The sequence below is a fragment of the Triticum aestivum genome, chromosome 6A, assembly GCF_018294505.1.
Source record: "Triticum aestivum cultivar Chinese Spring chromosome 6A, IWGSC CS RefSeq v2.1, whole genome shotgun sequence".
NCBI classification, from domain to species: Eukaryota; Viridiplantae; Streptophyta; class Magnoliopsida; order Poales; family Poaceae; genus Triticum; species Triticum aestivum.
Window position 1 is genome coordinate 599,103,928 of NC_057809.1, and position 63,650 is coordinate 599,167,577.

At 45.6% G+C, this 63,650-nt stretch overlaps 2 protein-coding genes and 1 pseudogene across 2 annotated transcripts; all 3 read right to left on the bottom strand.

Moving 5' to 3' along the window:
• Positions 1-13,684: 13,684 nt before the first annotated feature.
• On the bottom strand, positions 13,685-20,618 carry LOC123128863 (aspartic proteinase oryzasin-1). The gene is made up of 13 exons (XM_044548974.1): positions 20,183-20,618; positions 20,037-20,097; positions 19,618-19,712; positions 19,407-19,519; positions 18,973-19,141; positions 18,825-18,864; positions 18,654-18,718; positions 18,016-18,129; positions 17,865-17,929; positions 15,573-15,717; positions 15,366-15,485; positions 14,731-14,819; positions 13,685-13,954 (listed from the first exon to the last, which is right to left on the bottom strand). The coding sequence occupies exons 1-13, from the start codon at positions 20,540-20,542 to the stop codon at positions 13,870-13,872; spliced, it is 1,521 nt and encodes a 506-aa protein (XP_044404909.1). The 5' UTR covers positions 20,543-20,618; the 3' UTR covers positions 13,685-13,869.
• A 9,626-nt stretch (positions 20,619-30,244) lies between these two features.
• Positions 30,245-31,892, bottom strand: LOC123131256 (aspartic proteinase oryzasin-1-like). Its single transcript, XM_044550975.1, has 3 exons — positions 31,761-31,892; positions 31,116-31,204; positions 30,245-30,454 (listed from the first exon to the last, which is right to left on the bottom strand). The coding sequence occupies exons 1-3, from the start codon at positions 31,854-31,856 to the stop codon at positions 30,370-30,372; spliced, it is 270 nt and encodes an 89-aa protein (XP_044406910.1). The 5' UTR covers positions 31,857-31,892; the 3' UTR covers positions 30,245-30,369.
• Positions 31,893-31,962: 70 nt separating this feature from the next.
• On the bottom strand, positions 31,963-35,545 carry LOC123129785 (aspartic proteinase oryzasin-1-like; annotated as a pseudogene).
• Positions 35,546-63,650: the final 28,105 nt, after the last annotated feature.

The following is a 63,650-nucleotide window of genomic DNA, read 5'->3' on the forward strand; positions in this document are numbered from 1 at the left end:
CACCGAGGGAGAGTGCGCCATTAGTAACCTAGATTACTAATGGTGCATTTATGGTTGGTGCGCCATTAGTAAGTGGGCAGCAACAAGATATTTTGGACAGCCTCTCCTCCCACACTCACTTTCTCCCCACTTCATTCTCTCCACCGCCTCCTCCTTGTCTCGGGTGCCTCCTCTTTTTCACCTCATTTCCACCATAGATTCATTCAAATTAAGTGGTTAAATTACCTTGTTTTGATAGGTAAGTAAGGGGGGAAGCTATATTTATGTTGTTCTCCCTACAAAATGTGCACATGCACTTTTTATGGCCTAGCTAGATCTATGTATGTTCATGGTGTTGCATATGTTTGTGGTGTTGCATATGTGTTTGTGTTTGGAGGTGTACCGGTATTTGAAATGCGATAGTTGCCAATATTTTGCCGGAATGTTGATTCATTTCCGTTTTGGCGAGAATTTTGGCATTAAGCATTCTTTTTGGTCCTATTTTTAGGGAAGGTCATGCCAAAGTTTTTCTTGGTTCTAAAATATCGTTTTGCTCTACCCCGCAGGCGACCATGGTCCGCACGATGACCGAAGGCATCATGAATAGGTTTTTGAGGTCCGCGAAGGCCGAGATGCTTCAAAAGAACGAGACAGAGATAAGATGTCCGTGTCGAAGATGCAAGCTGAAGAGCCTTATTGCGGACCCGGATTCCGGGCAGGTGTGGGACCACCTGCTCTTGCGTGGTTTCATGGATGGCTATCGGTGGCAAGGTGATGAAGATGACTACGAAGTCGTCCATGGGGGCCGGGCAAGAAATGAGGAAGGGCAGCAAGACAACCACCACGGCTCGGGCGGGCGAGAAGACGAAGAATCCCCAGGAGATGATCACGACGGTGATGCTGTACACAGTCATCATGTAGAAGATGCAGGACATGATGATGATGCCGGCGGAGCAGACGACGCTGGACCATCCATGGGCTGGGTGCAGGACCCTCATATTCAAGAGCTGCTTCTCAAGCAGACGGATAACGCAAGAGCTGCCGCCCGAGAGAAAGCCAAGATGGATCAACTTGAGTTAGACGCGGTTACTCCATTGTATGAAGGATGCAGGCCCGAGGATACCCGCCTGAAAGTAACGCTCATGGCTCTGGAGATGAAGGTAAAACACAAAATGACCGACGCATGCTTCGACGAGAACATGTCATTCTGGCACGAACGTCTTCCAAAGGGGAACAAGTGCCCGACCAGTTTGGAGGAGGCGAAGAAAATCGTGTGTCCTCTGGATTTACCGCACGTGAAATACCATGTGTGCATGAACAATTGCATCATTTATCGGGACGAGCACGCGGAGTCTACCATATGTCCGGTGTGCGGCGTCACTCGATACAAGAAGAGGAAGAAAGCTCCTCGAAAAGTGGTGTGGTACTTTCCGATCACTCCTCGTCTGCAGCGGTATTTCGCGGATCCTAAGGTAGCAAAGCTCCTGCGTTGGCACGCGGATAGGGAGGAGAAGAAGCGAGAAGATGACGCAAATGATCCGGAGATAGATAAAAAAGACAAGATGCTGAGTCACCCTAAGGATGCGAGCCAGTGGCAAGCGTTGAATTTTGAATACCCAGAATTTGGGAAGGATCCAAGGAACATCGTGCTGGGCGCGAGCACCGATGGAGTCAATCCGTTTGGCAGCCAGAGAAGCACACATAGCACCTGGCCTGTGTTTGTGTGGATGTACAACCTTCCCCCCTGGTTGTGCATGAAGAGGAAGTACATTCACATGAGTATGCTAATTGAAGGGCCGAAACAACCAGGGAACGACATCAATCTGTATCTGGGGCTGCTGAAGGAGGAGCTAGACACGCTGTGGAAAACGCCAGCCAATACGTGGGACGCCGCAGAGAAAGAATATTTCCCTATGAGAGCCGCACTGCTCACGACGGTGCACGACTATCTCGGTTACGGATATCTCGCGGGGCAGGTAGTCCACGGATTTTCTGGATGCGTAAGATGCATGGATGACACAACGTATCGCCAGCTAGATAGAGATCCCGGGTCTTCGAAAACCGTGTTCATGGGACATCGAAGGTGGCTTCGCGACGATGACCCGTGGAGGAAACGCAAGGATCTGTTCGATGGTGAAACCGAACCCCGAAAACGCCCGTGTACGAGGAGCGGCGAGGAAATAGACAAGCTGTTGAAAAATTGGAAAGACTGCCCACTGCCGGGAAAGAAGCAAAAGGCGCCAGAGCCAGGAAAGAAGCGAAAGGCGCCAGAGCCGCTGCTGAAGGTATGGAAAACGAGGTCTGTTTTCTGGGACTTGCCGTACTGGAAGATCCACCGTGTGCCTCACAGCCTTGATGTCATGCATATCACGAAGAACGTGTGCGAGAGTCTGCTTGGTACCCTGCTCAACATGCCAGAGAGGACCAAAGATGGGCCGAAAGCAAGGGCAGACTTGAAATCAATGGGCATCAGGCAGGAGCTTCACGCTATATATGATGATGATGATGATGATGATGATGATGATGATGATGATGATGATGATGATGAGGCGAAGCAGGACACAGAAAGTCGCCGCAAAGGCAAAAAGGCCAAGAAGACCGGAAATGACTACCCTCCCGCGTGCTTCACTCTAAGTCAGGAGGAGATCGAGCAGTTTTTCACCTGCCTCCTAGGAGTAAAACTTCCTTACGGTTACGCGGGGAAGATAAGCAGATACCTAGACCCAGCGAAGCAGAAGTTCAGCGGGATGAAGTCTCACGACTGTCACGTGCTGATGACGCAGATACTTCCAGTTGCAATCCGTGGGATCATGGACACGCACGTCCGTGAAACGCTATTTGGCCTATGCAACTTCTTCGACGTCATCTCTCGGAAGTCGATTGGCGTGAGGCAACTCAGAAGGCTACAGGAAGAGATCGTGGTGATACTATGCGAGCTTGAGATGTACTTCCCGCCCGCATTCTTCGACGTTATGGTGCATCTGCTGGTCCATATAGTGGAGGATATCATCCAACTCGGGCCGACGTTCCTGCACAGCATGATGCCGTTCGAAAGGATGAATGGTGTCATCAAAGGATACGTTCGCAACATGTCACGTCCAGAAGGAAGCATAGCCAGGGGCTTTCTGACCGAAGAGTGCATCTCCTACTGCACGAATTATCTAGGCATCGAGAACCCCGTTGGTCTGCCCGTCAACAGGCACCTCGGCAGGCTCGCTGGATGGGGTCACCGTGAGGGTCGCCGCGAAATGCATGTCGACTTCGAGGGTCGACTCGCCGACTTTGAAAGAGCAAACCTAGTCGCGCTACAACACATAGACGTGGTCGATCCTTGGGTGGTAGAGCACAAAACCTTTATTAAGAAGACGTACAATGACCGAGGCCAACAGAGGACGGACGGAGATATACTCAAAGAGCACAACTCATGTTTCACGCGTTGGTTCAAGCAGAAGCTTCTGTCGTACCCTTTACATGAGGATTCTTCCGCGGAAGAACAACTCATATTCGCCTTGTCACAGGGCGCCGAGCACAACCTGATGACCTATGAGGCGTACGATATCAACGGCTACACATTCTACACCGAGGCCAAGGACATGAAGAGCGATGGTTATCAGAACTCCGGGGTAACGATGGAATCCTACACCGGTAACGACAAGGACAGATACTACGGAAGGATCGAGGAGATCTGGGAGCTGAGCTACGCTGGAGAGAAGGTCCCGATGTTCCGTGTCAGATGGGCCAAGAACGTCATAAAAGAAGACCGGTATTTCACCACCATGGTTATACCCGAAGCCAAATCCAAGACCGCGGGCGCAAACGTCACCGCGAAAAATGAGCCATGGGTACTGGCTTCCCAAGTGGACCAATGCTTCTTCATTACCGACCCGCCAAAGCCCAGTCGTGTTGTCGTGAGGAGAGGCAAAAGGAAGATCATCGGAATGGATGGAGTAGCCAATGAGCAAGACTTCGACAAGTACGGCGACCCGAGGATCGAACATGACGACGATGATGAAGTAGCAACATACACCACAAGAAGAAGCAGGACCACCCTACCTAAAGGACGTCCGTTCCATAGAAGAACTCCATTTGCGAAAAAGAAGGGCAAGAAGATTGTGAAGAGATAGCTAGCTAAGATCGATTGTATTTAAATCGTAGACTTCATTTCTCGATTGTATTTCATGGGCACTTTTTGAACTATCATGAATATTTTTTAATTTCATGGACACTCGATCTCGATCCCCCTCCATCTCGATCGCTATCCCACCTCGCCAGATCCGGTCCACCGGCCACCGCCGCCGACCGCCCGCACCCTCGATTCCCCTACTCAACCGCCGCCGCCGACCCCCCGCACCCCTCCCCTACTCAACCGCCGCCGCCGACCCCCGCACCCCCGCACCCTCCCCCGCTCCACCGACATGCATTACTATTTGATGATATTTAAAAAAAAATTATTACTGTCTTATAAAAAAAATATTATTGTTATGATTTAAACAAGCTTGAACATATTTAAACACAAATAAGTATCAAACAGCATTTTAAATGCATAAAAAAAATCGTGGAGCCTGGGAATCGAACCCAGGACCTCCTGGTGTGAGAACTAGCTGCTGACCAGTCGAGCTAGTAGAGAAGACTTGATGTGTATCAAGTCAGGTGATAGATAACCTGTTGGCTCGAGCAGAAGTAAAAAAATACTATGGCGCACCGAGGGGTGGTGCACCATTAGTATTGTGCCGCCCCTACTTCGTATCGATCCCCTCTCTCTCCCTCGCCCTCGCCCGCGATCCCCTTCCCCTCTCCTCTCCCGACGCCGCTGCCCCGCCGCCCTCGACGCCGCCCCGACACCAGCGCCGCCCTGTCCACACCACCGTCGCCAGCGCCGCCCCGACACCACCGTCGCCCCGCCGCCCTCGACGCCGCCCCGACACCAGCGCCGCCCCGTCCACACCACCGTCGCCAGCGCCGCCCCGACACCACCGTTGCCTTGCCGCCCTCGACGCCGCCCCGACACCAGCGCCGCTCCGTCCACACCACCGTCACCAGCGCCGCCCCGACACCACCGTCGCCCCACCGCCCTCGATGCCGCCCCGACACCAGCGCCGCCCCGTCCACACCACCGTCGCCAGCGCCGCCCCGACACCACCGTTGAGCGCACACAGGAGCCCAAATATCCACGGAGCGCACGGAGGAGATTGTCATCATCCATCCAGATCGGCTTCTTCTTCTTCAACTTCGCAGAATCGTCGGTGGTCGTCTCTTCCTCTAGGTATGCGCCTCCTTATTATCCATTCCATGCTCCTACAGTCCTGCGAATTCGCGGCCCCAAGTAGTAGATCGTGGTAAAATTCACTGGAGGGGATTTTTGTGCTCTGCTCTGTTCGACGAACTGGGTGGGGATTTTTTTCTCCTTTTCTACGATCATGCGGTTAATTAGTCAGGGCTGTTGTGGAATTCGTAGTGGTGATGATGCGAAAGGCTAAAATCTAGCGCTACTTGCACTTGGTTTGGTTCAGAAAACCCGCAAAGTCTCTCGGATTGGTTAATAATCATATATGTATGCCCTTCCTTCATGTTTGATTAGCACATGCATGTTTCACCCGACTTGTATGAATAGGTTGCTGCTTGTTAGGCACGATGGACATGGTTTGGTCAAGTGCAAATTGAAATGGGAATTGGGTAGGCAGTTAGGCATGATGGCTGGTTGTTGCTGCCCTGTTTATTTTAGTCAGAGGACCATGTCTGATTGCTTGCACGCAGCACTCACTCAAGAATATGATTCTTTTACCAAGTCAAATGTTCTGTTGTGAGGACGACTAGTTCTGCTCTAGCTGGCATAAACACATCAATGTGGTGCTACCAGCTCTCGAACCGACAAGAAAATTGGTTAACTGTACATACATAACATGTCCTGGTGGCAATTCATATGCTTAAATTGGTTAAATTGGTTAAATTTTTTCATAAACCTGAACAAGTGGTTGAGCCTAAGACATGCTCTCTTATGCAAAATTGCTGAATGCCCATGGGTACAATGTAGGTGTCGCCGGAGCACCACCACCACCCGGACCTCGTCGCCTCCTCCCCTGCGTGGTGAGCACAAAGCAAACTGTTCTTTCGCCATTTTCTTCAACATTTGTCAGTCAGATTTCCTCCCTGGCCATTTCAAACTATGATATACAAAATGAGTCTCAATGTAGTCTCCGGGTCTTTTACAACTCTTTAATATAATTTTGCGAGATTCCTCCCCGCTGGACTTGATTAAAATATATGAATATGATTAAAATATGATTACTGCTTTGCCAATAGATTACTGCTCCCTTCCTGCCTTCTTGTATGATTACTGCTTTGCCAATAGATTACTAGGCTGTTTCCTGATGTAGGGTTCAGTGTTTCCTCGTCACCATGCATGTTATTATATATGAAAAGAAGGCACTTTGTCTATGCAGAGTATGTGTACAAAGTTGTGAATTAACAAAAGAATTCTGTACTTATTTTGCTGCACTCCACTGTGCTTATAGTTGGACAAAGCACCTGGATAATTGGGCTTGGTCATCATCAGCAGCATCACGCATGCAATTTGTTTTAGTGTTTGTTTCATAACATATGTGGACCCATATATCAATGACTGATATTCTCTAATGCATAAACTTTGATCAATTTTGAGTAATTGCTTAGAGGGATGATCAAGTTGGCAGCAAATGTATGGTAGATTGGACATGAACTGTACTGGGGAGACTACAATAGAAGCACCACTTTGTGTGCAAACATAGAAAAAAAATCAACGACAGCCGTCAAATCTTGGGTGAATGTCTCTGATGGATCCTGTGTGAGCTGGTGGAGTGATTTGTTTTCTACATAAAGCTCTTTAGTCAGGCTGGTTTTCGTGAAATACACATGAAGCTTCACCAGCTCCTGTGGGTGTGGGATCCATGTGACATGTGACATTGCATCCATGTCCACCTGGGATAATGATTTTGCAGGTACCCCGAGAGGCCCTTGAGTTTGCCGGAATGTCGATTAACTTCCGTTCCGGCAAATTCGGGTACTCCATATGTCCTATTTTCAGCAAAGGTCATGCTGAAATTTTCCGTGAATTTTAGCATGACTTTGCTAAAAATAGGACATATGGGGTACTTGTGACTAATGCATGGGCCGGGGTATCTTAGTAGTTAATTAAGTAGGATCAAGTGCCCCGGCGTACTTGTGACTAATGCATGGCTTTTAGGGTGCCTCGGTGTCGATAAAAACCGAAATGATGAAAGCTTAGGCTTTTAGGGTGCCTCGGCGTCGAAAAACCCTCAATGATAAAAGCTTAGATTTTAGGATGCCTCGGTGTCGACAAACCCTAAATGATGAGACCATGATCTTGTTCCTTGACAATAACCAACTTTTTGACCAAACTTTGTTTCTATTTAGAGAGAAACATGGCCCACAACGATGAGGCCGGGGGTTCGGGCGGCAAGGCATTCTGGGAGCTGTCCCAGGAGATGGAGGAACAACCTCACTTGTATGAGGACGCCGCCTTCCCCACCGATCCTGAGACCACTGATGGTACCGCCGAGGATGACCCCACTGATGCCACCACTGATGGTGCCGCCGAGGATGCCACCACTGATGATGGCGGCGCACGCACAGATGGCAGCCAACAGAAGAGGCAACGGAAGGACCGGCGCCCGACCGTGCTCCGCACCCTCAAGGAGGAAGTTACTGAAGTGGACTCCGACGGGAATCCAACGGCGCCCGAACGAATAGTCAAGGGGTACTCGCTTCAGCTCGGGTGCATTCTCCGGAGCACCGTCTCGATCAACACCGAGAACCTGAGGCATCCTGACCGAGGGAATTTGCGCAACCTCCTCTTCACGAAGCTGCACGAACGATACAAGTTCCCCGCTGCTTTTGAAAACACAAGCCTCAAAGGGAATAAAGTGAACAATGCTGCCCTCACGAAGATGAGCAAGGCCCTGTCTACTTGGAAAAGCAATGTGAAGAGAATGATCGAGAAAGGTGAGAGTTATGAGAAGATCAAGGAGAAAAATCCTTCGATCACCGAAGATGACTACAACGACTTCAAGATCAATTGCTCGAGCACCGCAAACTCCCAATCAAGTCAGTGGGGGAAAGAAATGCGGGAGCTGAACTTAGGGGAACACAAACTCGGTCCCGGCGGTTACAGAGTGGCGGAGCCTATATGGGACAAGGAGGACGCGGAGCGTGCCGAGCAAGGCCTACCGCCCCGCTTCGAGAAATACAGCGGTAACAAGCAGACCAGGAACTTTGTCAGGGCCCGGTACAAGGAGGACCCGATAACAAAGGAGCTTACCACGGATCCGAAGACCAGGGCGCTTGAGCTTGTTCTGGTAAGGAATACACCCCCGCGTAATTAGCTCCATATGGTTGCATTCTAATTAATGAAGCCAAATTTCTAAATGGTTCACATTCCTTCCGCAGGCGACTGAAAGCAGTAGCGCGGGGTCGACTACGAGCAACCCTTGGGACACCACTCTAAATAGGGCGTTGAATGTAATGAAGAACAAGGATAAGCTCAGTAAGCCGACGTCAGCTGGTCGTGTGGCCGGCAAAGGCTTGTCCACAAAATGGGGGTCATACTATACCGCTGGTGTGCGGAAGGAGAAAAAGACCAGCTCGGAAAGCCAGGCGCGCGAGGTTCAAGAACTCAAGGCACAGGTGGCGCGGATTCCGGAGATTGTCCAAGAGCAAGTGGAACAACGACTCGGAGCGACGATCACCGCCATTGTGCCTACCTTGATCCAGGGGTTGAGTGCGTGGATTGCGGGCGGCCAACAGGGGCCGCCCCCGATTCCTAGCTTCACGGCCAGCAACTCGCAGAATGCGATGGCGGGGCCATTGGTGTCTCCGGCGGAGGCGGCATTGGTGTCTCCGACGCCGGCACGGGAGCTTAATGCACCCGGGTGTACGCCGGCCGGCACCTCTGCAGCAAGCGGCCCCTCCGTCAACTGCACGCCCGCCGTTGGCGGTGCCTCGACATTAGCCGAGCTCGACGCCATCATCACGGTAACTAATTAAGCCTCTCTCGGCCGAGGACTTCATCTCCTTGCCTTTGACTGGGCATCCCTGACGCCCTACATGTTTTCGCAGGGCGCCGCCGACGTTCCGTGCACTCTCCTGCACTTCGTGAACAACGAGTTGGTCGATGTCGCCAAGGGCCAAATCGTTCAACCGGGCAACCCCTTGTTCCACGGTACCCAGATGCCACCCAACTTGTTTAGGGTTCAACTGGTTCGGGTGCTGCCAGGCTGCGACGAGTTGTTACCTCCGATTCGACCCGTCGGGGCCGACGATGATGACGTGATGACCCTCAGCGCCTGCCTGAGCTGGCCCCTGCTTTGGCCGAAGAGCCAGATTCGTTTGGGGGCGGGGGACACCACCCCAAAGACAACACCGCCAGTCGTGCCGGCGCCAAGTCGGCCCCATGGCAAGACCGCCGCAACGGTGCCGGACATCCCTATGCCACTGGATCCAAACATGCATATGGCACAGGATCAGAACGACTACGACGACGATACATTTGGCAACGTCGATCAGTACTTTGCCGAACATGGGTACGATGGCGACTTCATGGGGGCTCCTTCTCAAGAACCCAACCCAACAAAAGACGTGCGCGATCTAGCTGGTACCGCGGAGAAGCCAAGTTGCAACAGGCGTCGTCTGCCGTTCAGCTCTCAGGAGACGCCTCCAGCTGCCGACTTCACCGAGCCTCAGATAGGCGAGGTGCGAAATATTATCAGCCCAAATACACTCAAGAAGGCGGTCTGTGAGCAGAACTCGGTCCCATTACAGGAGAAGAAGAAGGCACGCAAAAGAAAGACTAACAAGGGTGCGAGCCAGCCGGCACCGAGTACGATCCGTGCTCAGGACGGGCCACCTTCACCTGAGGATATCTCGAGGAGGGTGCATGTGGCGGGTAGGGCGATGCTACCGACAAATATGCTCAATGCTGCAACCGGTGCTATGCGGAGTCTGCATGACAGTGTTCTTTCTTTGGAGAAGCGGCGTCTCAGAGAGAAGGATGTGGCATACCCGGTTTTCGCGGCCAAGGTGCCAGAGGGCAAGGGCTTTGTGGATAACTCCATCGGGCGTACGATCGTCCTGCGGTTTGATGACATCCACGCTATGATGAACCTTCATCCGCTGCACTACACCTTCGTTCGGCTATTTTCGCTGAGTATGGAGATGCGGATCATTCGCGACAAGACCCCGGACATCGTGATAGTCGACCCCTTCTACATGCGTGCCAAGATCTTGGGCAGCGCTGGGGACCGGCAAGTCGCGAGTTCTTACCTCGAAGGCGTCATTCTGGCAAACCAAGATAAGGATAACTTCCTCGTGCCTTACTTTCCCGAGTAAGTCCCCCCCTCAACCGGCCCGTAACATATGAATTCTTAGATTTCGATCGTTTTTCTTTTAACATTCCGTGTTTTCTGCAGTGACACACATTGCACGCTCATCCTCCTAAGCCCCAAATATTCCATGGCCACGTATTTCGACCCGGACCGTCAGTCGAACGTAGACTACACAAATGTCAAGAAGGTTCTTGATGATGTTCTCCCCGGCTACGCCAAATCTGGAGGCACCTTCACCAGGCCTATTCGTAAGTACGGCAAGCACGTGTTCTCCCACAATACGACGTTCTGCTGCGTCAAGCAGCCGCCTGGCGGTCAGAAGGGTGCCTACTACGCCATCCATCACATGCGGGCGATCGTACGGGACCATCATCAACTTCTGCTACCGAGTAAACTCAAAGATTGGGCAAAGAGCGTGTCGGCAATCCAGGACGCGGACCTCCAACAAGAATTCTTTCGCATCCAGTCGGAGTTTGCGGAAATCATCCATCAAGATGTCCTTCGTACCTCGGGGCAGTTCTACCTCAGAAATCAACCGTCCAACAGTGACATCGACACAATGCTACAAATGCAGGCTGACAACGCCCGTTCTTTCATGACTCCCACGATAGACGGCGGCTTCATCCACGCTTCGGTCCCTTGAGTCGAGTCGAAAGCAGTGATGCTGTGTCTAGTTCTGAAACATCGATTGGCTCATGTTGTAATTAAACTTTAATGAACTTGTAGTATGTCTCTTTGGTTTCGAGAGTCGTTCAACTTAGATGTAATCGATGCTATTAATGTCTTGCTTTTCTCTTCCGATCGTTCTGTTGCATACTTATATATTGCTTATGTATTGTCTGTGAATTGGTACTAACGTTTCGTTTGGCTAGTGCATAGCGATGCCGACGTATGTCGTGTACAAGGGTAAGGTTCCCGGAGTCTACGACGACTGGGAGGAGTGTCGGAGACAGGTTCACCGATTCAGCGGTAACAGTTACAAAGGGTACACCACTAGGGCCGAGGCCGAATCTAGATACGCCCGCTATCTAGCGGGAGAGGGGAGGGAGCGTTGGAGGAACCGGATGAAGACGAGTTTCATCGTGATGATGCTCATCGTGATGACCGCAACTCTCTTCTATGTGATGGTAGTTTAGATGATCGATATCGACTTGTAATGTGAAGACAAACTCGCTACTCGCGGTCTCGAGACTTGTAATATAATGTTCTATCTTTGTTCGGTCTTTTCAATTCGGAGACTAATATGATGAATTGTATTCGGAGACTAATATGATGAATTGTATTCAAAGACTAATCTTCTATTGTATTCGATGAATCTGTTGTTGATGTGTGCTGTCTATATTTTGTCAAATTATACATTTTGTAACCTGTGCAAAAAACAGAAAATAAAAAATAAAAAAACCTAATATTCATACTAATGGCGCATCACATGACAGTGCGCCATTAGTATGACAAAGCATACTAATGGCGCATCACTGAACAGTGCGCCATTAGTATGCCGAGGTTACTAATGGCGCATCTTGTTGCTGTGCGCCATTAGTATGCCAGAGCACCTGGGTATACATGGCCCCTGGGAGGCATACTAATGGCGCACTTATGTATACACTAATGGCGCATCAGTGGTGCGCCATTAGTATATCAGATACTAATGGCGCACCCCCTGGTGCGCCATTAGTAAAATATACTAATGGCGTGGCACTAATGGCGCACCACTAATGCGCCATTAATGGCCAAATTAGGTGCGCCATTAGTAGGCCTTTTCCTAGTAGTGGAAGATCGGATGCAATAAGTTTCTAATTGAATCAGACAACTGCTTTGTGGTTGAATCAGTACAAAAACCGGATGCTCATGCTGGACTTGATGCGGTCAAGGTGGCAGAGCTAGCTCTGGATTTTGCTAGCGTTGATTACTCACATTGCTTCCGCGAGGCGAATGAGGTGGCACACACATTAGCGATAAATCTTCTATTTTTTTGGGAATCCTTTATCCCTGATTTTATTTCTCACTCCATTGTAAATGACTTGGCATGACTTGGCTATTATTTGAGAAATAAAGTCTTATTGGTTCAAAAATGAGCTGAAAAGATTTTTCTTTTGATTTCTTTGGCTGAAAAGATTTCATCTGTGACTAGAATCGATCGGCACTATATTTCAGTAATTATTTTTGTTACATGGGCCACACAGGACACAACCCCATTTTCATATTGAAGAAAGTGGAGTCTTTTTTTCCCCATCAAATTTGGATTGTCTACCACGTGTGCCGCTCACAAACCGTGTTGTGAGATGATTTTTAGCAGCTATTATAACTTCCAAAAAAAACCAGAAGCTAACAAAGAGCACTTTTCAATGCATGTCTAGAGGCAATGGGATCGATACCTTTCATCTCCATTCCAACACATTTTTTGTCGAACGCTTTTTTCTTCCACGCAGAAAATAAACAGCGAGAGTATCCCGGTGTGGCCCGTTCATGTACGCTCACCTACAGGGAAAGGGCCCGTGAACTAGGGTGCATTTGGTTCATGGGTTGTCTCTGGGGCAGGTATAGCCACTAAAAATCGGACGATCAGATTTGCCATACGAAAACAGATAAATTACCATGCTTTGTGTACATGATTTGCCATGTTCTACAGTGAAAATTGTCATGTAGCATTAAAAATCAACATAAAACTTGCCATGATGCAATGATTAATTGACATGCGTTCGATCGGGATCCGACCTACCTAAGGGCATCAAATTTTTAGCCCTAAAAATCTGACGTCAGATTTATCTTGAAGTCCTAGTTTTTGGGTGGTTACCACGTGTTAGGTTAGGAAAGGAAAGAGATAGGGAAAGCCAATATTCATAGAATATTCCCCAAAATAGTTGTTGTGCCTGTACGGCAAAGAGTGTCGGATGAGAGTAGCCACTCTCGGTTCTGCATGATAGCCTCACATAGTGTGTTTTTCTGGCTTGTTACCCACCCACCCCATTTTCCTCTCACCGACATGTGGAAACAGTAGTGGGAGATCAAGATGCGGGCGGCCGTGACCGAAACTAAGCCAATGACATGCGACAACCTAGGTAGGTCCTTCCCTCCCCCTCTCTCTCTCTGCATCCACCCTCTTGGTGGCAGAAGATCGAGATGTAGGGCAACAATGACCGGCTCCAGGGTGCCTGGCAGCGTAGGCAAGATGGGGTGGCAACCTGAGTAGTAGGGTAGCGTCGGCCTAAGGACAACCAGGTGCGCCGACCCAAGTGCATAGGGGTGGTCTCGCATTTGAGTTTTATTTGTGATGCAAGTTCATGTTGCCTCAGTTTTCACTTTACAATCCACCTTAGTAAGAGTAGTAATACCGGAGGCATGCACACCTTGTTAGGACAATTAATAGTAACCATGTCTATATGGAATCATTACTATATCTTGGCCAAATCAAAATATAAATACTTATTAATCTTAGACCACACATGCATTATGAAGCATCTATGAGCATGAAATTGGCCTGAAAAGCCGGATCCTCCGCAGCTCATCCAGTTATCTATGCCGCCTTTGCAAAGCCAACCTTCATTTTACCATAGTCAAAGACAGTGTGATAGGCTCCCATGAATATATCACCCAAGATCCTGCCATAAAAAGTTCTGGTTGTCAAAGTTGAGAGGCGCAAGTTCCACGAGTCCCAGTATTTGGAATGTTTGTAACAAAACAAAAGACTAGATATAATCAAATAAGTCCCATAAATTCCTAAAAGTTTGAAATTGGCAAACATCTTTTATTAGTTCCACACTTATGTATTATTAAACCAAACAGGATCAATGCCTAAATGAAAACTCAAAATCAAGCAACATGATAGTTTAATCGAAAGGGATGAGGCTTTAAAAGCCTATATTACATTGTATTACTGAGATACTTTTGGACATCATGTTGATAATCAGGTTTCCCTAGATGAGCTATATCATGTTTAGGTGGATGAGAATGTCATTTTATCAGAATAATTCTTGGTACACGCATATCAGTTAGTTGTGGTCATGGGTGTTGCTACAGAAGGTGCAGTGATGGGCTGATGGAGCTTGTCACTAAGAACCTCGAGTGTATTACCAACAAGTTTATGTCTTAATTTGGAGGGAGTGTCAATGTTAGGCTTCCTAGTATTGAGAGTAATCTTGGATGTCATATTATACTCTTCTTGTGTTGGCTAGTATTGTTGTCTTCTTTCCCACTTTCGGGTGACATCATTGTTTGGCGACTTTCTACTAAATGATGTAGTAATGAAAGGTTCCATTATCCAACCAAACTAGCACAACTGTATGATGAAACATAAGTTCTACACTTGAAAAGGATTAACATCGGTCTCACATATATAGGAAAAAGCTATGAGAACATAAGACATGCATAATTTTACCAGATAGGACCACGGGGAGGAGGAATGTCCATAGCTACAAATCCACTGATGCACTTAGTAGCATCTCCCTCGCCAATCTTCAGGATGTACTAAACAATGTAAATAGTGTGGAACCATATTAGTTTACTATAATAGAAGGAGAGTGCAAGAAATATATAAGTCTGAATGCATGAGATCGATTTTCTTCAAGCACTTATAATTGTTCCCAGAAGCAAGGGAATCTAATATGCATACTTTTCCATCATTTAGTTCCACTATGATCTCTATAGTTTGTGTCGTTCCAGTTGTACCGCCTCCGGTTGCACTAAATAACCAAAGTTTTAACTATGCGTACAGTACTAAACCTTGTGTGGTACCATTCCATTGACCAAATATACATTTATAGAAGGGGGGGCACGAAGCATACAATACTACAAATATCTAATGAAATTTCAAGAGTACATAGGTGGCCTAAGAAAATTAAGGAGAAAACCAACATTATGGACCTAGGAGTAAAGTTTCAAAAAGGTAGTGGGAAAAAGAACATCTGAAATCTTTAATATAATGACACTCAATAAAGTGGTGGACTTGGTAGCTATTCTGAATCAAATTCAAACCAAAAATACGAAGGTAGTAATCATAGAGAAAATCAATACTTGCTCTGGTGTGAGTGCAAACTTTTTGCCACCGATGGAGAAGGCGACGTCAGGCATGGATGCAAGTCTTTTGCAGTCCACTGATGATTCTCCCATAGGGCTAGGGATATAGCCACATAGCTACAACGTAAGCTAATTTAGCAATGTTTGTACAACTCAAATGTGTTATGGTGTGAATCTCATTGGTATAAGATATAGGAAACATACCGTATTAATGTACTTCAATATAAGATCCCGTGTTTGATCCTGTGCAAGTTGGTTCTTTGCCCACATAACAGCCATCTCACAAACATGGCACATGGCATCATTTGATCTCTCGGTTTCATCATCTACCACAGTCCGAATACCAAAGCTGCCATTACGTTGCAGGAGTAAACAATGTCAACCATCAAGACATAAGTAAATCAATGTGAAAGGTAAAAATGGCATAAAACTAACTTCATGCACGCCAACATTTCTACCAACAAGATATTATATTTATTCTATGCTAGATAACAAAATATTTTTGGTGGAATTTTGGATGGAATTTGGTAGGTTGCAAAATTTGGAAATTGTGGCGAAGGAGTTGGGTATAATTTCAAAACTCATTCAAAAATATGTTTTTAACACAAAAAGTCCTTGTAGTAATCGAATTGTTTGACATTGTTGTTTCTGGTATTAATGTAAAATCACATGTCCTTGGTTATAGAAGATATATTTGAAGAAAATTTAAGCGTCTGATATTAAATTTGCCTTTTTTGGAAATTGCATAGCCTGGTACTACCAATGGTATCATTCATAATGAAGTGACTAATTTAAAAATAATTTTACGTGTAAACATTGAATCTCTATACCAATATAGAAGGCGCAACTTGTTTTTAATGAATCAATACGAACCATCCAAGAAGATTGGTCGAATGGATGAGAAAATAATTTGAAATCTTGCACTCTATAATTACTCATGAATTGCTCTCTTACTTCCACAAGTACACTTTTAATATTATAAAATAATTTTCTGTTACATCGCCTTGATGTATCAATTCCATCATTTTTTGGTTGAGTTTAAGATTTGCCTTGTTGTCCACGGTGCTCTTAGATACCTTCTGCCGACTACATATGCGAGTATATATGTCATGTGATGTATACCCCGCCTCTTAGTTACATATGCCTCAAAGTTGTACCAATTACCGTAGAATTAAGCTGATGGACCATACAATGAAGCTATGGGCGAGAGTCATTGAGCACCGATTAAGAAGTATGACAAACGTGACCAAAAATCAGTTTGGTTTCATGCCTAGGAGATCAGCCATGGAACCCATTTTCTTGGTACGATAACTCATGGGGAGATACAGGAAGCAAAAGAAGGACCTGCATATGGTGTTCATTGACTTGGAGAAGGCCTACGATAAGATACCGTAGAATGTCATGTGGTGGACCTTGGAGAAACACAAAGTCCCAGCAAAGCACATTACCCTCATCAAGAACATGTACGATAATATTCTGATAAGTGTTCGAACAAGTGATGGCGACACTGATGACTTTCCGATTAAAATAGGACTGCACCAGGGGTCAGCTTTGAGCCCTTATCTTTTCGCTCTAGTGATGGATGAGGCCACAAGGGATATACAAGGAGATATCCCATGGTGTATGCTCTTTGCGGATGATGTGGCGCTAGTCGATGATAGTAGGATGGGGGTTAATAGGAAGTTAGAGCTATGGGAGACAAACCTTGAAATCCAAAGGTCGCCGAGTACATGAGGTGTGGTTTCGGTACTAATAGGCACAAGGAGGAGGAGGTTTTCCTTGATGGGCAGGTGGTGCCTCAGAAGGACATCTTTAGATATTTGGGGTCTATGCTGCAGAAGGATGGGGATATCGATGAAGATGTCAATCATCGAACCAAAGCCGGATGGATGAAGTGGCACAAAGCTTCTGGCATTCTCTGTGACAAGAGAGTGCCACAAAAGCTAAAAGGGAAGTTCTATAGAACGGCGGTTCGACCCGCAATGTTGTATGGCGCTGAGTGTTGGCCAACTAAAAGGCAATATGTTCAACAGTTAGGTGTGCCAGAGATGCACATGTTGAGATGGATGTGTGGCCACACAAAGAAGGAACGAGTCTAGAATGATGATATACATGACAGAGTTGGGGTAGCGCCGATTGAAGAGAAGCTTGTCCAACATTGTCTGAGATGGTTTGGACATATTCAGCGCAGGCCTCTAGACGCTGCAGTGCATAGCGGATAGCTTAAGCGTGCCGATAATGTTAAGAGAGGTCGGGGTAGACCAAACTTGACATGGGAGGAGTCCGTAAAGAGGGATATGAAGGACTGGAGTATCACCAGAGAATTAGCCATGGACAAGGGTGCGTGGAAGCTTGCTATCCATGTGTCAGAACCTTGAGTTGGTTGCGAGATCTTATGGGTTTCACCTCTAGCCTACCCCAACTTGTTTTTTTGAACGTGTAAACAGTAGGAGAGGTTAAAGGCTTTGTTGTTGTTCACGAGTTCACAACTCTTACCTTACACCTTGAGTTCCACTGTGAGTGCATAGACCAACAGAAGGACATATTTTTGTTGGGTCGATCTGCATCATAGACCCACACAAAATAATTTTATAATCCCAATATATGACTAATCAAATAAGAAAGAAGCCTTTGGAAATATGCAAACCTCATTTAGCAATAGATCTAAGATCCGTTGCCCGTACTGAGAAGCAACTTCCTTGCACTCTTGGCTGAAAATCCCAGGTGCACCAATCTTTTCATTTATCTGAGTAATTATTGCCTGCATATTTCATTGTTGATTTGGTTGTCTAAGACACACAAATATTAAACTAAAAATAGAATATGCACCCTCCCTAGTAGAAACTATGAGGCATTGATAATTATATTGCATGTGTTATGATTCAAGTGGTCCTATCGGGCTCTGTTTCACTAACATTCACATTATGCAATGTACCTATTGGTGCATATTTACTTTGTAGAAGTTATTATTATCCAAATTTATTCAGGAGTTTATATGCATTATGCTTCAGTTTGCTTTAGTGCTTACCCTTCAAGTGTAGTCATCAAAAGTTTAATAAAAAAGCTATAAATTAAATCTATCATAGGATGCATCTTTACTTGTAGCAATACACATTTTCTAAGGCAAAAAGTAAAGCTTATGCCAATATTTTGGGGCAAGGATCGTCAAAATTGGTTTACTAGAAATGTTGATTATTCAATTTTATATAGCAATCAATGACCAGATGCTGTAGAGCCTTTTTCCTTGCTTATGTATATAAAGATAAACAGAGCTCCAAGACATACAGTGGGACCAACAAGCAACGAAGTTCCCGAATCTGCTATAGCTGCACAGCGAGATGTACATAATCCTAATACATAGAGAGTATAAGTAAAATGGTTGTAAACACTTTCTATTTCTACAAAAGTATAGTAATCACAATAGTAGGCATTGTTATTTTTTTGGCAAGTTGGTACCTGTGGACTTTCCTCCAATCAAGACATCACCCATATCAAACTGCAACAAGTGACAAAAAAAAGCAACAAGTGAGTCAAAACTTCTCGGCAACAATTAGTTTCCACTTCCTGAATGTTAAAACTACTCAACTAACTGAAAGAGACCCACCTGCCAATATCCCTTCTTAGTAACAGGAACGTATTCATGTTCTTCCTTGTGATGCTTAGGATCAATTCCTCCAAACACAATTTCTCCCCCCTGCCCTTCGCCAGCATGCCGGTTGAACCAAAACGAGAAAACAGGGCTACCAACCAGATGTTGGTTAACCATGTTGTACCTATAAATATTCTTGCGATGTCAGTGATAATGGGTATGGTTATATGCTTCACATTCGAGGGTGCCAATTCCATGATACTTTACATTTTTGCAATATGGCATCAAACAAATTAGGAGAACCCTCAGTGCAATATCTAGATCTTAATAACACACCATGCATACGGCAAGCATATAAGTAATGAAATATTGATTAATATCCAATGTTGATACCATATATTACCAAACAAAGCTATAACTGGGATATTCATACAAATAGCTTTGCTCACCAGACAGGTTCAACACCGCCCCTAGCGATTTCTTTAAATCCAAGACCGAGAATGCCATCGAACTTCCTAAACATGAAAGTAATACTTGGCTCCCTGGTAGCTTCGATGAAATCCTAGCAGAGTACCATAAGAAAATTAGTATACTCTGAAATGGGATGCACATGATAGATGGTTAGAGAACATAAAGAAGTGTGCACTTCTCGGCATAAACCTGATTTTTTACAACTACACCACCAACTTGCACATTGTCCTGGCTAAGATAGCCAGAAATTGCACCGGTTCCGTAACGAAGTGCGATCCTTTTTCCTGCCAAGAGGGGAAATGAAAATTAGATTCATGAAAATGGAGTTAGGGTCTGGTGGCACCATCATGTTATCCTTATCTCTTAATGATAGCAAGAATATGCTTGATTTATACACTATATATATATATATATATATACACACACACACACACACACATATACATACATATATATATATATATATATATGTAAAACTGTGTATATATATATGTATGTATGTATGTATGTATGTATATGTATATATAGTTCAGAAACGTCTAACATTTAGGAAGAGAGGATGTAATAATTATTTCACTGTATAAAAGAGGAAGGCGCAAGACACAAACCGTTCTTCTTGTACGTGGTGGACTTGCTGGCCTTGTAGCTCGCGTGCAGATAGCATCCAATCTGCAGCAGATTAGTACCATAAGTAACCAAAAACGTGTAAGACCCACCCTAGCTAAATCGCAGCAAGCCAACACTGCGTACGCACCGAGAGGAAGCACTTGGAGGAGGGCACCCAGAAGTCGGCGCTGCCCGTGTCCAAGATGACGGTGAAGTTCTGCGGCGGCGTCCCGACGCCGACCTCGCCGTAGTACTGGGCGTTGAGGTGGTTCTTGAGCGCCACGACGTGGCTCTCTGCGCCTTTCGTGGGCACTACGTCAGCGTTGTAGACGAGGCCGTGCCGCCACGCGAGGAGGCGCTGGGCGTCCTCTCCGGCGACGACGGGGCCGTCGACCTCGTCCACCGGCCGCTTCGTCAGCGCCACGCGGACCATGCCCTCCGCGGGGTTGGCCAGGAGGGCGTGGAGGAGCACGCAGGACAGGAGCATGAGGTGGCCAGCGGCGGCCATGGTTGTTGCCAAGCAGGATCGAGAGAGAAGTCAACACAGTCGACGGTAGTGTCCGGCCGGGGAAGGAGCTTGAGATGAACGATGGATCGCCCAGGGGCTCGATTTATGGAGTCGGTCGGTGGCTAGCAAGGAGCTACACGTGGTCAGCCTCACCGTTGGATCAGGACGCCAGGTGCTTTGCGGTACCAGAATATGTCGCGTGGTGAGTACCACGGTTGTGTTCACGCAAGAAAAAGGCTTTGTAGTCTGTACCATTCGCCTGATGAAACCAAAGGTAGATTGTTTGTTCGTGGAGTGTTGCTACTGTACGCACGCCATGGATCACAAAGCATGAGAAGAAACATGAGATGATAACAGCAACAGCAACAACAACAACAACTAGTCCATCACGACTTCAGCTTTGTTTTTGCAGATGGGACCAAGTGTGCTTCACTTGATCACGCCTCGTACGTGGCCGCCCATTTGCCACCTCGGTCCGAGCCGGCCGTGTGATGCTCCATGCAGATTTTGAGATGCTTCCGGTGCACGGCTGGCGGCCGCATGTTTTTTTTTTTCTGCCTATTTAATCAGAGAAAAGGTGGCTGGCCTTTTTGATTTTCTTGGACGCACGGCTAAGGAGGGGCTAAAAGTATCTTTATCCCATGTTGTGCCAAAATTAGCAACAAACTTGTCTCATGCGGCCCTGAGCATGCATACACCATGATTTCCCGATTGTCACCCAATCTCCACTACTCCATAGGGAAGTGCTACTAAATCAGGCGGCGGAGCTTCGAGCATCCATCCAGACCCGCACACGGTGTAGTTTTGGCTTGTTTGGTACTCGTACAACTGGGGTTTTTGATTCTCTCTGACGCAAACTAAGGAGGGAGAAAAAGCATCTTTATCTCACATTATGCCAAAATTGGCAACAAACTTTTTCTCGGCCTCTTGACATGCATTGCCATGATTTCTGATTCTTACCCGGTCTCCAATCCTCCATAGGAAAGAGCTAGTAAATCAATGGCGGAGCTTCGAGCCCCCCCCCCCCCCCCTAGTCTATCCTAGAAAATATCCCCTTGAGAGAATTTCAATGAAAAGGGAAGCAAGCCCAATTGCAATCTCATCACATCATAACCCATCAGCCAATATCGAGCCTCGTGACCCCGTCTGTGTCGAAGTTACTGCACTCAACCCATGAATGAACGAGTGAGAGGGTCATGCATGTAGCACTGATGTGCTATCTGTCATTTAAATATATCTTTCTTGATTGATGTGATTTGCAAGATGAGCCCAATAAATCAGAAATGAGGGAGAACTAAGAACAATCCAAAACTCCTTTTTCTTTTGGTGTTTTTCCCGTCCACAAAAAAGAAGAAGTTCACTTCAACCTGTAATTTGCTGTAAATATTTAACTTATAATTAATGAAAATCATCATAGAACAATGGTTCAAAAAAAGTTGAATTTAAATTGTCCAGTGTAAGAATCGGAGACACTAGGATTCTCCTCCCTGCCACCGGCCCCGGAGCGGCAAGCAGAGGGGAGGCGAATCCACGGGCTCCTTTGCGGAGATTGAGGGGAGGAAGGCTTTCCCAAGTCGCCTTGGGAGAGAGGAAAGAAAAACGATCTAGTAGAGAGTTAAGACTAGGCCTCCTACTATCACCTTGATGCTACTGCACTCAGCTTACCGACACACAGAAAAACACCGACCTGCTGAATTTATAGTATCACTCAGAAAGAACTCGATTCTTTGGCATGTCGGATCAAAAGGCAGTAAAAGCAAGATTCTATCAAAAGGATTATGTTTTGCTTTAGGGCTAGAGCCCAAGCTCTTATACGAGTCCCGAGAGGTTGGAGTAATAAACTTCCAATTGCAACTGAACGTAATTTCCTTGCCCCCACTGGGGCATCTTCGTCATTTCACGTAAGGGCTATAAAAAGGGGGCAGCACCGTGAAACCCAAACCTTGCCGCTCCTTTCTCCCGCACAGGGATGTGCTGAGGTGAGCAACGGCGGCGGGCGCTATGCTCCCTCTCGTCTCCGCAAAGAAAAAACTATCCGCTCGAGAGAGGAACGGATACGGATCGGTGGTGCTGCATACATACGGAGGATGTGAACGGGCGCTCAATACTCGGGATTCTAACCTGTCAGCCACGGCCGCGTGAGTTGATGATTCCCTGACGCCACGTGTCCAACAACGACAGGCGCGGCTGCCTCTTTTCCATACGATCTTCTCCCCGCTGTCCTCCTTAACAGTCTGAGTAAGCCAAGTGGTTCAATTTGGTTTGGTGGATGCAGCAATGTCGACCACTGATGTAGTTTTGTTAATGCTTGGAAGTAATTCTGTCCCATTATGGTTTATACATGCCACTGCACTTGCTGATGCATTCTGCAGTTATAATTTCTCAATGTTTATTATGCATAGGTGCTCTATTTTTTGACCACCGCGCGCAGTTTCTGTTTGTACCTTCAGTGTTTTACAACCTGTTCATTGTTTTCAGTTAATGAATATGCATGCTTATTCCAATGGTTATTTGTTGTTGGCCAATAGAGGACACGTACGCAGGACAACGGAGGTGTGGAAAATCAGCTGCCATCTGCATTGGGTTGCACACAATCAACAAATATGCTACACGTTGGGGATTTTGCAAAGCTAATGGAGCAGCAAAGGAACGACTTGATTAATTCCTCAGCAGTATGGCTGTCGTTCTTTGGTGAGATTGCTGGGCACTAGGTTCAAACCATTCTAGCATCAATTGACTTTAGGTTTGAGGATCAGCTCATTCAGATGTACAATTGTTAGACGTAACTCGAGCACATTTTTGGATGAAATTGATACATTATGATGTTGTTCACTATCTCACCCGGATGTAACTTTTTTTTTTGAAACAGAGGCAAAAGATCACCCGGATGTAACTTGACTACAACATGGAAGTTTGTATGTATAGATGCTGTTACTGTTCACTTCGATGTAGATAAACCATATTTTCCGTATGTAATTGTAGTCAAGTTATAGTTTACTAAGTGCTTAGATTAACCCCATTTTTTGGTGTAATTGTACGTCAAGGTGAAGTTTTCGGTTCATTTAGATGTAGCTTACCGTGCAACGGGTCATGGCGAAGCCTAATAATAGTAAAAAGATGGTTCAATGAGGAAGGATAAAGGCACGGTCTCTAGGTACAACAAAAGTGCGTGAAAAGTTATAACTAAAGAAGATGACCATAGGGAGTAAATGAGGAAGTCCATCAAGGCAAGAAAACGAGGAAGCTGGTGATATATGGCAGACTTACCAGTAACTGAATTTCTTGTAGTTAGTTTTCTGTTGTTGAACCATTGCCTTCTTTCTTCATGTGTCTGTTATATGAATACTGACTTCACTCTTTCGTACGAGTTGACGGATGCACATTTTATTAAGCATGTTACCGAGAAGATCGTCGTGTTTGATGCTATTGTAGGGTAGTTCACTTCCATAGACAAACCTGTCAGACATAAACATGATTTATTTATTTGAGAAGCAGGACAAAGCGGATGTTAGAGCAAAACATTAGAGAGTAAAATTCATATGAGGAGTGAGGAAGGGTGTTTAATTAGTGCGCTCATGTATGTGTATACCTATAAAAGTCGTTGTAATCAATATTGTATCCGATGGACTGAGAACAAAATTGAATTGTGAGACGTGAGAGTGGTGCATGGGAGAGTCTTGTTGTACTAGTCAACACACCAAAACTCGGACGGATATGTCTGCATTGCACTAGTCGACACACCAAAACTTAGACGGATATGTCTGCATAGGTGATAATCTTCCATAAAAAATATGAGCATTGGTCAAACTTAGTGGGAGGGGGGCACCTGCCCCCCCCCCCCCACCCCCACCCCCCCACACACAGAACAACACAAAAGATTTTGTGTTTCTAGACTACAGTAATAGTGTGTTTTACTCTCCATAAATGTTTTTTGTGTTATATTCTAAATCGATAAGCCTCCCCTTGTGGCAGATGGTCCATCATGCAATGCACTAGGTTAACTGCCCACCTATTTAAATACCTCATCCTTGAAATTCATCTTCTTCTCATCCGATAGTTCTTTTCCTCTCCAACAACCCTCCTCCTCGATAGTTCGCTCTCTCCATCTGTATACCCACACCCAGTTGTGTGTCATCCGTCTGTATGTGTCATGGAGCAAAAGTTTGACCGCCTCCTCTTTGCTAATCTCTCGTCCTTGTTTTTGTTTCTCTTTATTACGAGTGCGCGGGAGGATTAACTGGTTGGTAATACAAGTTTTTCGAACCAGTTCAAGATGTTCTCCTCTGTCTCTTTCATATCTCGTACGCATCTACAGGCCCCTTTTGTATTACACTCGCACTAGCTATGTCCTCGGCCGGTTGAGCTCCAGGTGTGCATGAACATCACCAGCGTCAGGTTTCTCGCTTGCTCATGCATGCAGGAGCTAGCTAGGTACGAGATCAATTATATTCCTGCCCGTTACTAAGGGTGGAGACGGTACGAACCGAGCCGCATCTGCAGGTCCCTTTCGTATTACACTCGCACTAGATTTGGATGTTTTGTACCCTTACAAACAATTTCAGAAAATAATGTTGATATTTGCATGTTGTACAAAAAATCCATGCAACAGGGGTCAAAGGGTCATTCAAAATTATAGAAGGACAGTCAAACTTCATATTTTTACACAGTTCGCATCCATATGATGTATTTTTGTGACATGCTGATGCATGACTCAAAACCCTCCGGTCTCCGAAAATGTTTATTATGCACATCTGAATCTACAGTTTTTTTGTATTACAATTAACTTTTTTTAACTTTATCTGACATCTGACACATAATTTCTTCATCTTTAATAGTGGCCAAAGATATATACAAATGAGTTAATTACACCCATGATACATAAACTGGCTCGGAGATAACAGAATCATATATAATCTTGAAAACTAGTGAAAAATGCTACACTAACTCAGGTTTGGGTAACAAATCCATAAAAAACTACCCCGCAAAAATAATCCATAAAAAACTGTCTAAATAAACCCACAGGCTGACAAGTGTCAGTGTTTATTTAAAAAAAGAACCCTGAAGATAATTGAATTTGTACAACAAAGGTCCTAGCCTTAAAATTCGCAAATCTACTGCTGCGTTGGTCGCGACAGAGGGCAGCTGCGCCTGGAGCCCAGCAGCGGTCAAGCACACCCACAAGCAGCAGCAGCAGAAAGAAGAAGAGGCAGCCACGAAGGGTCATGCTGCACGGCCTGCCCGTCGCGGAGGAGCCCTTCGACGGCACCGCGACGGCAGGGGCTGTCAAGCCACACACGCGGCAACCGTCGGTGAGCAGCAATGGAAGCAAGTGGGGTGTGAAGAAGTCCGTCCAGCAGCAGCAGCAACAACAAGAAACCGAGGCAGTGGGCACTATGGCAGGCACGTTGCCAAGGCACTCGGTGTCGTGCGACATGAGCCAGGTGCCATCGGGGCCACTCTAGTTCAGGGTGGTGGTGACCAATGGGTACCATGAGAAGTGGGTTTGAGACTGGGAGGTCCTGCTTCGCCAGTGAGGTGTACGACACAGATGTTTAGATCACCTGTGTGTGGCATGCAGCCGATACGTGCAAATCTTCAGGCCACTGCCTTGTATGGCCACGCATACTGTTGCCGCTACGTGGGGCGACATGGTGGAGGGGCACAAGTAAAGGGTCAGCTAGACTAACACATCCGTCGTCAGTCTCCTCTTCCTCTGCTGCTGCACCCTCCACGCGTGGGGCTCCTCTGGCTACCTCAAAGATGTTGGCAAGGGTGGACGCCGCACACCATGTCGTGCGCGGGCAGTGAGGCATCAGCCGACACCAGCGAGGTGTTCGCGCATGCCAGGAAGCAGACGGAGGCATGCACGTACAACACCACATCCATGGTCGACATGTTCGCCATAATCATAGGGTAGCCGAGCAGGCTTCCTTGGCGACGACACCGACAATGACGACCAATAGGTCAGATTCCACGGCTCACACGAAGCTATGAAGGCGTCGCGACCAGGGCAGGGGAAGATGACGATGCACTTGCCGCCGCCGGCGGGAGCCATAACCATGTGGCACTCGTAGTACTCAGACAGTCTCCACAGCCTTAACAACGACGATCACCAGTGCCTCTAAATGTGTCCGCTACTGTGCTCTTGACCTTGCTCTCATGTAGTTGCTGCTGGAAATGAGTCTTCACAGCCTGTTGACTCCCGTAGTTGATTACGTGGCTTACCCCCCCCCCCCCCCCCCCTGGCTGCCGCTTCTTCTTTTTGCTGCTGCACGTCCTCGTTGTGGCATCGCCATTCAGTGGCGGCTGCATCGCATGACAGTGCACTGCTGCCGGCGGGTGCGCTCGGCCATGCTCCAGCTGCGTAGACGCTCCTTGCTGCGATGTGCTGTGATGAACACGGCACTAAATTTGGGGATTTTTGGCTAGGACCTAAGTCAGAAATTTCATTAGCTTCCGGCAAATTTTTGTAAAGTAACAACAACAGTGTCAGCTCGTGTGTTGATTCACACCGTTTTGTATGGATTTTTTACCCAACCCAAAGTTAGTGTATCACTTTTGTGGGGTTTTCAAGATTGTGTGGATGTAATTAACTCTATACAAATAGTCAGCGCACAATTTTTTGTGTGTGCTAACCTGTACCATTTAAAACAAAATAGAAACCTCTAGCTATGTAGTTGGTCAGCCAAAAAGCACAAGGTGTAGGGGAATGTAAAAATAGACTGATCTGAGTGCACCGGAGATAACCAGCCAATGCACCGACGAGGGGATTTTTTGTAGCCTATACTGTGGACAAGCAGTTGGTTTTCCATTTCGAAACAAATGTACCATTTTCTGGACTGGAAACCTTGATTGAACCTGGCCCTCCTCATGATCCAGCAGTGAAAGCCTATAGCAGGAACTCGTAATAAAGAAGTGTGAACAGTGAAGTTGCATGAATACAGTGTTCGCGCTACCCGAGGGAAGGGAATTAATTTATTTCCTATGTTGTTAGCCTACTGTATGTTTATTAGTGCACCTAGTCCATCTAATTTACTGATGATGGTTCCCGCCATTATTTGCTATACGCACCAGACACTGATCCCCGTAAAAGGTTCCCTTGAGATGTGTGGTGCTGAGCATAGGTGCGGCCTGCTCCATGGCTCAGCACAATACTTTCGTTTGCACACTGCCTAAAAGGGGTTTCCTATGAGAACGACATGTTGCTTTGCTAGTATTGAACAACCAGGTTATGATGGCCAAATGGATGGTAAATGTATGGCTGAACATAAAGATAATAATGGTTCAAGGGGAATAATAAGAGAAACGGACGGGTGGTATTGTTGCATGCGGTGCGAAACCATGTCTCGGTCCGTAGCAGATATGGAATTCATGCTGCATGTGTTGCTGCCAGTGCTTTACGGAGGTACTCCAACTGCATGCTATCGCTGGATCAGTAATCAAGGATAAATTCCTCCGTTATCTATCTGTCTATCTCCAAATGGAGCGTGTCATGATACGGCGAGAGCAGCAAGCAGATTACAGCCGGAAGGAACATGGCATTCCAGAGACAGTACGTTGTTTCTATTTCACAGTGCAATCCTTTCAAAAGGGCTCCGCGTTACGTGTCAGCGGGCCCCTTGCTTAATGCTCAGGTTTCACGCTTGCCTCAAGCATGCATGCAGGAGCTAGCTAGGTAGAAGATCGATCCTATTCCTGCCTTGTAAATATTAGCTACAAAATCGATGGGAGATTTGCCTCATGCGCACGCCCTAGAGCTAGGCCTACACACCCTGGTCAGTACATAGTTGTAATTGTCCATTCATACATAATGGTTACTCAAGAGGTTTTATTTTCCTCTCATATTTTGCTTGAACACCAGAGTATGCAGCGGCAGAGCCAGTTTAGAAATGTTGGGTTCAGGTTGTGAAAGAGCCTTCGATTGGGGGGGGGGGGGGGGGGGGGGGGGGGGGGGGGGCATTGGCCCCCCAAGTTGAGAAAGATTTCATTAGATGGGCTTGGATTAGATTCTTTTAGCAAACTCTACCACATGAAACATGTGGTAAGCAATCCAAACAATTCAAAAAAAAGAGAGATTCTTTTAGCAAACTCCGCCACTGCATAGGCGACGTTACATGTTGGTAGGGCGCTGGAGAATTAACTGGTTACTAATATAAACCTGCGTACGAGGCATCGTTCTGGGGACGGGAGGGCGCGCCAATGGCGGAATTCACATGGAAAGCCAAGGCACCTCTGCAATGTTGTTTCTTCATCTGGCTCGTAGCACGAAACCGGTGTTGGACCTTTGGCCGACTAGTTAGGCGAGGAAAGCCAAGGCACCTCTGCAATTTTATTTCTCACTCATTGTAAATGATTTGGCTATTATTTAAGGAATAAAGTCTGATTGGTTCAAAAAAGAGCTGAAAATATTTTTCTTTTGATTTTTTTGGCTGAAAAGATTTCATCCTTGACTAGAATCGATCGGCACTATATTTCAGTAATTATTTTAGTTACATGGGCCACACAGGACACAACCCATTTTCATATTGAAGAAAGTGGAGTCTTTTTTCCCCCATCAAATTTGGATTGTCTACCACGTGTGCCGCTCACAAACCGCGCCGTGAGATGATTTTTAGCAGCTATTATAACTTCCAACCAGAAGCTAAGAAAGAGCGCTTTTCAATGCATGTATAGAGGCAATGGGATCGATACCTTTCATCTCCATTCCAACACATTTTTTGTCGAATGCTTTTTTTCTTCCCCGCAGAAAATAAACGGCGAGAGTATCCCAGTGTGACCTGTTCATGTACGCTCACCTACAGGGAAAGGGCCCGTGAACTAGGGTGCATTTGGTTCATGGGTTGTCCTTGGGACAGGTATAGCCACTAAAAATCGGACGATCAGATTTGACATACGAAAACAGATAAATTACCATGCTTTGTGTACATGATTTGCCATGTTCTACAGTGAAAATTGTCATGTAGCATTAAAAATCAACATAAAACTTGCCATGATGCAATGATTAATTTACATGCGTTCGATCGGGATCCGACCTACCTAAGGGCATCAAATTTTTAGCCCTAAAAATCCGACATCAGATTTATCTTGAAGTCCTAGTTTTTGGGTGGTTACCACGTGTTAGCTTAGGAATGGAAAGAGATAGGGAAATCCAATATTCATAGAATATTCCCCAAAATAGTGGTTGTGCCTGTACGCCAAAGAGTGTCGGATGAGAGTAGCCACTCTCCGTTCTGCATGATAGCCTCACACAGTGTGTTCTTCTGGCTTGTTACCTACCCATCTCTTTTTTCTCTCACTGACATGTGGCAACAGTAGTGGGAGATCAACATGCGGGCGGCCGTGACCGGAACTAAGCCAATGACATGCGACAACCTAGGTAGGTCCTTCCCTCCCCCTCTCTCTGCATCCACCCTCTCGGTGGCGGAAGATCGAGATGTAGGGCAACAATGACTGGCTCCAGGGTGCCTGGCGGCGTAGGCAAGATGGGGCGGCAACCTGAGCAGTAGGGTAGCGTCGGCCTAACGACAACCAGGGGCGCCGACCCAAGTGCATAGGGGTGGTCTCGCATTTGAGTTTTATTTGTGATGCAAGTTCATGTTGCCTCAGTTTTCAGTTTAAAATCCACCTTAGTAAGAGTAGTAATACCGGAGGCATGCACACCTTGTTGGGACAGTTAATAGTAACCATGTCTATATGGAATCATTACTATATCTTGGCCAAATCAAAATATACACACTTATTAATCTCAGACCACACATGCCTTATGAAGCATCTATGAGCATGAAATTGGCCTGAAAAGCCAGATCCTCTGCAGCTCATCCGGTTATCTATGCCGCCTTCGCGAAGCCAACCTTCATTTTACCATAGTCAAAGATAGTGTGATAGGCTCCCATGAATATATCACCCAAGATCCTGCCATAAAAAGTTCTGGTTGTTAGAGTTGAGAGGCGCAAGTTCCACGAGTCCCAGTATTTGGAATGTTTGTAACAAAACAAAAGACTAGATATAATCAAATAAGTCTCATAAATTCCTAAAAGTTTGAATGTTTGTCAGAGTTGAGAGGCGCAAGTTCCACGAGTCCCACGACATCATGTTGATAATCAGATTTCCCTAGATGAGCTACATCATGTTTAGGTGGATGAGAATGTCATTTTATCGGAATAATTCTTGGTACACGCATAGCAGTTAGTTGTGGTCATGGGTGTTGCTACAGAAGGTGCAACGCTGGGCTGATGGAGCTTGTCACTAAGAACATCGAGTGTATTACCAACAAGTTTATGTCTCGGTTTGCATGGAGTGTCAATGTTAGGCTTCCTAGTATTGAGAGTAATCTTGGATGTCATAGTACACTCTACTTATGTTGGCTAGTATTGTTGGCTTCTTTCCCACTTTCGAGTGAGATCATTGTTTGGCGACTTTCTAATATATGATGTAGTAATGAAAGGTTCCATTATCCAACAAAACTAACACAATTGTATGATGAAACTTAAGTTCTACACTTGAAAAGGATTAACATCGATCTTATCTATATATAGGAAAAAGCTATGAGAACATAAGACATGCATAATTTTACCAGATAGGACCACGGGGAGGAGGAATGTCCATAGCTACGAATCCACTTATGCACTTAGTAGCATCTCCCTCGCCAATCTTCAGGATGTACTAAACAATGTAAATAGTGTGGAGCCATATTAGTTTACTATAATAGAAGGAGAGTGCAAGAAATATATAAATCTGAATGCATGAGATCGATTTTCTTCAAGCACTTATAATTATTCCCAGAAGCAAGGAATCTAATATGCATACTTTGCCCTCATTTAGTTCCACTATGATCTCTATATTTTGTTTCCTTCCAGTTGTACCGCCTCCGGTTGCACTAAATAACCAAAGTTTTAACTATGTGTACAGTACTAAACCTTGTGTCATACCATTCCTTTGACCAAATATACATTTATAGAAAGAGGGGGGGGGGGGGGCACGAAGCATACAATACTACAAATACCTAATGAAATTTCTAGAGTAAATAGGTGGCCTAAGAAAATTAAGGAGAAAACCAACATTATGGACCTAGGAGTAAAGTATCAAAAAGGTAGTGGGAAAAAAGAACATCTAAAATCTTCAATATAATGGCACTTAATAAAGTGGTGGACTTGGTAGCTATTCTGAATCAAATTCAAACCAAAAACACGAAGGTAGTAATCATAGAGAAAATCAATACTTGCTCTGGTGTGAGTGCAAACTTTTTGCCGCCGATGGAGAAGGCGACGTCAGGCATGGATGCAAGTCTTTTGCAGTCCACTGATGATTCTCCCATAGGGCTAGGGATATAGCCACATAGCTACAAGGTAAGATAATTTAGCAAAGTTTGTACAACTCAAATGTGTTATGGTAGTACATTAATACGGTATGTTTTCTATCTCTTATACCAATGAGAGATCCCATGTTTGATCCTATGCAAGTTGGTTCTTTGCCCACATAACAGCCATCTCACAAACATGGCACATGGCATCACTCGATCTCCCGGTTTCATCATCTACCACAGTCCGAATACCAAAGCTGCCATTACGTTGTAGGAGGAAACAATGTCAACCATCAAGACATAAGTAAACCAATGTGAAAGGTAAAATGGCATAAAACTAACTTCATGAACGCCAACATTTCTACCAACAAGATATTATATTTATTCTGTGCTAGATAACAAAATATTTTTGGTGGAATTTTGGATGGAATTTGGTAGGTTGCAAAATTTGGAAATTGTGGCGCAGGAGTTGGGTATAATTTCAAAACTCATTCAAAAATATATTTTTAACACAAAAAGTCCTTGTAGTCATCGAATTGTTTGACATTGTTGTTTCTGGTCTTAATGTAAAACCACACGTCCTTGGTTATAGAAGATATATTTGACAAAAATTTAAGCGTCTGATATTAAATTTGCCTTTTTTGGAAATTGCATAGCCTTGTACTACCAATGGTATCATTCACAATGAAGTGACCACTAATTTAAAAATAACTTTACATGTAAACATTGAATCTCTATACCAATGTAGAAGGCGAAACTTGTTTTTAATGAATCAATACGAACCATCTAAGAAGATTGGTCGAATGGATGAGAAAATAACTTGAAATCTTGCACTCTATAATTACTCATGAATTGCTCTCTTACTTCCACAAGTACACTTTTAATATTATAAAATAATTTTCCGTTACATCTCCTTGATGTATCAGTTACATCATTTTTAGGTTGATTTTAAGATTTGCCTTGTTGTGCACGGTACTCTAGCCTACCCCAACTTGGTTTTTTGAACCTGTAAACAGTAGGAGAGGTTAAAGGCTTTGTTGTTGTTCACGAGTTCACAACTCTTACCTTACACCTTGAGTTCCACTATGAGTGCATAGACCAACAGAAGGACATATTTTTCTTGGGTCGATCTGCATCATAGACCCACACAAAATAATTTTATAATCCCAATATATGACTAATCAAATAAGAAAGAAGCCTTTGGAAATATGCAAACCTCATTTAGCAATAGATCTAAGATCCGTTGCCCGTACTAAGAAGCAACTTCCTTGCACTCTTGGCTGAAAATCCCAGGTGCACCAATCTTTTCATTTATCTGAGTAATAATTGCCTGCATATTTCATTGTTGATTTGGTTGTATAAGACACACAAATATTGAACTAAAAATAGAATATGCACCCTCCCTAGTAGAAACTATGAAGCATTGATAATTATATTGCATGTGTTATGATTCAAGTGGTCTATCGGGCTCTATTTCACTAACATTCACATTATGTAATGTACCTATTGGTGCATATTTACTTTGTAAAAGTTATTATTTTCCAAATTTATTCGGGAGTTTATATGCATTATGCTTCAGTTTGCTTTAGTGCTTACCCTTCAAGTGTAGTCATCAAAAGTTTAATAAAAAAGCTATAAATTAAATCTATCATAGGATGCATCTTTACTTGTAGCAATACACATTTTCTATGGCAAAAAGTAGAACTTATGCCAAAATTTTGGGGCAAGGATCGTCAAAATTGGTTTACTAGAAATGTTGATTATTCAATTTTATATAGCAATCAATGACCAAATGATGTAGAGCCTTTTTCCTTGCTTATGTATATAAAGATAAACAGAGCTCCAAGACATACAGTGGGACCAACAAGCAACGAAGTTCCCGAATCTGCTATAGCTGCACAGCGAGATGTACATAATCCTAATACATAGATAGCATAAGTAAAATGGTTGTAAACACTTTTTATTTGTATAAAAATATAGTAATCACAATAGTAGGCATTGTTATTTTTTCGGCAAGTTGGTACCTGTGGACTTTCCTCCAATCAATACATCACCCATATCAAACTGCAACAAGTGACACACAAAACAAAAATCAACAAGTGAGTCAAAACTTCTCCTCAACAATTAGTTTCCACTTCTTGAATGTTAAAACTACTCAACTAACTGAAAGAGACTATGTTCTTCCTTGTGATGATTAGGATCAATTCCTCCAAACACAATTTCTCCCCCCTGCCCTTCGCCAGCATGCCGTTTGAACCAGAACGAGAAAACAGGGCTACCAACCAGATGTTGGCTAACCATGTTGTACCTTTAAATATTCTTGTGATGTCAGTGATAATGGATATGGTCATATGCTTCACATTTGAGGGTGCCAATTCCATGATATTTTACATTTTTGCAATATGGCATCAAACAAATTAGGAGAACCCTCAGTGCAATATCTAGATCTTAATAACACACCATGCATACGGCAAGCATATAAGTAATGAAATATTGATTAATATCCAATGTTGATACCATATATTACCAAACAAAGCTATAACTGGGATATTCATACAAATAGCTTTGCTCACCAGACAGGTTCAACACCGTCCCTGGCGATTTCTTTAAATCCAAGACCGAGAATGCCATCGAACTTCCTAAACATGAAAGTAATACTTGGTTCCCTGGTAGCTTCGATGAAATCCTAACAGAGTACCATAATAAAATTAGTATACTCTGAAATGGGATGCACATGATAGAGGGTTAGAGAACATAAAGAAGTGTGCACTTCTTGGCATAAACCTGATTTTTTACAACTACACCACCAACTTGCACATTGTCCTGGCTAAGATAGCCAGAAATTGCACCGGTTCCGTAACGAAGTGCGACCCTTTTTCCTGCCAAGAGGGGAAATGAAAATTAGATTCATGAAAATAGAGTTAGGGTCTGGTGGCTCCAGCTTTTTTTTTTTGGATTTGGCTCGAGCTTTAATAATACTATAAAAGACGTCTACCTAATGCCCAACTGAAGGAAATACATGCATGGCAACGTGTTAGGATAGCATCATGTTATCCTTATCTCTTAATGATATCAAGAATATGCTTGATTTATACATTATGCTTCCCATATATACTGCAAAAACGTCTTACATTTAGGAAGAGGATGTAATAATTATTTCACTGTATAAAAGAGGAAGGCGCAAGACACAAACCGTTCTTCTTGTACGTGGCGGACTTGCTGGCCTTGTAGCTCGCGTGCAGATAGCATCCAATCTGCAGCAAGGATTCACAAAAAAACGCACTCTCCAAATCACTATCGTAAGTATAACCAAAATGTGTAAGACCCATCCCAAATCGGAGCAAGCCAACAACACTACGCACCGAGAGGAAGCACTTGGAGGAGGGCACCCAGAAGTCGGCGCTGCCCGTGTCGAAGATGACGGTGAAGTTCTGCGGCGGCGTCCCGACGCCGACCTCGCCGTAGTACTGCGCGTTAAGGTGGTTCTTCAGCGCCACGACGTGGCCCTTTGCACCTTTTGTGAGCGCGGCGTCGGCATTGTAGACGAGGACGTGCCGCCACGCGAGGAGGCGCTGGGCGTCCTCTCCGGCAACGACGGGGCCGTCCTCGTCCACCGGCCGCTTCGTCAGCGCCATGCGGACCAGGCCCTCCACGGGACCGGCGAGGAGGGCGTGGAGGAGCACGCAGGACAGTGTTAGAACAAATCATCTTATCGTTGTAATCTCAACCTCTTCCTTTATCTCCTATTGTATTCAAACTCTTGTACTCATCCTTGTACGCCAAGGCAAGTCCTTCGGCCCTATCAATATATATACGCACGCGGCTCCCCTCGTGGGAGTAGGAACGCTTCATACTTTTACATGGTCATCAGAGCCCCTCTTTCATACATCTAGCCACAAACCAGAAACAAAACTCTAGATCATACCCGCGATCGCCGTCATGGCCTCCTCAGCCGGTGTCACCCTGAACCTTGGTTCACCTCCATCAGAAAAGCTTGCGAGAGGGAATTTCATCCTCTGGAAGACGCAAGTTCTCCCAGCCCTGCGAGGAGCGCAGGTTACTGGGCTTCTGGACAACTCCGACGCCGCTCTGCCCAAGACGGTGGAGGTCACAAAGGCGGACAAAACCACGGCCCAAGAGCCGAATCCTCTGTATGGAACTTGGATCGCCAAAGATCAACAGATTCTGCCATATCTACTCAACTCCATGTCTCCTGAGATCCTTGCGCAGGTCGTCGGGAGGGACTCCACCTTCGAGCTCTGGACAACAATCAACAACCTCTTCGCCTCACAATCGCAGTCTCGGATCACCAACCTAAGGATTGCGATCACCAACACCAAGAAAGGCACTATGTCTAGTTCAGCATACATGGCGAAGATGAAGAGCCACGGGGATGAACTAGCTGCTGCTGGCCGCCCCGTCTCTGATCCGGAGATGGTGGACTACATACTTGCAGGATTGGACCGCGACTACGACTCCATGGTGGCGGCGATCGGCGCTGCCAAGAACAGCATCACCGCCGATGATCTCTTTGCTCAGATCTATGCCTTTGATCAAAGGATGGAGATGTTGGGCGACTCGTCTTCAGGCGGGTTTCATACATCCGCTAATGCAGTCTACAGAGGCCGTGGCTCGTCCCGCAACAGATCCTGTCGCGGGCGAGGAGGAAGGGGGCGCGTCCGTAGTGGTGACCGCGGTGACCGTGGTGATCGCTAGCCTTCTCCTCCAATGGCAGCGGCGGCTTCAGAGGACGCCCTCGGCAACAGCAACAACAGCAGGTGCGTGAGCAGCATGACTTCCCAGAGTGTCAGATATGTCTCAAGCATCATCCAGGGGGTGCATGCGTCTGCTAGTGGCGCTACGAAGAGAATGATCAAGAAGAAAAGGAGGCGCATGCAGTCTCCTATGGAGTTGACACGAATTGGTATGCCGACAGTGCAGCAACAAATCATATCACGGGTGAACTTGACAAGTTAACCATGCGGGAGAAGTACAACGGAGGTGACCAAATTCGCACGGCAAGCGGTTCTGGTATGAATATTACACATATTGGTAGTTCAATCGTTAAAAACCCCATGAAAAATTTGCACTTGAAAGATGTCTTGCATGTTCCATAAACTTCCAAAAATCTTGTTTCCGTTCATCGTTTCACTCTTGATAACAATGTTCTCATAGAATTATATCCTTATTTTTTCTTGGTTAAGGACTTGGCAACAAGGAGAATAATTCTTAGAGGACGGTGCGTGGGAGGTCTCTACCCACTCATATTATCATCATCTTCATGGTCAGATAAACAAGCAAATATTGTCACCAAGCCTTCTTCATCAAGGTGGCACAGTCGTTTGGGTCATCCATCTTCAGTCATAGTTAAATATATTCTTAGCAAAAATAAACTCTCTTATGAGCCTAGTCTTAGTGTTGAGTCAATTTGTGATCCGTGTCAACAAGCTAAAAGTCATCAATTGCCTTACCCTATTTCTATTAGTGTATCTACTTCTCCATTACAACTCAACTTCTCAGATGTATGGGGACCAACCCCTACTTCAGTTGGGAGATTTTCCTACAATGTAAGCTTCATTGATGATCATAGTAAATTTACTTGGATTTATTTTGTTGAAAAAAAGAACCGATGTATTCCAAGTCTTTATCAATTTTCAAAACCTTGTTGAATGCAAACTGAACTCCAAAATCATTGCTATGCAAACCGACTGGGGTGGTGAGTATGAGAAGTTGAACTCTTTTTTTCAAAAGCTTGGCATCTCACATCATGTCTCTTGTCCTCATGCTCACCAACAGAATGGCTCTGCTGAGAGAAAACATCGTCACATTGTTGATATGGGACTAGCACTGCTAGCAAATGCATCCATGCCACTTAAGTTCTGGGATGAAGCCTTTTTAACTGCCACATACCTCATCAATTTGCTTCCAAGCAAAGTTATCAAACTTGACACACCTATTACACGTCTCCTTGGTGTTACACCCAACTACACATCACTCCGTGTTTTTGGGTGCGCATGTTGGCCCAATCTCAGACCCTACAACACACGAAAACTTGCTTTCCGCTCTAAAAGATGTGTCTTCTTAGGCTATAGCCCTATGCATAAAGGGGTTAGATGTCTTGATGTTCCTACTCGTAGGGTCTACATATCTAGAGATGTTGTTTTTGATGAGTCTGTGTTCCCTTTTGCATCACTTCATCTCAATGTCGGTGCCCTCCTTCGCAAAGAAATTCTTCTTCTTCCTACGCATCTTCAGACTTTTGATCGTGGGGGCGATGATTGTACTAACCAATGTGATGATATTCCTACTAGTACTGCTCCTACTCTTATGCCTGTGCAGGTCCCTAGAGAAAACAGAGCTCAAAATGATCAAAATCTCGAAAATCCAGCTCAAAATGATCTTATATTTCATGTTGAAGAAGGAGACGAGCCGGACACGGACAACGAGGACGACCCGGCAGCGCCTGGTACGCCTGCACGCGCGCAGTCCTTGGATCGCGCGATCGAATCCCCCTTGGATCGCGCTCCCACCAGCAGCGGCTTCGGCTCCCGGTCCAGCCAATCCCGTGGTGCCGCATCGTCGACAGGTGGGGACAGCAGCGGGACCGCATCTTCCTCGCCCCGCGTGAGCATGCAGCCGCTGTCGGGCTGCGGATCCGCTGTGCCGCGCCGCGCGGTTACTTCCCGTGTGCCTGCAGGAGCGGCGGCCACACCGGTGGCCACATGATCTCCTGTGCTGACTGCGCCAGATTCTTCTGCATCAGCGCCTGATTCTCCCGGATCGGCTGTGGCAAGTGCACCTGCGGTTCAATCTATGGCTTCTCCAAGAGTCAAGACTAGACTACAAAAAGGTATACGAAATCCAAAGATAAGAACGGATGGAACTATACCATATGGCATGTTGTGTATTTCAGGAGAGCCAACAACTGTGAGTAGTGCACTTGATGATCCCAAGTGGAAGAAGGCAATGGATGAGGAATATTCTGCACTAATGAGAAACAAACTTGGCATCTTGTACCAAACCAGAAAGGTAAAAATATAATTGATTGCAAATGGGTATACAGAATCAAAAAGAAGGCAGATGGCTCCATTGACAGGTATAAGGCACGTTTGGTTGCAAAGGGCTTCAAGCAACGTTATGGCATTGATTATGAGGACACCTTTAGTCCCATTGTGAAAGCTGCAACTATCAGACTTGTGCTAGCTATTGCTGTTTCCAGAGGATGGAGCCTAAGACAGTTAGATGTACAGAATGCATTTTTGCATGGTGTTCTGGAAGAGGAAGTGTTCATGAGACAGCCACCTGGGTATGAAAGTAAGAAATTTCCACATTTTGTTTGCAAGCTTGATAAAGCACTCTATGGCTTGAAACAAGCACCTAGTGCATGGTATTCCAGACTGAGCTTACAATTGAAATTTCTTGGCTTCATTGCTTCAAAGGCTGATACATCCTTGTTTATTTATAACAATGCAGGAGTGGTTATTTTCTTGCTTATATATGTTGATGATATCATAGTTGCAAGTTCTTCACAAAATGCCACTAATGCTCTTCTGCATGACTTAAGTTCAGAGTTTGTCTTAAAGGACCTAGGTGATTTGCACTTCTTTCTAGGTATTGAAGTCAAGAAAACTCAAGATGGCATTATGTTAAAACAGGAGAAATACATCACTGAACTTCTGTCTCGTATGGGAATGAAAAATTGTAAGCCAGTACCTACACCCTTGTCTTCTTCAGAAAAACTTTCAGCATATGAAGGAGAGCCACTTCAAGAGGAAGAAAGTACAAGGTATAGGAGTACCGTGGGAGCATTGCAATATTTAACTCTCACACGTCCGGATATCTCATTTGCTGTCAACAAGGTTTGTCAATATCTACATGCACCTACTTCTGCACATTGGACAGCCGTCAAGAGGATTGTAAGATATGTAAAGCATACTATGGGAATAGGACTTCATTTCAAAAGTTCTAATTCCACTCTTGTGAGCGCATTCTCTTATGCTGACTGGGCAGGATGTAGTGATGACAGAAGATCAATTGGAGGTTTTGCAATATTCTTTGATTCCAATCTTATTTCTTGGAGTGCCAGAAAACAAGCCACCGTGCCACGTTGAAGCACAGAGGCTGAGTATAAATCCTTGGCTAATGCAACTGCTGAAGTTATTTGGGTTGAATTACTTCTTGAAGTGTTGGGAGTCAAAAATAATCGTATCTCATGCTTATGGTGTGATAATTTGGATGCAACATACTTGTCTGCAAACCCAGTATTCCATGCAAGGACAAAGCACATAGAAATTGATTTTCACTTTGTGCGAGAGAGGGTTGCCGCAAAAAAACTTGAGATACGGTTTATTCCCTCCAAGGATCAAGTGGCGGATGGTTTCACCAAGGCACTACCAACACGATCATTTGATGAGTTCAAGAGCAATCTTAATTTAGGATAGTTGAGATTAAGGGAGGGTGTTAGAACAAATCATCTTATCGTTGTAATCTCAACCTCTTTCTATATCTCCTATTGTATTCAAACTCTTGTACTCATCCTTGTACGCCAAGACAAGTCCTTTGGCCCTATCAATATATATACGCACACGGCTCCCCTCGTGGGAGTAGGAACGCTTCATACTTTTACAGACAGGAGCATGAGGTGCCCGGCGGCTGCCATGGTTGTTGGCAAGCAGGATCGAGAGAGAAGTCACCACAGTTGACAGTAGTGTCCGGCCGGGGAAGGAGCTTGAGAAGAACGGATCGTCCAGGGGCTCGATCGATTTATATAATCGCCCTCACCATTGGATCAGGACGCCACGGGTGCTTTGGCGTACCAGAATATGTCGCGGGTGAATGCCACGGTTGTGTTCACGCAAGAAAAAGGCTTTGTAGTTTGTACCATTCGCCCGATGAAACCAAAGGTAGATTGTTTGTTCGTGGAATGTTGCTGCTGTACGCCATGGATCACAAACGTGACAAGACACATAAGATGATAAGGACCAGTTGTTGTGCAAAAGCACAAAGCTAGAGCAACAACAACAAAAATATAACAACAAAGGTATTGTGGTTGATCGCGCCTTCAGCTTTGTTTTTGGAGATGGGATCAAGAGTGCTTCACTTATCACGCCTCGATCGTACGTGGCCGCCCTTTTGCCACTTCAGTTTCAGTCCGAGCCGGCCGTGTGATGCTCCATGCAGATCTTGAGGTGCTTCCGGTGCACGGCTGACGGACGTATATAGAAAAATCTAAGATAAGTAATTGGAACCGGAGAGCATGGGCTAATCAGAACCAGAGAGCATGGTTTTTTCTACCTAATTAATCAGAAAAGGTGACTGGGCTTTTTGATTTTCTTGGACGCACGGCTAAGGAGGGACAAAAAGTATCTTTATGCTATGTTGTGCCAAAATTAGCAAAAAAAACTATCTCATGCAGCCCTGAGCATGCGTATACCATGATTTTCGATTGTCACCCGATCTCCACTACTCCATAGGGAAGTGCTACTAAACCAGGCGGCGGAGCTTCGAGCATCCAGACCCGCGCATGGTGTAGTTTTGGCTTGTTTGGTACTCGTATAGCTGGAGTTTTTTATTCTCTCTGACGCACACTAAGGAGGGAGGAAAAGCATCTTTATCTCACATTATGCCAAAATTGGCAACAAATTTTTTTCTTGGCCTCTTTCTTTTGGAACGTAGACGCTAGTCGCGTCCGGCTTTAAATTAATAAAGCCACAAAGGCAGCATCCAAGGGTTGCACAACACACATCACACAGCAGACTCAAAAGGCCACATCAGCCACGCACAACACATTACAAAGTTCTTAAGGTAGGACCCGACCCACTCTAACTCAAAAGCTAGACCCCAAAAGGAAACAGAAGACGCTTCAATTCGCTTGCCGCAGTCTTGGGATACTTGTAGCGATCTGTTCCATTATGCTCCTCATAAGGTCGACATCACATTGTTTCCCCAGCGGCGCCCAGCTCTGTAAAAATAAATGGCATTTGAAAATAACGTCAGTCGGATTAGCCGGAAACTTATGTTCCATAGTCATCTTGTTACGCACTGTCCAAAGGGACCAAAGCAATGCACCCACGCAAGTCCACACAATCCTGGCTTTGGCACCCCTCTGCACGTGCAATATAGTTAACAGCTCAGTCCCCGATCTAGGATTCCAATTCTGTTGGAATACCTGGCGCACCGCGCTCCAGGCAAAACGAGCCAGTGCGCATTGGAACATGGCATGGTTCGCATCCTCCAGCGACTCACATACCACACACGTCCCGTCCGAGGGCCCGTTGCGTTTAGCTACGTTATCAGCCGTCGGTAACCTATTGCGGAACAATTGCCAAAGGAAAATCTTAATCTTTAGCGGCACCCTAGCCTTCCAAAGGTTCCTAGCAATATCTACAGCGGGACCCTCCGTCAACCTATTGTACAGGGACTTCACCGAGAATTTACGAGACGCCGCCAGGTCCCAAGAGACCACATCCTCATCCATATTCAAAGTAGTGTGTCCCACTTGTGCCTGAAGCAAGTCCCAACTTGCTATTTCCGCCGCGTTCAGCTGTCTCAGAAAGTGAATTGTAGGTGGCGTCGAGCGTAAAGCGTCTCCCACCAAAATTAGCGGGTCCGCCGCCACCTGGTATAACAGCGGGAACTCCTGCCAAAGCGGCCTGTCACCCAACCAACGATCCAACCAGAACCTGGTAGACCTGCCGCTATTCACCTCGAATGTCGCCCCTAGCGAGAAGGCCGGCCTAACCGCCTGGAGCCCATTCCAAAACAGCGAGCCCGATACCTTGGCAGTGAACACATTCCCGTCCGGGAAGTATTTTGCCCGAAGGAGGTCCGCCCATAGACCGCCTTCATTAGAAGCTAATTTCCACCACCATTTGGTAAGCAAGGCCACATTCATAAGTTTGGAATTAGTGATCCCTAACCCACCATACTTCTTAGGACGGCACACCGCTGCCCATTTCAACATATGGTATTTCTTTTTAAGCCCCGCTCCCTCCCAAAAGAATTTGGATCGCGGGGTATCAAACTTCCCATGCACCCCATCTGCCAACAAGAACATGCCCATCGTAAACAGAGGGAGGGAGGACAAACTAGAGTTGGTGAGAATCAATCTAGCCGCAGAAGACATAAAACGTCCCCGCCACGGACTAACCCTATTGGCGACTTCACCATACAACGGTTCCCATTCAGAGATGGCAAGCTTTTTATGTGAGATCGGGAGCCCCAGGTACTTAATTGGAAAACTCCCTAGTTTACAATTAAGGAGGTTAGCTATCTTGGCCCGATCGTGTTGGTCCATTCCCATTATAAAAACCTCACTTTTGAGGAAATTAATCTTGAGCCCCGACAGCATTTCAAAGGCGAGGAGGAGCAACTTGATAGTTGCAATGCTGTGTTCATCGGGTTGAAACAACAGCATCGTATCATCCGCGTATTGCAGATGCGTCACCCCCCTGGAATGAGGTGTGGCACTAAGCCTTTCACATGACCCGCCCCTCGAGCCCTTGCCACCATCGCAGCAAGCGCGTCGGCCACGAAATTAAATATCAAAGGGGAGCTAGGGTCTCCCAGCCGGAGTCCCCTTTTGTTTCGAAAGAATTTGCCCATCTCCCCATTGATCGACACCGTTGTTTGCCCACAACTAATCAGGTGCATAATCCTATGAACAAAGCCTGCATCAAAACCCTTTTTGAGCAGCACCTCCCGCACGAACTCCCAGTTCACGCGGTCGTAGGCTTTCTCCAAATCTAGCTTGAGCAGAACCCCTTGCTCTTTTGTTCGTTTTAGCTCATGCACGATCTCCGCGAGTGCAAAATATCCCCTTGAGAGAATTGCAGTGAAAAGGGAAGCAAGCCCAATTGCAGTCTCATCAGATCATAACCCATCGGCCAATATCGAGCCTCGTGACCCCGTCTGTGTTGAAGTTACTGCACTCAACCAATGAATGAACGAGTGAGAGGGTCATGCATGTAGCACTGATGTGCTATCTGTCATCTAGCCCTAAAGCAAAACATAATCCTTTCGATAGAACCTTTCTTTTACTGCCTTTTGATCCGGCAGGCCAGAGGTTTGGTGGATGCAGCAATGTCGACCACTGATGTAGTTTTGTTAATGCTTAGAAGTAATTCTGTTCATTTAGATGTAGCTTAAACATATTTTTGGATTTAACTGTGCAGCGTCATGGCGAAGCCTAATAATAGTAAAAAGATGGTTCAATGAGGAAGGATAAAGGCACGGTCTCTAGGTACAACAAAAGTGTGTGAAAAGTTGTAACTAAAGAAGATGACCGTAGAGAGTAAATGAGGAAGTCCATCAAGGCGAGAAAACGAGGAAGCTGTCGATATATGGCAGACTTACCAGTAACTGAATTTCCTGTAGTTAGTTTTCCGTGGTTGAACCATTGCCTTCTTTTTTCCTGTGTGTGTTGTATGAATTTTGACTTCACTCTTTTGTGAGTCTTCATTGCAGAAAACTAAACCAGTAAACAGGGAGTTGCAAAAACAAGTATAACATCAAATAGATATAATGTTGTAAGTTCTATACACCACAAACCTGTTGCTAAACATGACCTACAGTTTCTGGTGTTCAAAAATCGAGTCATCTATCAAAATTTACAGTTCAAACAAGTTTTAGACCCTGTTTGGAAGCGTGGTATTGGAGGAAGCATGGATGGAAATTTGTAATACACATGCAAGAAAAATAACTAGGCTGAGCTATGCAAAATACAGTTGGAGTATCACTCAATATATAGGTTGAGAAAAGTCATACACTTGAGAAAGAAGAAAGCCTAGGTTTGTTTATGGTGCATGAATGCATGATAGCAGTTTGTACTGCGACACAGTAGTAGTATCTTTGCATATGTTCTATCTGTAGCCCAAATGGTCAATATGTTTTCTAGCTATTCCATCTTAGATTTGTGTATTTCCCTAAATAATTTAATCTTCTAATATTTTCTTTTTCATATGCAGACATGAGTTGCTGACCGGATATGTTGTATTTGACTCTTTGTAGGCATAGATATGCCAATGTGAGATTTAGCATTACAAATTAAACTTCATATTTGTAGTGCATTGTGTTACAACTGAGAGTCTGAACAACATGAACAGGATGTTGACCGCACATTCTTTGATCTCTCATTGCAGTCAGCCAAGGGTGCGGCATCTTGGGGTGGGAGAGAATAGTAGGCTTGAGCGGCAGCAGGTGGCGCCCACCGCTACATGTCAGTCTGCCCAATGGCGATGCAACCAGAACCAGCATGCATAGGCGCGTGATGCCGTCCAATACAGTGGCCGCTCTTCCACACACTCTGGATGCCGTCATGGCTTCCCTGAAGGTGCTGCTTGCCCCTCCTTTTTAAGCATGAGTCCATCCAAGCCCGCGCCCTCTTCTGGTGGAACCGCCGGCAGTGGATGAGCAACCACCTGAAGGTTGATCCTCTTTGGTCATGACTGTCAGCAAGTGCATGATTATTAGTGCGATAAATATCTTCTATAAAATGTATTGAATCAGGATTAACTTCTGATTTCCATACCACATCCCTGTTTTGAATGATGAAGGTGCTTGTAATGATGGTAACCTGATATAGTGATCACGGGGAACATAATTGACATGAGATAATTTTTAGTGAACTATGATCTGGTTGTCTCATCTTAAAACAAAAAAGTTGCAACGCAGAAACATGTACAACTTGTAAGAGGCGGCCAAGCAATACTGTTGATTTTTCACATATACAACTGAGTCAATTCTGAAACTTGTGGTAAGTCCACGCATTCATATCGGCCTTCTACATCGAAGCAAGCACAGGTTGCACGCCGCGAGCGCCTGGCGCCCTGGCCCACTTCTAGCCCGCGCTCCCACCTCCTCGCCACCCATTATTGCTGGCATCAACAAGCTCGCCGCCTGCTGCAACTCGACGAACACCTCAATACTGTCAACTTCAAGTAATGATCTTGCAAGTAAACTGAAGACACCACATGATTTACTTCAGTTCCTTTATAAAGTTTGTGCCCCTGAGGTATATAGGAACTCATCACACGGTGTACTCATCCATCATTAATTAGCATTAACATTCCTGTGAGCAAGGTACATAATATCCCACCATCTTTTGAATGGTGAAGTTACATTTCTGCAATTTGTCAGCCCTTTTTATTCACTTAAAACAAAAGAGAACTCGTTTGTACCCCACTGTATAGTGCAAGTATATTTCCTTTAGTTTCATGATATCCCATTTTTAAGGGGAGGCTTGGCGCAGTGGTAAAGCTGTTGCCTTGTGACCATGAGATCATGGATTCGAGTCCTGGAAACAGCCTCTTGCAGAAATGTAGGGAAAGGCTGCGTACAAAAGACCCAAAGTGGTTGGACCGTGCGCAAGCAGGAGCTACATGCACCAGGCTGCACCTTTTCATGATATCTGATTTTCAGTTTTTTGCTTTTGATCTCACTTTGCTTTGTCCAAATTGTTTTGTTATAACACTACCTTTCAGCGAAATATAGGCCCAAAGCTATTTACTGTTACATGAAGCTGTCACACAATTGCCAGTATGCATTCATGGTTAAGATCTGGAATAACAATATAAAGGGTTTTCAACATTTATGCTCCACTGTTACCTGGGAGAAGAGACCAAATGGTGTCTGCTCGGTTCGCATTACTTGCCCTCGCCCACCACATGTGGAGCATATTTTTGCCTTTGAGACAACCTTTGAACCAGAGCCGCTACAAGCATCACAAGTCTCCAAATGGGACAATATGATACCTTTTTCTGTTGGCTAGATGGAGAGAGAATCATGGATATTGCGCCGTTGATATACAACAGGTTAGAAAACAGGTCCGGGCTAACCGTACTATTGCGCAGGCCATGCATGACCATTCATGGGCTAGGGACATTGGCCCGGAGGTGTCCTCAGAGGAGCAAGATGAATACATGGAGCTTTGGACTAGGGTGGTGGATGTGGAGCTAGTACAGGATGAGCAGGATACTGTTGATTGGACATGGGAGAGGAATGGCGAATACTCCGCAAAATCTACGTATGAGGCATTGTTCTGGGGACGGGAGGCCGCGCCAATGGCGGAATTCACATGGAAAGCCAAGCACCTCTGCAATGTCGTTTCTTCATCTGGCTCGCAGCACGGAACCGGTATTGGACCTCTGACCGACTAGCTAGGCCAGGTCTTGACCATCAAGATAGTTGTCCACTATGTGATCAAGAGGAAGAGTCAATCAACCACCTCATGCTACACTGCGTGTTCGCAAAGGACATCTGGACGGCGGTCCTGCAAGCTCTGGGCAAGTTGGAGTGGATGTCGATGGCTGGCAGCAAAATTGAAGACTGGTGCATAGACAAGGGAGGAACATCCAAGCAGAAGAGGGATCAGGCGACATTTCTCACATTGGTTATGTGGGAGATATGGAAGCACCGGAACGCCATTATCTTCGATGGTGCATCGCTATCCAAGAACTATGTTATTCTTAGGATATGCCAGGAGGGCAGAGCGTGGAAACAAGTGGGATTGATCAAAGGAGACACGGACGGCTTCTTTCATGAGGTGGAAACGTGGGCTAGCGCGAGAAGTTAATATGTAGTTGAGGTAGCAGTAGTAGTGGTGGAGTCGTGTACATGTAATATGTAAACACTGACGTGGAGGGGCTCTTTTAGAGCATCTCCAGCCGCGCCCCCAACAGGTTGTCCCCAGGCGTTTTTGCCGCGCCGGCGCCGAAAAAACGGCCCAGTCGCGCGCCCAGAAGCCCGTTTTTCGCCGGCTCGGGCCAAAACTGGTGCCGGCGAACCCAGGCCGAACCCGGCGCCCAGGGCGCCTGGGGAGCCGGCACAAGCGAAAAGGGCGCGTGGGTCCGCCCTGTCAGCGAGTCGAGCACCTCTTCCCGCCGTTTCTTGCCGCTTTTCCCCCACTTCCCTCCCGCTCGCCTTCCTCCCGCCAAAATCCCTCCCGCTCACCTTCCAGTCGCCCGCCATGCCACCGAAGAAGTACATCGTTGAAGGAAATATGCCCTAGAGGCAATAATAAAGTTATTATTTATTTCCTTATAATCATGATAAATGTTTATTATTCATGCTAGAATTGAATTAATCGGAAACATAATACATGTGTGAATACATAGACAAACTTAGTGTCACTAGTATGCCTCTACTTGACTAGCTCGTTAATCAAAGATGGTTATGTTTCCTGACCATGAACAAAGTGTTGTTATTTGATTAACGAGGTCACATCATTAGTTGAATGATCTGATTGACATGACCCATTCCATTAGCTTAGCACCCGATCGTTTAGTATGTTGCTATTGCTTTCTTCATGACTTATACATGTTCCTGTAACTATGAGATTATGCAACTCCCGTTCACCGGAGGAACACTTTGGGTACTACCAAACGTCACAACGTAACTGGGTGATTATAAAGGAGTACTACAGGTGTCTCCAAAGGTAGATGTTGGGTTGGCGTATTTCGAGATTAGGATTTGTCACTCCGATTGTCGGAGAGGTATCTCTGGGCCCTCTCGGTAATGCACATCACATAAGCCTTGCAAGCATTGCAACTAATGAGGTAGTTGCAAGATGATGTATTACGGAACGAGTAAAGAGACTTGTTGGTAACGAGATTGAACTAGGTATTGGATACCGACGATCGAATCTCGGGCAAGTAACATACCGATGACAAAGGGAATAACGTATGTTGTTATGCGGTCTGACCGATGAAGATCTTCGTAGAATATCTAGGAGCCAATATGGGCATCCAGGTCCCGCTATTGGTTATTGACCGGAAACGTGTCTCGGTCATGTCTACATTATTCTCGAACCCGTAGGGTCCGCACGCTTAAGGTTACGATGACAGTTATATTATGAGTTTATGCATTTTGATGTACCTAAGGTTGTTCGGAGTCCGGGATGTGATCACGGACATGACGAGGAGTCTCGAAATGGTTGAGACATAAAGATTGATATATTGGAAGCCTATGTTTGGATATCGGAAGTGTTCCGGGTGAAATCGGGATTTTACCGGAGTACCGGGAGGTTACCGGAACCCCCCGGGGAGCTATATGGGCCTTAGTGGGCCTTAGTGGAAAAGAGAAGGGGCTGCCCTAGATGGGCTGCGCGCCACCCTCCCTCCCCTAGTCCTATTAGGACTAGGAGAGGTGGCCGGCCTCCTCCCTCTCTTTTCCCCCTCCGCGAATCCTATTCCAACTAGGATTGGGGGGGGGGGGGAATCCTACTCCCAGAGGGAGTAGGACTCTCCTGGCGCGCCACACCTTGGCCGGCCAGCCTCCCCCCTCTAGTCCTTTATATACTAAGGTAGAGGCACCCTAGAACACACAAGTTGATCCACGTGATCTATTCCTTAGCCGTGTGCGGTGCCCCAGCCACCATATTCCTCGATAATACTGTAGCGGAGTTTAGGCGAAGCCCTGCTGCTGTAGTGCATCAAGATCGTCACCACGCCGTCGTGCTGACAAAACTCTTCCCCGACACTTTGCTGGATCGGAGTCCGGGGATCGTCATCGAGCTGAACGTGTGCTCGAACTCGGAGGTGCCGTAGTTTCGGTACTTGATCGGTTGGATCGCGAAGACGTACGACTACTTCCTCTACGGTGCGTCAACGCTTCCACAGTCGGTCTGCGTGGGTACGTAGACAACACTCTCCCCTCTCGTTGCTATGCATCACATGATCTTCCGTGTGCGTAGGAAATTTTTGAAATTACTAAGAAACCCAACAGTGGCATCCGAGCCTAGGTTATTTATGTTGATGTTATATGCACGAGTAGAACACAAGTGAGTTGTGGGCGATATAAGTCATACTGTCTACCAGCATGTCATACTTTGGTTCGGCGACATTGTTGGACGAGACGACCCGGACAACATTACGCGTACGCTTACGCGAGACCGGTTCCCCCGACGTGCTTTGCACATAGGTGGCTTGCGGGCGACTGTCTCTCCAACTTTAGTTGAACCAAGTGTGGCTACGCCCGGTCCTTGCGAAGGTTAAAATGGATTCTATTTGACAAATATCGTTGTGGTTTTGATGCGTAGGTGAGATTGGTTCTTGCTTAAGCCCGTAGCAGCCACGTAAAACTTGCAACAACAAAGTAGAGGACGTCTAACTTGTTTTTGCAGGGCATGTTGTGATGTGATATGGTCAAGGCATGATGATGAATTTTATTGTATGAGATGATCATGTTTTATAACTGAGTTATCGGCAACTGGCAGGAGCCATATGGTTGTCGCTTTATTGTATGCAATGCAATCGTGATGTAATGCTTTACTTTATCACTAAGCGGTAGCGATAGTCGTGGAAGCATAAGATTGGCGAGACGACAACGATGCTACGATGGATCAAGGTGTCGCGCCGGTGACGATGGTGATCACGACGGTGCTTCGGAGATGGAGATCACAAGCACAAGATGATGATGTCCATATATCATATCACTTATATTGATTGCATGTGATGTTTATCCTTTTATGCATCTTATCTTGCTTTGATTGACGGTAGCATTATAAGATGATCTCTCACTAAATTATCAAGAAGTGTTCTCCCTGAGTATGCACCGTTGCGAAAGTTCTTCGTGCTGAGACACCACGTGATGATCGGGTGTGATAGGTTCTACGTTCAAATACAATGGGTGCAACACAGTTGCACACGTGGAATACTCAGGTTATACTTGACGAGCCAAGCATATACAGATATGGCCTCGGAACACGGAGACCGAAAGGTCGAGCGTGAATCATATAGTAGATATGATCAACATAGTGATGTTCACCATTGAAAACTACTCCATCTCACGTGATGATCGGTTATGGTTTAGTTGATATGGGTCACGTAATCACTTAGAAGATTAGAGGGATGTCTATCTAAGTGGGAGTTCTTAAGTAATATGATTAATTGAACTTAAACTTATCATGAACTTAGTCCTGGTAGTATTTTGCAAATTATGTTGTAGATCAATAGCTTGCGTTGTTGCTTTCATATGTTTATTTTGATATGTTCCTAGAGAAAAATTGTGTTGAAAGATGTTAGTAGCAATGATGCGGATTGGATCCGTGATCTGAGGTTTATCCTCATTGCTGCACAGAAAAATTATGTCCTTGATGCACCGCTAGGTGACAGACCTATTGCAGGAGCAGATGCAGACGTTATGAACGTTTGGCTAGCTCAATATGATGACTACTTGATAGTTTAGTTCACCATGCTTAACGGCTTAGAATCGGGACTTCAAAGACGTTTTGAACGTCATGGACCATATGAGATGTTCCAGGAATTGAAGTTAATATTTCAAGTAAATACCCGAGTTGAGAGATATGAAGTCTCCAACAAGTTCTATAGCTAAAAGATGGAGGAGAATCGCCAACTAGTGAGCATGTGCTCAGATTGTCTGGGTACTATAATCGCTTGAATCAAGTGGGAGTTAATCTTCCAGATAAAATAGTGATTGACAGAATTCTCTAGTCACCATCACCAAGTTAGTAGAACTTTGTGATGAACTATAATATGCAAGGGATGACTAAAGTGATTCCCAAGCTCTTCGTGATGTTGAAATCGACGAAGGTAGAAATCAAGAAAGAGCATCAAGTGTTGATGGTAGACAAGACCACTAGTTTCAATAAAAGGGCAAAGGGAAGAAAGGGAACTTCAAGAAGAACGGCAAGCAAGTTGCTGCTCAAGTGAAGAAGCCCAAGTCTGGTCCTAAGCCTGAGACTAAGTGTTTCTACTGCAAAGGGACTGGTCACTGGAAGCGGAAATACCCCAAGTGATTGGCAGATAAGAAGGATGGAAAAGTGAACATAAGTATATTTGATATACATGTTATTGATGTGTACTTTACTAGTGTTTATAGCAACCCCTCAGTATTTGATACTAGTTCAGTTGCTAAGATTAGTAACTCGAAACGGGAGTTGCAGAATAAACAGAGACTAGTTAAGGGAGAAGTGACGATGTGTGTTGGAAGTGGTTCCAAGATTGATATGATCATCATCGCACACTCCCCTATACTTTCGAGATTAGTGTTGAACCTAAATAAGTGTTATTTGGTTTTTGCGTTGAGCATGAATATGATTTGATCATGTTTATTGCAATTCGGTTATTCATTAAAGTCAGAGAATAATTGTTGTTCTGTTTACATGAATAAAACCTTCGATTGTCATACACCCAATGAAACAAGTTCATTGGATCTCGATCGTAGTGATACACATATTCATAATATTGAAACCAAAAGATGCAAAGTTAATAATGATAGTGCAACTTATTTGTAGCACTGCCGTTTAGGTCATATTGGTGTAAAGCGCATGAAGAAACTCCATGCTGATGGAATTTTGGAATCACTTGATTATGAATCACTTGATGCTTGCGAACCATGCCTCATGGGCAAGATGACTAAGACTCCGTTCTCCGGAGCGAGCAATTGACTTATTGGAAATAATACATACTGATGTATGCGGTCCGATGAGTGTTAAGGCTCACGACAAGTATCGTTATTTTCTGAACTTCACAGATGATTTGAGCAGATATGGGTATATCTACTTGATGAAACATAAGTCTGAAACATTTGAAAAGTTCAAAGAATTTCAAAGTGAAGTGGAAAATCATCGTGACAAGAAAATAAAGTTTCTACGATCTGATCGCGGAGACAAATATTTGAGTTACGAGTTTGGTCTTTAATTAAAACAATGTGGAATAGTTTCACAAACTCATGCCACATGGAACACCACAGCATAACGGTGTGTCCGAATGTCATAACCGTACTTTATTGGATATAGTGCAATCTATGATGTCTCTTACCGATCTACCACTATCGTTTTGGGGTTATGCATTAGAGACAGCTGCATTCACGTTAAATAGGGCACCATCTAAATCCGTTGAGACGACACCATGTGAACTATGGTTTGGCAAGAAACCTAAGCTGTCGTTTCTTAAAGTTTGGGGTTGCGATGCTTATATGAAAAAGTTTCATCCTGATAAGCTCAAACTCAAATCAGAGAAGTGCGTCTTCATAGGATATCCGAAGGAAACTATTGGATACACCTTCTATCACAGATCCGAAGGCAAGACTTTTGTTGCTAAATTTGGGAACTTTCTGGAGAAGGAGTTTCTTTCGAAAGAAGTGAGTGGGAGGAAAGTAGAACTTGACGAGATAACTGTACCTGCTCCCTTATTGGAAAGTAGTACATCACAGAAAATTGTTTCTGTGACACCTACACCAGTTAGTGAGGAAGCTAATGATGATGATCATGAAACTTCAGAACAAGATACTACTAAACCTCGTAGATCAACCAGAGTAAGATCCGCGCCAGAGTGGTACGGTAATCCTGTTCTGGAACGTCATGCTACTAGATCATGATGAACCTACGAACTATGAAGAAGCGATGGTGAGCCCAGATTCCGCAAAGTGGCTTGAAGCCATGAAATCTGAGATATGATCCATGTATGAGAACAAAGTATGGACTTTGGTTAACTTGCCCGATGATTGGCAAGCCATAGAAAATAAATGGATCTTCAAGAGGAAGACGGACGCTGATAGTAGTGTTACTATCTACAAAGCTAGAATTGTCGCAAAAGGTTTTCGACAAGTTCAAGGTGTTGACTACGATGAGATTTTCTCACTCGTATCTATGCTTAAGTTTTTCCGAATCATGTTAGCAATTACCGCATTTTATGAAATCTGGCAAATGGATAAACAAAACTGCATTCCTTAATGGATTTACTAAAGAAGAGTTGTATACGATGCAACTAGAAGGTTTTGTCGATCCTAAAGGTGTTAACTAAATAAGCAAGCTCCAGCGATCCATCTATGGACTGGTGCAAGAATCTCGGAGTTGGAATATACGCTTTGATAAGTTGATCAAAGCATATAGTTTTATACAGACTTGCGGTGAAGCCTGTATTTGCAAGAAAGTGAGTGGGAGCACTACATCATTTCTGATAAGTATATGTGTATGACATATTGTTGATCGGAAATAATGTAGAATTATTCTGCAAAGCATAAAGGAGTGTTTGAAAGGAGTTTTTCAAAGAAAGACCTCGGTAAAGCTGCTTACATATTGAGTATCGAGATCTATAAAGATAGATCAAGACGCTTGATAAGTTTTTCAATGAGTACATACCTTGACAAGATTCTGAAGTAGTTCAAAATGGAACAGTCAAAGAAAAAGTTTCTTGCCTGTATTACAAGGTGTGAAGTTGAGTAAGACTCAAAGCCCGACCACGGCACAAGATAGAAAGAGAATGAAAGTCATTCCCTATGCCTTGGCCATAGGTTCTATAAAGTATGTCATGCTATGTACCAGATCTATTGTATACCCTGCACTGATTTGGCAAGGGAGTATAATAGTGATCTAGGAGTAGATCACTGGACAGCGGTCAGAATTATCCTTACTGAAATAAGGATATGTTTCTCGATTATGGACGTGACAAAAAAGGTTCGTCGTAAAGGGTTACATCGATGCAAGTTTTTGACACTGATCTAGAAGACTCTAAGTCTCGGTCTAGATACATATTGAAAGTGGGAGCAATTAGCTAGAGTAGCTCCAAGCAGAGCATTGTTGACATAGAAATTTGCAAAATACATGCGGATCTGAATGTGGCAGACCCATTGACTAAGATTCTCTCACAAGAAAAAACATGATCACACCTTAGTACTCTTTGGGTGTTAATCACATAGCGATGTGAACTAGATTACTGACTCTAGTAAACCCTTTGGGTGTTGATCACATATCGATGTGAACTATGGGTGTTAATCACATGGTGATGTGAACTATTGCTGTTAAATCACATGGCGATGTGAACTAGATTATCGACTCTAGTGCAAGTGGGAGACTGAAGGAAATATGCCCTAGAGGCAATAATAAAGTTATTATTTATTTCCTTATAATCATGATAAATGTTTATTATTCATGTTAGAATTGAATTAACCGGAAACATAATACATGTGTGAATACATAGACAAACTTAGTGTCACTAGTATGCCTCTACTTGACTAGCTCGTTAATCAAAGATGGTTATGTTTCCTGGCCATGAACAAAGTGTTGTTATTTGATTAACGAGGTCACATCATTAGCTGAATGATCTGATTGACATGACCCATTCCATTAGCTTAGCACCCGATCGTTTAGTATGTTGCTATTGCTTTCTTCATGACTTATACATGTTCCTGTAACTATGAGATTATGCAACTCCCGTTTACCGGAGGAACACTTTGGGTACTACCAAACGTCACAACGTAACTGGGTGATTATAAAGGAGTACTACAGGTGTCTCCAAAGGTACATGTTGGGTTGGCGTATTTCGAGATTAGGTTTTGTCACTCCGATTGTCGGAGAGGTATCTTTGGGCCCTCTCGGTAATGCACATCACATAAGCCTTGCAAGCATTGCAACTAATGAGGTAGTTGCAAGATGATGTATTACGGAACGAGTAAAGAGACTTGCCGGTAACGAGATTGAACTAGGTATTGGATACCGACGATCGAATCTCGGGCAAGTAACATACCGATGACAAAGGGAACAACGTATGTTGTTATGTGGTCTGACCGATAAAGATCTTCGTAGAATATGTAGGAGCCAATATGGGCATCCAGGTCCCGCTATTGGTTATTGACCGGAAATGTGTCTCGGTCATGTCTACATTGTTCTCGAACCCGTAGGGTCCGCACGCTTAAGGTTACGATGACAGTTATATTATGAGTTTATGCATTTTGATGTACCGAAGGTTGTTCGGAGTCCGGGATGTGATCACGGACATGACGAGGAGTCTTGAAATGGTCGATACATAAAGATTGATATATTGGAAGCCTATGTTTGGATATCGGAAGTGTTCCGGGTGAAATCGGGATTTTACCGGAGTACCGGGAGGTTACCGGAACACCCCGGGGAGCTATATGGGCCTTAGTGGGCCTTAGTGGAAAAGAGAAGGGGCTGCCCTAGATGGGCTGCGCGCCACCCTCCCTCCCCTAGTCCTATTAGGACTAGGAGAGGTGGCCGGCCTCCTCCCTCTCTTTCCCCCTCCGCGAATCCTATTCCAACTAGGATTCGGGGGGGAATCCTACTCCCAGAGGGAGTAGGACTCTCCTGGCGTGCCACACCTTGGCCGGCCAGCCTCCCCCCTCTAGTCCTTTATATACTGAGGTAGAGGCACCCTAGAACACATAAGTTGATCCACGTGATCTATTCCTTAGCCGTGTGCAGTGCCCCAGCCACCATATTCCTCGATAATACTGTAGCGGAGTTTAGGCGAAGCCCTGCTGCTGTAGTGCATCAAGATCGTCACCACGCCGTCGTGCTGACAAAACTCTTCCCCGACACTTTGCTGGATCGGAGTCCGGGGATCGTCATCGAGCTGAACGTGTGCTCGAACTCGGAGGTGCCGTAGTTTCAGTACTTGATCGGTTGGATCGCGAAGACGTACGACTACTTCCTCTACGTTGCGTCAACGCTTCCGCAGTCGGTCTGCGTGGGTACGTAGACAACACTCTCCCCTCTCGTTGCTATGCATCACATGATCTTGCGTGTGCGTAGGAAATTTTTTAAATTACTACGAAACCCAACAGTGGCATCCGAGCCTAGGTTATTTATGTTGATGTTATATGCACGAGTAGAACACAAGTGAGTTGTGGGCGATATAAGTCATACTGCCTACCAGCATGTCATACTTTGGTTCGGCGGCATTGTTGGACGAGACGACCCGGACCAACATTACGCGTACGCTTACGCGAGACCGGTTCCCCCGACGTGCTTTGCACATAGGTGGCTTGCGGGCGACTGTCTCTCCAACTTTAGTTGAACCAAGTGTGGCTACGCCCGGTCCTTGCAAAGGTTAAAACGGAGTCTATTTGACAAACTATCATTGTGGTTTTGATGCGTAGGTGAGATTGGTTCTTGCTTAAGCCCGTAGCAGCCACATAAAACTTGCAACAACAAAGTAGAGGGCGGAAGTTCAGCGACGGGAGGCTGTCACCGCCGACCGGCGGAACAGTGCCATCGCCAAGAAGGCCCGCGACAACGCGGCACACGCGACTGCGGCTGCCTCATCGGTGGACCAGGCGGGGATGATGAATCCACCCGGCAGCCACGCCCTGGGGACAGCAAGGCGTCGGTTCTCCGCAGCAATGGGGATCGCCCTCGCCGGGCTACGCCGACGGGAACGCGCACGGTGGGTTCAACCCAAACGTGACCTTCCCCCATGGACACCCGACCCAGCGCACACCCTCGCCCGCCTTCGCCGGCGTGCAGTACCCTCCATACAACTACTCGCCGCCCGCCAACGCGTCCTCACCGATGCCCCCTTTTTGCCGTGGCCTGCTGCCCTTCTCGCACCTCGGCGACACCGACGAGACCGAAGCCGACATGGACGACATCATCGCGGCAGGTTCGGCCGCGGCCGCCGCGTCTCCCGGGTTCGTCAACCAGGACGAGACGGTGGATCTCAGCGGCTGCATGGACGGCGAGCTCGCCTACGTCTACGGCGAGGACGGGCAGGAGGCGTAGGAGCCGGAGGAGGAGGAGGAGGAGCCGGCGCCTGTTCCGGCGAAGGGGCGCAAGAAGAAGAAGCGGGCGGCCAGGCCAGGCGAGCCGCGCATCAAGTGGGCGTCCAAGGAGGAGGAATGCCTCGCCGAAGCATGGAAAGTCGTCTGCCTCAACCCGAGCACCGGCACGAACCAGAGCTTCGAGACGTACTGGGACCGCATCAAGGCCGAGTTCGACGAGCGGAAGCTCGTCGACCCGTACTTCAAAGGCGTCTACATGCAGCGCGGCTCCAAGGTGATGGCGAACCATTGGGGGCGTATCCATGGGGCGTGCAACAAATGGCATGGGGTCGTCGAGGAGGTCGCGGCTCGCCCGGAGAGCGGCGCCAGCGTTGAGGATCAGGTATGCCACGCCGTTCTCCCACCTCTCTTCGTCGTCTATGCCCGCCAACTGTTTGTTCCTCCGCGCAGTTGCTGCGCATGTTGGCCCTGTATCGGCGTGACAACCGCGACGCCGAATTCAAGTACCTCCATATTTACAAGCGCATTGACAAGTGCGACAAGTGGGCGGAAGTCCGGCGCACCCTCGACAAAGGCCAAGGAGACATACAAGCCGGACGCGCCGACACCGGGCGCGTCAGAGGAGCGGCCGGACGGCAACAAAGGGGACAAGAAGGGGAAACACACCGACGCGGCTACCACGCGAGTGCAGGAGTCTATCGAGCATTGCCTCGCCGACGCACAGGCCCGGGCCGTCCTGCATGAAGAGAAAACCGCGGGGGCGGTGGTCGTCCTTGCTGACGAACAGCGCCATCAAGCTCGACCTGCTCCGGACCAACGTCGCCGCAAAGAAGAGGAACACCGACCTGGCTTTTCTGATGGGCGGGGCGGACATGCTCCAGAGCAACGACGAGAAGCTCAAGGCATGGTACATGGTGGAGCGCGGCCTCATTCTGAACCAGCTGCCGACGACGTCGACGCCAACTCCCGCGCCCACGCCCACGCCGACGCCAAGCCCGAGTGATGACGCCTCCACGACGCCGCCCAGCAGCGTCGAAGCCGCGCCGACACCGCCCAGCACCGAAGCAGCTCCGACACCGCCGAGCCCGCGCAGGCCGACTCGCCGACACCTGAAGCCGACCCCGCCGAGTGATTCGTTGCGCACGCGAACTTGCGGCGCTCTGTTTTTTTACGCCAGATTACATCCGATCGCCGAACTGTGACTTGTGATTGCCGGATTTATGGCGTCTTTTGTAATGAGCGGGAACGACCAAGTTCGAATTTTCCGCATCCTGGGGCTGGCGCCTGGGGGCGTGACTGGGAGCTAGGTCACCCTCAGAGGCCGAGCTAGCGTCGGTCGCCCCCAGGCCGCTCTTTTTAGACGCCCTGGGGGGCCGAACGGCTGGAGATGCTCTTACCCTACTCCTTCTTTATAGTAAAGTACGCACACTCGTGCGTATTTGAGAAAAAAATAACCTCTGAAAACCCCAGAGTCACATCATACCTGGTGGAATAAATCTGTGTAAGTCTAGAAATCACACTAGATTTATTCTTTATATATACGAAATGTTATAAATTGCAGCTACATAACAACTTTGTAGAAGAATCTAGTGGAACAGTGATCTTGGTTTCTTTCCTCAAACTATCCCCGGCCACAAGCAATGTGCCAGCATCACCAACCGCAGTATTTGTTGCATAACAAGCATAAGACAACCAAGATACTATATTTTCATAATAGCGATAATATACACTGGTGTGCAGGCAATCACTTATTCCATGCAGTATCACAGCATAAATGCCTAAGTATTACTTTGACACAAATAACGCCAGACCTAAAAAGCATGCAGTTGTGAGCAAATTTGTGCACAGCAGTAATATGATAATTAGTGTTCATTATCATTTTAGGAGGAACTGTATACGGTTTTTAGAGGACTCAGTTTTAGCGGATCACCTAGAGATGCTCTTACGCCGTGAGCTTCAACTGGTCACTCAGTTTGTTGCGCGAACGAGTGACGTTTTTTTTTTTTTTTTTTTTTTTTTTTTTTGCGGATGAACGAGTGAGGTTTCTAGGTGACTCCTGGCCCAAATGGAAGCCGAGTCGAGGTACTCAGCTTATACATATGCCGTGCTCATCTCACGGGCAGTCGGCTTACTGTGTTGAGCGGGGTGTTTCCTCGCAAAATATTGGTACCGTCCAATTTTTTTAAATGGATTTGAATTTAAACACCCAGAACTCTTGTCAAATAATCTGTGTATGCACGTAATGTTTCAAGGCATCCCCAGCTTGGTGGCGAAGCTCGACTGGGGATCAATTCCATCGGTCTGCGCCATCACTTTTACTTTTTCAATGCTACCCCAGCTTGGTGGCGAATCTCGTCAGGGAATCGATTCCATCGGTTTGCTCCACAGGTGTAATTACCACCATGTTCCAAAGGGTACTTTCCTTTCCTTAGCATGTAAGAAAACGTGTACTCCCTTCATTTCATAATATAGTGCTTTCTCTATTCACGTGCTTCAATTTTGACCGTAAATTTAACTATCAAGACCGATTGCGGCGGGAGCAAAAACTATATCAATGAATTCGTATTCGAAAGAAGTTTTCAATTATATAATTTTTTTCTCCCATCGTAATTGGTCTCGTTAGTTAAATTTATGGTCAAAGTTGGATCTCGAGAAGCACGGGCGCACTATATTTTGAAATGGAGGGAGTAGTAGTTTCCAGCCTACTGCCTAGTACTCCCTCTGTAAACAAATATAAGAACATTTAGATCATTAAAATAGTGATCTAAACACTTTTATATTTCTTTATGGAGGGAGTAATAGCTAGCTGTGTAGAAGTACCAGTAGATATTTTCTGGGATGCTAGTCGGTTCAATCTCCTATATAAGGAGCTGTGCTACTCTCGTTGTAATCATCCCAGCACCAGGAATCAATCGAGCCTCAAGTGTGGTTGTGTGTGTGCTGCTCCACTGAGTGTGTGCTTCGCTAGTGCGCTTGTTGCTTGGCTAGTGTAGTTCGATCGGTCCTGTGGATACTAGCTAGCCGAGAGTTTTTGGGCTAACACATGTTCTTCAAGTTAGTGCATGTTTATTATTCACTGCCATGCTTTGTAAAAACTATGGCACTGCGTTGTTGGCCTCATTTTTTTTTTGAAAAGGGGATTCTCCGGCCTCTGCATCAGAAAAATGCATACGGCCATCTTATTAATCAAATAAAGTAGTGCCAACATGATTCTAAAGGTCTCCAAAAGTAATAAAAAAGCACAGAAAACTCACACAGAGCCAATAAAGGCTAGAAACACCAACTAGCCAAGAAAAGACGCCACAACCGGCTGGCTAAAACTAGATAGGGAAACTAATTGCCTATCCTATTACATGACCGACATCCAAACCGATTGAAGATATCCCGAGCTACCATCTCCCAGCGAAAAGACCCAGTAACCAAATGCTCCCTGGCCTCCGTCTGGGTGAGTAGCGACCACGAACGGATCAGAGCCGTAGTTCAGAATATGACCTGCAAAAAAGGTATACATGATATTCTGTTAAAAACCAAATCATTTCTGCAAGTCCAGATAGTCCACAGCAAAGCACAAACTCCAACCCGAATATGTCTCGCTAAGTCAGGCTCAATCCCATTAAGCCATGTCCCAAATAACGCATTAACAGAATTCGGTGGATTGATATTAAAAGCAATGTGGACCGTCTGCCAAAGTACCTTGGCCAACGGGCAATCAAAAAAGAGGTGTTTGATAGTCTCATTCCGATCGCAGAAACTACACCTAGCAGGTCCTGTCCAATTACGCTTTATCAAGTTGTCCTTAGTTAAAATAACTTGTTTATGGACAAACCACATAAACACTTTTATTTTCAAAGGAACTTTGACATCCCAAACATGCTTGGACGTAGGAATGGAGTTCGAATTAATAACATCAATATACATTGATTTAACCGTGAATACTCCAGACTTAGTCAATTTCCAGCGTAATTCATCGGGTTGTTGTGAAAGCTGGACCTCCATCAGTCTCCTAACTAGACGGAGCCATTCTTCCCAACGATTGCCCGCTAGCGTTCGTCGGAACTGAATATTAAGGGGGGTAGATTGAAAGACCGATGCGACGAACACCTCACGTCGTTGAACAATGCGGTATAAAGACGGATATTGGATGGCCAAGGGTGTCTCGCCGAGCCAAGTATCCTCCCAGAAACGTGTACTCGTGCCGTTTCCAATAACAAACTTCGTCTTATTAAACAAGGACTGTTTGACTTTCATCAGGCCTTTCCAGAAATTGAATCGGTCGGCCTGACTGTAACCTGGGACAAAGTTTTTGTCTGGAGGTACTTGCTGCGAAGGATTTGAGCCCACATAGCATCATTCTCCGATGAGAGCTTCCACAGCCACTTGCTAAGAAGGCATTTATTCTTAACTTCTAGATTCTCAATACCTAGACCCCCTTGGTCTTTCGGTCTACAGATGATATCCCATTTGGCAAGCCAATATTTTCTTTTAAGCTCATCACCCTGCCAAAAGAAACACGATCGATAGAAGTCCAGTCTCTTCCTAACACCAATTGGGACCTCAAAGAACGATAGGAGAAACATTGGCATACTCGTGAGCACCGAATTAATCAGGATTAATCAGCCTTCATATGACATGAGCTTACCCTTCCAGCAACTCATTTTCTTCTCAAATCGGTCCTCGATGCACCTTCCACTCTCTGTTTGTCAGCCTACGATGGTGGATTGGAATCCCCAGGTAAGAGAAGGGTAACTCTCCCAACTCACACCCAAACAATTGCCTATAAGCATCCTGTTCGTCTTTGGCCCTACCAAAACAGAACAACTCGTTCTTATGAAAGTTAATCTTTAACTCGGTCAATTGTTCAAATAGGCATAACACAAACTTCATATTTCTCGCCTTGGCCAAGTCATGCTTCATAAACATTATTGTATCATCAGCGTACTGAAGGATGGATACACCTCCATCAATAAGATGAGGTACCAATCCACCTACTTGACCATTTTCCTTAGCCCTTCCTATCAAAATTGCTAACATATCCACCACAATGTTAAACAGTATAGGGGACATCGGATCTCCTTGTCTTAGGCCTTTATGTGTCTGGAAGTAATGACCTATGTCATCATTAACTTTAATTCCCACACTACCTTTTTGCGTAAATGATTCAACCTGTCGGCGCCAGGCTTCATCAAAACCTTTCATACGCAATGACTGTTGGAGGAATGGCCATTTGACCCTATCGTACGCTTTCTCGAAATCCACCTTAAAAATTACTCCATCTAATTTTTTGGAATGGATTTCATGGAGTGTTTCATGCAGGACGACAACCCCTTCAAGGATATTTTTGTCCGGCATGAAAGCAGTTTGGGACTGTTGCACCACAAAATGCGCAATCTGTGTGAGCCTGTTAGTCCCGACCTTGGTGAAAATTTTGAAACTAACATTGAGGAGACAGATCGGCCTGAATTGCTCAATTCTCACAGCATCCGTTTTCTTGGGAAGCAGTGTGATAGTCCCAAAATTCAAGTGAAATAATTGAAGCTGTCCAGAGAACAGATCATGAAACATATTTAGTAAATCCCCCTTAATAATGTGCCAGCACTTTTTATAGAACTCTGTCGGGAATCCATCCGGTCTGGGAGCCTTATTTTTTTTATCTGTGCAATAGCATCAAACACCTCCTTCTCCGAGAACGGGGCAACCAGAATATCATTATCGTCAGCCGATAGCTGGGGCACATCCTCAGTCATGGACTCATCGAGGGAGACACAATTATCTTCCGGAGGTCCAAATAACTGCTTATAATAGTCGGTAATATATGTTTTTAGGTTATCCTGACCTAAAATAGTGCCCTCGTCTTGCTCAAGCTGAAAGATACGCTTCTTTCTGTGCTTGCCATTAGCTATCAAATGGAAGAATTGAGTATTCGCGTCCCCTTGGACCACTTTGCGGACTTTAGCACGCAAAGCCCACTTCAATTCTTCTTCGCGGAGCAGTTCTTTCAACCTCTTCTCCGCCTCATTTTTAACCTGAATCTCAGCTGGCGATAAAGTAGTGGATTCGGCCTGTATGTCCAGGGCCTGTATAAGAGTAAGGAGTCTATCTTTTTCAATCTTATACACACAACTGAGGTGTTTAGCCCAACCCCGTAAGAAACTTCTCAAATGCATAATCTTATTCTGCCAACGCTCTATCGCAGTCTTGCCTCCTACACCTCTATCCCATTCCCTGGTGATCAAGTCCACGAACCCCTCACGTTCAAACCATGACATCTCGAAAGAGAAGGTGTTCTTGTTACCCACGTGGTTCAGCTCCCCTGAGTCCACGAACAATGGGGTG

Coding starts and splice junctions, on each gene's coding strand:
- LOC123131256 (XM_044550975.1), bottom strand. CDS start 31,856: ATGGGAGAATCATCAGTGGACTGCAAAAGACTTGCATCCATGCCTGAC. Junction 31,205..31,760: donor TTGCACTCACACCAGAGCAA/GTATTGATTTTC, acceptor TACATTGTTTAG/TACATCCTGAAGATTGGCGA. Junction 30,455..31,115: donor CCTCCCCGTGGTCCTATCTG/GTAAAATTATGC, acceptor TTTTTATGGCAG/GATCTTGGGTGATATATTCA.
- LOC123128863 (XM_044548974.1), bottom strand. CDS start 20,542: ATGGCCGCCGCTGGCCACCTCATGCTCCTGTCCTGCGTGCTCCTCCAC. Junction 18,865..18,972: donor CTAAGAAGGGATATTGGCAG/GTGGGTCTCTTT, acceptor CACTTGTTGCAG/TTTGATATGGGTGATGTCTT. Junction 17,930..18,015: donor TAGATCTATTGCTAAATGAG/GTTTGCATATTT, acceptor TCTATGATGCAG/ATCGACCCAACAAAAATATG.